Source organism: Hordeum vulgare, chromosome 4H (assembly GCF_904849725.1).
Source record: "Hordeum vulgare subsp. vulgare chromosome 4H, MorexV3_pseudomolecules_assembly, whole genome shotgun sequence".
In the NCBI taxonomy this organism is placed as follows: Eukaryota; Viridiplantae; Streptophyta; class Magnoliopsida; order Poales; family Poaceae; genus Hordeum; species Hordeum vulgare.
The window spans coordinates 245,362,185-245,434,273 of NC_058521.1; the positions used below are offsets into that span (position 1 = coordinate 245,362,185).

The 72,089-nt window shown below is 43.8% G+C and overlaps 1 protein-coding gene and 1 pseudogene across 1 annotated transcript; both read left to right on the plus strand.

Annotated features, from left to right (window-relative positions):
• Positions 1–33,207: 33,207 nt before the first annotated feature.
• On the plus strand, positions 33,208–35,330 carry LOC123450426 (annotated as a pseudogene).
• A 2,361-nt stretch (positions 35,331–37,691) lies between these two features.
• On the plus strand, positions 37,692–45,720 carry LOC123448460 (eukaryotic translation initiation factor 5B-like). Its single transcript, XM_045125362.1, has 12 exons — positions 37,692–37,796; positions 38,491–40,160; positions 40,244–40,277; positions 42,406–42,482; positions 43,237–43,296; positions 43,386–43,496; positions 43,605–43,682; positions 43,809–43,889; positions 44,122–44,509; positions 44,805–44,914; positions 45,150–45,180; positions 45,254–45,720. Exons 2-12 carry the CDS (start codon positions 38,514–38,516, stop codon positions 45,412–45,414), a joined length of 2,778 nt encoding a protein of 925 aa, XP_044981297.1. The 5' UTR covers positions 37,692–37,796; positions 38,491–38,513; the 3' UTR covers positions 45,415–45,720.
• The last annotated feature ends 26,369 nt before the right edge of the window (positions 45,721–72,089 follow it).

Sequence of the window (72,089 nt, forward strand, 5' to 3'; positions counted from 1 at the left end):
TATGTTGAACTCGTTCGACATGCTAATCTATGCATCCACAACTCAAAAAATCATGTGCTCTTGAGTTGGTCCTACCTAGTTGTATTCTGACCCTCATTTATGAGAGGATAGTCAAGAGTAGTTATGCATACGTGTCATCGATGTCTATTATTCCTGTGGTATGTCAAGTTGTTCTATTTTAGAATGACTGGGAGAAGCAAACTCCAGTACCTCATCCATTTCTTGGATTGGGTCAAAGTAGTTGTATTCCGCAGATCAAAATGCCAATCCAGCTTTTGTTTTGTTCTACCTTGGAGTATGACCCTCTTTTTGTCAAGAATGTCGTGAGAATTGCACCATCTCTTGATGTAGTGATACTTCTCGACATCATTATTCATCCCTCGGTTTCCGTGTTGGTTGTAACCGGAATATCGATAAGTGAACCATGATGTGTGAAATCAATACTCCTAGCAATGTTATTGCTTGGTAGCTAATGGACAATAATTTCACTCTTATGGTGATGGTGATTGAATCGTCATCCTAAGATTGACCGTGCTACCTAGTCCATTTTTCATGGTGCACTTTTCAATCAGTGAGCTAATATTGTGTCAATCCTTCGCTTTTTGATCATATCATCTTGCCCTGAAAAGTGAGATTGTTTCCGAGCTTAATAACATATCGATGGTCTGTGATTTTCCGAATATCTTCTCGGAAGTATTAGCAGGTTGTTCCTTGACTGTTATAATGAGCTCGTGATTAAGTTGGTTTCCCTATAAGCCACCTTTCTCCAAGAATCAGTGTTGGATACCCGTGAAACTAGTTGGTTAAGATAAACAACAATCTGGAGAGTTGAAAGATAAAAGCTTTGCCTAAACTTAGTTCATTTAAAAGGGATATCTTTTTCTATTGTGTGAGTCTTGAAGAAAGATGATATTTTCATCGGTTGATTCGTGTGATCAATTGTTGCATATATTATCTTGTCCAATGTTTATTTGAATATGGACTATCATCAAATCAAACTCAGAACCAAAGATTTTCATAACGGTGTCTTACTCGTGGATTTCCTTGAGCATACACCATTGTATTCTTTGATCTGACCAATGCTATTATCTTGCTCACATAGTTATGGAAATCCATTTATATGGGTATCTCGATGAATTGTTGTTGAGCCCATCGGCAACATTTTCATTTGTTCCATGATCTATGTTGGACATTAAGCTAGTGTTGGAAACTTTGTAGACATTGTTTTCATGTATATTCATGAAGAATATGTTAGGTGTAAGAAGTAACTTCCTCTAGTTCACGTGCATTTGATGCAAGTTGCCGTCGTGAATTCGAGAAAAGTTATTTTGCTTCCTCTGGAATCATTCCAAGTTAGTCATGCACGTGCGAAGTATTCTATGGTTTGATAGACCGATCATCTCCACTCCATATGTAATTCCTAGCACCCCAAGCCACTTATTGGTTTGTTCAAGGAAAAGAAGTTAAGTGTTATTCCTAAAGGTACCAGACTGACTTGCACATGGCTTCGCTATCCGCAATGATGATTCCCACCTAGAACTCGGTAATGTTTTGTTGTAAGATTTATATGTGTCCACATTTGTCTTGGACACTGTGTTCACATGGGTCTTGCAATCCAGCTCATGTTTTGGAGTTGGCTTCCGTAGTTCATCTTCTGAGAATCTCGCGACGTTATATCGTCGATTTGTGTTCCAAACTTTCTTTTCAGACATGCTGAGTCTGAAACATCATGTCACCAACCAGACCTGAATCTCACGTAGATATAATGGTTGGAACTTTTCCCAAGAATTATAATAATGGTCTCTCTGTAACCTGGTAAAGTAATGTCGTGGCTAATACACCTAACCGGAAGACTTAATATTATAATATCTTGCATCAGCAACCTTAGCCATCTCCCGTGAGGTTTTTGTATGACTTATTTCAGAAGTTGTTCCTCATGGACCCCCTTTGAGCCCCGAAGTCCGACCTATACTTGATGTGCTAGATATCAAGCATGACCTATAATTGGGTTGTGCTAGTACATCAAGGAGAACATTAGAAGCGGAGTGCTAAATGTCTCTCGGTCAGTTAACCCGATTTTGTTCCCTTGGCATAGCTAAGGTGAAATCTAAGAAAGTGTTGTCTTCCTTTGCATCTGCATTCTCCATTATTATTCATCATGGTAGTATGATGTGTCACCAAGATCTTAGCACGGATATTGGTAAAACTTTGATGAATATGGAAATGCTCAAGTTCTTGAGAGCACACTCAGACACTAGGTTATACCTCGATATCAATTGGAATGTGCCTTCCGTTTGCCGAGTTGTCCTATAACTCTAGTTTCTTTCCAAACTGAGTATGCCATTCTTTCGAATTCTCTCAAACGATCAATTGTGAATTGCCTTACCCTGGGATGAAGAGTTTTAATGATAATTGTATCAAAAGTAATTCTTTTGCCACTTAAGGGAATAACTCTACGAGTCACCCTCCTAAGGTGCCTCCTTATGGTATGATGGGCAACTTAACTCCTCGCTACTTTGAAACCTCATCCCCATCTCTTTTATGCGTGAAATTGTTGCCTACCAATTGAACCTCTGTCATAAGCTTCATTTCCTCATTTCTGATATGTGTGTTGTGTCTTAGCTCAAGGGACGTTCCTACTTCTCACTCTATGAGCTGATCATGAGTTCTTTGATCTTTGAGGAGATCGAATCTTGTAGAGTCTTCCTGTTCTCTTGTCTTCGTGTTGGATGAAGACCTCAAAGACAAAGATGTCAAGATCAACATGATGCAATGAATCAACATCTTCGAGAAGGGCAATTGGACCGTGAAGATTGTGATAGCTAGTGTCCCCTGTTACTCCTATCCTAAGCTTGAATCTCGGGACGAGATTCTTGTTTAGTGGGGGTGAGTTGTCACAGCCCTAGCTTAGCATTGCTTGCCATTGCATACTCATGCATGCATTCTAAATTCAAAAGGATTTGAATTGAGATATGATCAAGTTTCATAAAGAATTTTGTCAAATGACCAAGATAAAAGTTACTTCAAACAACTACACGGAAATGTTCCTGATTTTCCAATAAAATATTGGACTGAGATAAAAATGTCATCCAATATTATTGGATCATAGAATCATTTCATATTGGGCATTTGAATTAATTCAACCCTATTTGCATTGGATTTATAAATGCTATAAATAATGTTATAGATCCAATAATTCTCGAAATTGGTGAGTGGTTCTCAATATATTATAAGAGGCCACATATAAATTTTTAGAATTTTATTGAGTGATTTGGTATTTTAAACAAATCAAAACAAATGTTAGAAATTAGAAAACAGGAAATAACAAAAATAAAAGAGAGAAAGAACCTTACCTGCTTACCTGGCCCAAGAAGGAGATGGCCCAACCCACCACGGGCGAAGGAGTCTTCTTCCACCTCTCGCCAGTAGGCACACGCGTGGCGCACGCGCGCTCACCCGAGGCCGCCTCCTGCTTCCACCTCCTGCTCGCCTCCCCCTGAACTTATCTCCTCGCCTGGAGATGCCCCACAGCCCCCTCTCTCTTCTCCACCCCTCTCTGGTTCCTCTCCCTCCCTCTGCTCTCTTTCCCCTCACCATGGCCGAGCCTGCTCGAGAAAGCCCCCGTTGTCAGCTAGCTCCTGCCATCGCCTCGCCTCTCTGACCCGACCAGAAGCTCTGCCTCCATGCTATGAAGCTCCACGCTGAAGGAATCAAGCCCGGGAGCCTCGGAGCGCCGCAACTGCCGCCATTTTCTTCTCCGGCCACCGGAGCTTCCCAGCGTCGATTCGTCGGCTAGAGGATGACCCTGACCTCCTCGTCACTGCAAATGGAATTGTCACGAGCTCGCCGTTATTTCCCCTCTCTTTCCACGCTCTCACGTGCCCCGTAGCCCTCCTCCCCGTCGCCGCGTAGGTTTGTCGTCGGCGATGATTCCGGCAGCCCCGCGGCCACCTACCCCTCCAGCTAGATGCGCCCCAGCGTGGGCTACCTTCTGGTGGTCTCCATGCGTCCAACCTCCACCATTCTCATGATTCCGGCGTGAAGCCGTCATCGGTTTGGTCACCGCCGGCCAAACTCCCGCGACGTACGACGTGGGCGTCTTTGGGGACTAACCTCCCGTCGTTAGCACGCTTAATAGCCACTGACAGAGGGGCCCCACACGTGGGTCAAACCCCAATTAGGGTGGGTCAACTCGGGGATTAGCTTAGGTCACTGACCAGTGGGTCCCACTGGTCAGGTTTGACCAGCAAGGACCGAGTTGACCTGCTGACGTCAGTGCTGATGCAATAATAGTATTTTCTGTTATTAAATAATTCCAGAAAATGTTGTAAACTTTGAAAAATCATAGAAAATAAAATATAACTCCAAATTAAATAAATAATATATAAAAAATGATCAGAAAAATTCAAGGAATCTGATTATAGCATTTTCATGCATGTTTGAGAAAATTAAGATCACCAAGTAGGCAAAATGATGATTACGGAAAATTTAATAAATAGTTTGGAGTTGGAATTTGGTATATATTTGAATTCCACTTCAATGAATAAGACCAAACATTGAGCTAGGAAAATCAGTACCTCAATATGCCATCCTCATGCATGATAAAACAAGTTATGTGTGAGCATCAGGTCGAATCAATTAAAAGGGTATTTGAAAAATACCTTGTTTGAAGTGATATTTGAATTTTGATTCAAACCAGCTTCAACTTAAGATATGGTAGCTACATTAGCCCTGTTACTTCTCATTTTCATGTCATGATCATGCATCATGGTGTTGCATTTCCGTGAAGTAAATATTGTTCTTTCTTGTTTGTCGGTGTTGTTCCCTCTCGGTAGACGATGGTTCCGACGATGTAATCGTTGACATTGATGAAGACTCATTGCTATCTTCAGATCTGTCAGGCAAGCAACCCCCCTTGAGAATTCTGATACAATCCTACTCTCTCGCTTCTGCTCCCTTTTACTGCATTAGGACAATCACGATTCAAATATTACATGTTCCGGTAGTTGAACCCATTCCTCTGCATAACGTGCTTTTGCCACAGTAAATAGTTGAAACCACTTAGCATGAGTAGCAACTGCTTGAGCCTTGTTGTGCTTACTCATCCATGCTTGCTTACAATGCGTGCTATGCTTAGAGTCTTGTCGGGTCTGATCCATCTGGATGATGAATCGGAATGGTTGTGTTCATGTCCTACACTGTGAGAGTAAAGGTGTGAATCCGATTTGGTAAAGGTAGCGATGAGAGGCCATGTAGGAGTACATGGTGGGTTGTCTCATAGGGACCGTCCTTAAGAACTGAGTTCTGTGTATGTTATCCAAGATAAGATACTACCACACATTGGGCTCCGGTAACTCGACATCTCTCGGCTTATTAATCGCCTAGATCTCTGTCCAGGAGTTGCAACTAGTTTCTGGTGTTTGTAGGAAAAGTGTTGGCGGACGTGTTTAGCTCTGCCCGACGGGGTAGGCTTCTCTGCAGTAGATACACAGTGGCACGGTGTACCAAGTGGCACCCGGATGGTGGGCTTTGGAACCGTGCGCACATCGTTTGGGGCCGTGGAGAAAACCTCGGTCGGACTTCCTTGGGGGTTCAGTCTCAAATAGGCGATAAACCTGGACTAGGGTCTTGTGTGGTTAACGGTCGTGGCCGACACCCACGCCCAATGCTTCCGCTTGAAGGTTGTAGAGATGCATGACGTGCATATGGTGCTAAGTGGTGAGAGCATGAGTGAAGAAGTATACCCGTGCAGGGTGAATCAATTTGTTCGAATAGCCGCGTCCTCGGATATGGACTACTTTGAAACATTACGTGGTACATAGACAGTTTAAATGGATACTCTAAAACATGCAAGATAAGTGTGAGTGCTATGGATGGATTTCTTTTAGGGAGACGAGAGTGGATCCATGGTGGTGTATTGATTGGTGAATATGTGGACTCGTGTGCGCTATCCCACCTCAAAGAAAGAACTTGTAGTCGTAGTACAGGTTAGCCAAGAGTCAAAGCTGGCTTGCTGCAATCAAACCCCACAATCCTTTCATTGATACTGATGCATATGTAGATAGTTTTGATGTAAGTCTTGTTGAGTACCTTTGTACTCACGGTTGCTTTATTTATGTTTTTGCAGAGAAGATTTTAGTCTAACTAGAGGTTTCTACGCGATGTGTTCAATGTTGACCGGAATAGCTTGGGGATCCCAGACGGAGGTCTGGCTCCTTTGGTAGGGTCGTGGTAGCTTTTCAGGCTCCTCCAGCCATTTTTAGTAGATGTCTGTACCCAGACATGTTTTGCTTCCGCTTGATGTTTGTATGACTTGAGTGTCGGGTCACGAGACCCCTGTTTGTAATATCATACTATGTTGACTCTTATGAGTCTTTAATAAAAGCTTGAGTCATAGAGTTATGTTGTGATTACATGATGTATCTACACATATTGTGCATATTGTGTGTATGTTATGAAATGCATTATATGTGTGGGATTCGACACCTAGTTGTGTGCCTTTAGTAGTATTCTTTACGGGGAAATGCCTCTTTGTGCTTCCACCGAGCTTTGGTAGCTTGCTACTGCTCCGGAGACATTGATTGACCGGCATGTATCCTTCTTTGCTGATGTGTATGTCCCTTTGGGGAAATGTCACGCGGTGTAATGGAGTCCTTGTAGCTTGCTACAACTCGTCAATACACGCTGATGAGCGACACCTGCTTTGTTGGGTTATGTATGCCTGTCCCTGTATGGATGTACCACTTGGGTTTATAAGTAGTCATGTCGACCCGCGTTCTTTGTCGTTTGAATGGTAGCAACACATTCATATACGTGAGCCAAAAGACGCAAACGTTCCCGGACAAGGTAAGGTGGCAGCCATGGAGATTACACAGCGTGAGGCCGCAAAGTGATGTGTTGTGTTATAGGCTGGGTTCTTATGATTTAGGATCGGGGTCCCGACAAATCTTTCACAAAATGCCTATAAAACTCGGCGAGTCCAAGAAAACTCCTCACTTGTGTGACCGTTTTGGGCTGCGGCCAACTCTCAATAGCTTCAATATTGGCTTTGTCAACTTCAAATCCATGTGAAGTAACAACGTAGCCAAGAAAAGATACTCGGTCAGTGCAAAAGATCCACTTCCCAAGGTTACCAAATAAACGCGCATCACGTAGAGCAATAAAAACAACACGTAAATGATCCAAGTGTTCCTCCAAAGATCTACTATAAATTAGTATATCATCAACGTAGACTACCAAAAATCGTCCAACAAAAGCACGTAAAACCCATTCATTAATCTCATGAAAGTGCTAGGTGCATTAGTTAACCCAAAAGGCATAACTAACCACTCATATAATCCAAACTTAGTTTTAATGTTGTTTTCCATTCATCTCCCAATTTCATGCGAATTTGATGGTTTCCACTATGCAAATCATCTTTGGAGAAAATTGTAGAGCCACGTAATTCATCAAGCATATCATCTAGCCTAGGAATAGGATGACGATAACGCATAGTAATATAATTAATGCATCTACAATCAACACACATACGCGATGTACCATCCTTTTTCATCACTAGAATAATAAGAACAACACAAGGACTAAGAGATTCGCGTATATAACCTTTGTTGAGCAGCTCGCGTACTTGACGCATAATCTCCTTCGTCTCCTCTAGATTGGTGCGGTGTGGTGCATGGTTGGGTATCGATGCACCGAGAATTAAGTCAATCTGATGCTCAATCCCTCTAATAGGTGGTAATCCTGGTGGCACATCTTGAGGAAAGACGTCAATGAACTCCTACAAAATGTTAATGACGGCACGAGGCAAAGAGGAAGGCATGCCCTCGAATGAAAATAATACCTCTTTGCATAGGAAAGCATAGCAAAAAGAAGTAGTAACATCCAAATCGGTAATATCAAATTTAGTGGCAAGTAAACAACCACTCTTCAGTTTTATTTCGGATGCAACACTAGATGATGGTTTATTAGGCTTATTGTGTTGCTCAAATCCCTTTGCCACAATCTGATTTTCACTCTTATGTAGGTCACGTTTTGCTTTACTAACTCTAGCAATGTCATATTTCATAATATGTTCAGGAGATATAGGAAACAAAGTTATATTTTGATTCTTATGAACAAGAGTATACTGATTTGTCCTACCATGGTGTACAGAATTTTATCAAACAACCAAGTAAAATGGAGCATGCTTGCATGGGTACAACATCACAATCAACAAAATCAGAATATGTAGCAATGCTAAAATGCACACGAACAATACGTGTTACCTTAACCTTGCCACCAAAGTTGTCAGTATTGCGATTCTGAATTGGGTCCGAGCTTTGTTGCTAGGATCGTGAATTGTAGAATCATAACTATCAGGATTGTAGAAAGTTAGATTCTATGAGCAAAATCGTAGAATCGAAGGGGCTAGTTTGGATCGTAAGATCGTAAGATTCTAAGACTTGAGTCATGATTCTGACAACTTTGCTTGCCACTGTTGTTGAACCACTGGATGTAATAAGGATGAGGATGTGGTCTGGTGATGAGAGACAATTTCTCCGCCATCTCCATGCTAGCTAAGTTGTTGCAACTCCCTCCACGATGATTAGGCGAACAGAACGTTCCTTCACAACTCCCTTTGTATGGAACAAGTTGTGCCTTTGATTTTTTTCAACATGTGTTACCTGTACACTTAAAACACGTTGATCAACTAAGCTTTCATACATGTCAGCATAGTCTGCAGCCATGTATTGTGTCTCTTGTTCAGTATCATCTACACCGTGTTCTTCATTTGCAATAAGAGACAGCGTCTCCTCGTCATAATCACTAGCAGAGTCATATCCAACATCCTCAGTAGCAATAATCACACACTTGGATGGCACTCTCTCGCATAATGACCTCCACCCTTGCAATGACGACAAATAACCTTGGATGGCCATATTTCAGATTAAGCAACGCCGAGGACGACTTTGTTTTCAAGAAGGGGAGGATGATGAGGACATGGCTACCTTGGATACGACCAAAAATATTACATATTTGCGTATTCGTGAGATGATTTATTATAATAGTTATGCAATAATTTATTTATATTACCCGGAACAAAAATACTTCACCTATTTTTACTCCATGCCTAAATGCAGAATTGTCGAACGCTTGCACGAACCACGTGTGAAGATAAAGGAACAGGAAATGATTAGGTGTTGTTCCAGAAGTTCTCTCACATCAGAGCAAATGATTGTGTGTTATTCAAGAAGTTTTCTCACGTCACTTTTAGCCCACGAGAAGATAAAGTCCAAGTCGCTCACGTACTGGACTCAGATTCGGACTGCAGACACACACCTGTCTCAAAACGTCAACAATGTTTGCATACGGACTCCGAATTGGGTGATTTATTTTTTTGTTTCAAAGTAGATTTTATCTATGTTCCATCCCAATTGGAATCACTTTAAAATTCGTCCGGAGCGTGAAGATAATGATGAAATGATCTGAGGTTGCATCAGAATCCGAGTCAAACTATAACTCCAAAAGTGTTGCATCACCTCCACTTGGGCCCATGGGCCTTGTACGACCTAGGGTTGGTTTTAGGCTGCCTTGGGACGTCATCCCACCTCCTTGGCCACAACCCCGTGCTCCTATATAAGTAGATCAACCTAGTAGCTTTTTGTTTGGAATTTGTTTAGTTAAAAGTTAGCCGTTGCAACTTCGTGTACTTTCTTTGTGTCCAACGACCAGACTAAGACTGTTTTAGGATCCCCACCCTTATAAATACTTCATATATATTCACAATATTCAGATTGATTTTATCATGTTCTTGCTTGTTCTTCGATTGCTTGTAGGAAGAGACCTTCGTGGTCAGGTTGATCGTGCTCCGACGTGGTCAATAACCTCTTGGAGTTGGTTTAGCAATTGCTAAGGAGTAACGTCGTGCACGTTTGTAGTCGGGTTGTCAAAGTCGCCTCCACCAAATCGATAGCCACCATCTCAACGAAAGATTGGGACCCTCGTCGAGTGGTATCAGTTTTCAGGTTGCTTGGTGAGAGTTTCCAATTAACCCTAGATTAGATTTATTTTTCTTACGTATTACCAAACAGAAGCCACAAAAAAAGAGTTAGATCTATTCATCCTTTATCCAAGCCAGCCTGAGCCTTTGCACTTTTCTTTTTAGTGCTTGCATAGTTGAATTACTGGTTGCATCATCCTTTCAAGTTGTTGGTTTTAGTGTCTAGTTCCTTTAGAGTTTCTAGTTCTATTCAAATTCGTCACACGACCGCTGCATCATCAACCCTTCTGTTGTCGCCCACCACTATCCATCAATTTCCACCGTTTACTCACATCATTCGCATCTACGTTTGATCCAATCTGCACCTTATCTGCTTTGTTGGAGAGAAGAAAAAGGTGAAAAAAAGAGAAGAAAAAGATAATAGTGAGAGAAAAAATAGTGAAAAAAGAAGAGAAAAAGGAACAAATTTCGGATCTACCTAGATTCAATCTCGTCTCCGAATTCGGATTGGAATCTGTTTTGCGTAGTGTTTAGTAAAACAAGCATATCTTTCTCATATGAAGTCCGTTTTGGATCCAAAAATACTCAAATTCGAGCTATCGATGAGACGCATCTCAATAGTTCATCAGCTTGTTCATTATTGTCACCTCCAAATTGGCTTCCAAATAGAACTTTTTACCCTCTGAAGGTCGCGAACACAGTTTGTTAATTTTTTTCATGCGTGTACCCGAATTTTTTGACTCCTCATACGAAATCAGAATTGAGTGATTCCTTTTGCATTGACAAGCTTGGTTTAGTGGCAATCTTGAGAAAAAATATCAGAAATTGGACATAATATTTTCCAGAAGCAAGTTGCAGTGAGAGTTTTGGTATATCATGCTTAGCGGTGATTTATCATCATTATCTTTACTGCCATTGTGATCTTCACTTATATCTTGCTATTTAGAGCTACTTCATATCATATGTTGCTGGTACTTGTGGTATGTCGTGAGTCTGTTAGTGTCCTAGGCTCGCGTCTCTAGTACGTTCTAGCCTAGGACCAGCACGGTACCATTGTTGAGCGTTTATTCCACATTGCATGTGTGAATTGATTATTGTTAATCTTTTGCTACCATATATTAAGCCCCACATATTTCTACATTATGTATACATACGTGTACCTTATAATCGCTTTACTCAATCTTTGGAGATATTGACTACATCGGTTGTCGATCACCACCTACTGCTGGGTAAGAACTGGTAAGAATATGAGATTGACTTGACGGATTTGTGACACACCACGACCACCAGCACCACCACCACTTCCTAGTAGTTCATAGGAACAATATTCTTGGATTTTGTTTTTCTATTAGTCATGGCAGGATCCAGAGTTGTCAATTCAAGGGCTTCTTCGATCGTGGGAGACGTGCCACAAAAACAACCGTTACGAGAGGTGCACAGAGATCCAAATGTGCATGATCAGGTTAATGTTTCTATACCACCATTTAATGGTCGTTTTAGACCCGCTTTATATATTGAATGCGAATTTGAAATAAATGATATATTTGCTTCCCATAATTTTGCTGAACATAAGAAGTTAAGATCGCGGTTGGTTCTTTCACCGGTTATGCTTCAATTTGGTGGAGCCGATATTGTCGGTTACACCCTCATTATATACCTAATACTTGGGATGATTTGAAACTTGCCATGACACACACATTCGTTCTTGCTTATTATACTCGTGACATGATTAAAAAGTTACAACATTTAAAACAAGGTAGTGACACCGTAAAAAAATATTGTGATGATTTACAAACGACCTTGTTGCATTCCTCATTAGAAGAAAGTGAAGAAGATTTTATGGATAGATTTTGGGGAGGTTTAAACCATGATATTCAGGGGATACTAATTCATGGAAAGTGTTATCCTATGAATCGTTTGTTTCGTCTTTCAGCTGAACAAAAAATAAAATTACTTGTTGCCCACAAGGAGAATGAGTGCAAGTTGCATATTCAAAGAGTTGATATGGTTTTTCCTTCAAATACTGGGTATACGGTGACAACCACATCAATTGTTGTGAGGGCTAATCACCTTCACAATGTGACATGTTACCATCGAGAGTGCCTACATCATCTGAGTTGATCAGAAGAGGTAATGACAAAGGTACTTATCTTCCAGCTCCATATGAGTGTGATGAATGCCTTGTCAATTGCAATGTACCATGTGATGAGCTACCCATTACTTTGGTCACACCCCCTATTGTAGAGGATTATATTCATGATTTGACTTTGCCATGTGATCAAATAACTACAATATCAACAATGTTGAGTGAACCCATTGAATTAACTATTGATGAGAAAGAACCATGTAAATCAGAGAATAAATCAAATTTGCGTCAAATATTTTTTTAAATAATGGTGCCAATGTTTAATCATTTTGATATGACCTCTAATCTTGGTGATGATTCTATGTCAAATGACTTGTTGCTTGCTTGTTTATTTAAGCATGTTGTAGCATGTAAATTTGAAATAATGAAAGTGTATTCACCAATGTTAGGATGGTTTAATGATGAAAATTGTTAATCTTTTAATGATGAACATTGTTAATCTTTCTTGCTTGTTCTTTGATTGCTTGCAGGAAGAGACCTTCGCGGTCAGGTTGATCGTGCTCCGACGTGGTCAATAACCTCTTGGAGTTGGTTTAGCGATTGCTAAGGTGTAACGTTGTGCATGTTTGTAGTCGGATTGTCAAAGTCGTCTCCACCAAATAGATAGCCACCATCTCATCGAAAGATCAGGACCCTCGCCTCTATCACTTGGTGCTTCGTTGTTGTTGTTGGAGAGGGGCGGTAGCTGCGGCTGGTGGTGGTAGATGGGCAAGCACCTCATTGAACTTGGCGTCCATATTAGTGTCGAATGACTTCTCCAAACCGTCTAGCTTCTCCATGGCCTCTCCAAGGCTGGTCATGAAGTCTTGTACCTAGTTAGCCATCATTTGGTGAAATTTATCATGGAGCTCCTCGTTGGTCAGGATCTCCCAGTCGACCTCGTCGGCTTGTGATCCTGGCATGGTTAGCAGCAATGGGAACACAAAAAAATATGAACCTATAGACTACTAGGAATTGGTGGTGGTGGTGGTGGTGTGTCACAAATTTGTCAAGAAAATCTCAAATTCTTACCAATTCTTACCCAACAGCAGGTCGTGATCGACAATTAGTGTAGTCAAAACTCTCAAAGCTTGGTTATAGCGATTGCCACGCGGTGTCAAACATACGATGTAGATGTATGTGGAGCTGGGAAGGCTTATAATATGGTAGCAAAAAGGGTCAGCAATAATCAGTTTAGAGATGCAAAGTTGAAAGGACGCTCAACGACGGTACCGTGCTAGTCCTAGGCTAGACCGTACTAGAGATGCGAGCCTAGAACACCAACAAAATCACGACCCTACCCATAATCAAGGGAAGAGCCACTCTGATTTTCTTTCTTTTTTTTCTTTTTTGGCGCTCTTTTTTTCTTCAGGAAATCACTATAATGGCGAGTGTCTCAAAACTCTTCCGAAGGACTAAAAACAAGATATGCACGATTTTTTTTGAATAATTTTTTTCTGGAGCAATTCGGGGCTGCGACGACCAAAAATTGCGACAGAAATCACTATGGTGGTGAGTGTCTCAAAACTCTCTAAAAAGCATAACAAGACGGTAGGAAAAAATCACCCTCCGAATTTTTGGCCTAAAAAGTGCTCTAAAAAACATGCCATGCTATTTTTTTTTCAAAACCTACTCAGGTAAGGAAATGCGAAACCGAAAACAAGAGGATCTCGAAATTAACCTAATACATAAAGGACTCGGACTAGGATTGATGGTGGATATGTGGTGGTGATATATGGCAGCAAGGGTGATGGTGGTGTGGTGGTGGTATATGGTAGCAGCGATGATGGTAGCGTGGTGGTGGTATATGGCAGCGATGAAAGATGGCGCGGTGGCGGCGTGACAACATGTGAACAGAACTCGAAACTCTAAAGGACTATACTTTAAGACCAGCAACTCGACACGATGATGTAACCACAAATTCAACAAAGCAAAATACTGAAAAGACTATGCAAAGGCTCAGATTGGTTCGGATATGCTAATCTAGCCCTAATTTTTTGTGGCTTTTCTGTGGACTATAGGTATGAAGAAAAGATACAATCTAATTATGAAAAACTGGTAAAATCTCACCGAGCAACCTGGAAATCTGATACCACTTGATGGACGCAAAGTTATCCCTGTCTTTCGATGAGATGGTGGTTATCGTTTTTGGTGGAGTAGACTTTGACGATTCGACTATGAACGTGTGAGGACATCGCGCCTTAGCAATCGCTAAACCAACTCCGAGAGGTTATTGACCACGCCGGAGCACGATCAACCTGACCACGAGGGTCTGTTTCTTGCATGCAAATGAAGAACAAGCAAGAAACTAAGATTGTAATCTAGATATTGCGAATATAAGACTAAAGCTTTATTGATGAAAGTGGGGCTCTGTGACGCCTTTGGAGAATATAAGAGGAAAGCTTTGTTGATGAAAGCGGAATACAAACGAAGAACGTGAAGTTGCAGCTATGGCGAACTTATAATCTAAACAAAACCCAAGTCTAAACGGCGCCCTAAGGGATGTACATATGGGGGAATAGAGGAGGAATTTCTTGACCCCTTGGAGGAGGGGTCCGAAACCGACCCTATCTCAGTTTGCCCACACATACGGACTCTAAAAATAGCCTATAATATGGTATTTCGAAATTACATGGCCTGACCCAAAAATAAGGTGGCGTAACACCTATAATAGCCTATGGACGAAATTTGTAAAGTGGCGTCTTGAATATTTCGTCCAAGCCTTCATGCTCTCCTTATGGTGGCTTCATAGTGCGAAAATCACCAGTGGAAGCTCCATTGTTCTTTCCCGCGTGTGCACCTTCTTCTCCAAGCTTGATCCTGCTCCAACAGATATCCTTCTTGTCCATTCTACGTCCTTCATTTATAAGTTCAACAAAAGTATCTAACTTAGGCAACATCATATGTTCATGGACATTAAAAGGATTTCCAAGAAACGAAAGTACTTGTAATTCAATTGGCATGCACGAGCTCTAGTAACTGGTCCACTATGTATAGCAGCTGGGCTGTGGGTGTAACAATGGTATTGATGTCCTCATCAAAGAGGGTTGGGTATCATATTAAATGATGTGCTAATATGTGTCATGAATGGCAATAAATGAACTAGCGCGTGATACCATGCACTACGGATAGGGTTGCAAAGGAGTCGAGTTCGAGCGAGCTATAGTTGGCTCAGCTCAACTCACATTAAAAGTCGAGCGATCTCAAACTAAGTAAAGCTCAAGGCCAATTTGCAAAATATGAGTGAAGCTCAAGGCCAGCTTGTAACGATCTCCAGCGATCTCAAGCTAGTTTCGAGGTGAATGAGATGGTAATAATTATAAATGTATGGTGATTATTTCAACTAGAAAAAGCTCAACATGACATAAGAAAATAGTAAAAACTATTGTTCCAATCAATACGATGGTAAATTTTTAGAAAAAATAAGATAGTAAATCATGACAAACATATAACTGGAAAAATGAATTATTGGCCAAAGACCATGATAAGGCCTAAATCTTCTTCGCACATAATTAAGGTTCAAGTAAAATGGAGAAATAATCATGGACAACATATATATGGTAATAAATTGTCTTATTTCCATTTAATATATGACATGATCATTTAACATAATTATATTATATCGAGCTATCGAGATAAAATCGAGCGAGCTAGCCAACATTGACTTAAGTTCGTCTCATTTCTTGGTCGAGCTACATAAAGTGTTCAAACTCAACTCATTTATTTTTTAGCCGATCTCGAATCATGCTAAAAACGAGTCAATCTCGAATAACTCACGAACCTCGATATTTTCTTGTGGCCTTAGACTAATAACATGTACATGTTACTATATGCATGATACTAGTATATGATACACCCCATTATGACCATCCTTAGACTAGTAACATGTAGATGTTACTAATCTCAGTTACTTCCCATTGTGGTTAGCCTCAAATGCATGCACTAAGATGCAACCTTTTCCTCGGTTGAGGCGTTTTCCCGTTATGGCGTTAGTGTAGGGGGGTGAGGTTTCTGGTCCGTGGTGGTGGACGATGTTCGAGAGTGCACACGTCTTGGGGTTGACTTGGTCCATACTAGCGCAATCCGATGTGTTATTGTCCTCTTACTTGCTACCTTCTCGTGGCATCTTTCCGGATTGCACTCTTTGGGCATGGTCGTATCATCATTCGAATCGACGACGTGGAATCGAATTTGGCGTCGCTCAAGCGGGCTTGGCGACGACCGTTGGTAGTCACTGGGTAGTATCTCCCGAGTCCAATAGGATTGACAAGGGATGCAAGTTTGGGTGCTTCCTATGGTGGGGGCGTCGACCCAGGCGGGGTGACTGATGTTGGGCTAGAGGTGAAAGGTGGAGCATTTTGCTTCTACTACCGGGGTTGAGTGGCCGTGATGGGGATGGTTGGTCGTACCTAGGGGCATGGATGCCGGGACAACAATTCTAGATGGCGGGCCCCATGGTTGGCTTTCCGCCACGCCTGTTGTGGCGATGGTGGTTGCACCTCTTGGCCGTGTGGGCAACAAGGGGTGTAGTGGCGAGAGGCCCCAACCTGCTCTAGCAGTGTCTAGATCTGGTGTGGATGAGTCGACACTCGTCGCGGTGGTGACACTAACTCTTCTTGTAGTAGTGTCTAGTGTCCGAGCAAAGGCTTTGCGTTTCGAGCATCGGTGACGGCGACGCCCATGGGTGCCGCTTGCTTCTTGAACATGTCGTCGTGGACCTCGTCCTTGTGCCACGGCGCCTGGTGAAAACTCTAGTATGTTTGTTTGTACTCGGCAACGGCGACGTTTCACGCCGTCACCCTATTTGGGGCGTTGTTGTGGTGCTTAGGTGTCGAGTAAATTGCAGGAAAAAGGCGAGTTTTGCAGAAACCACTAAAATACATTTTCTTTGCAGAAAACATCATGTCTTGTGTAATATTTTTGCACAAAACACTGATCGGCGGATCGGGGTCAGTTAAGCCCGTTTATGACACGGGCATTTTTTTTGCCTACGTGGCACTGTGGGCCGCCCCGACAGCCGTTAGACGGCGTGAGACGGTGTCGTCTCCCTCCATCCCCCTTTGTTTTTTTGTCCCCCTCGTCTGCCCGCTTTTCTCCTTCTTCCCTCCTCTCCTGCCCACTCTCTCCTGCAGATGGATACTTCGGCAAAAGCAGATGGTGTTGGCGGCGGCAGGCCTCCAGGCAATGGCGGAGGCGATGCGAATCCCGACCCAGGCGGCGAGCTTTGCGGGAGCTCGAACCCTAGCAAGGTGGCACCCAATGCGGAGGTGCAGGATTCGATGGAATACGCGTCACCTCGATCCTTTGCCATGACATTGAAGGCCAATCCGGGCGGAAGCCACCACATCGCCTCATCCGAGTGAGATCCCCTTCCCCTTCTCCATTATATTCTCTTACATCAAGGTTATGGTTAGGATAATTATTGCATATTGTTGGGCCTATAGTGAAATTAGGTGCAGTTTGCGTCTTATTTAGTTGAAATAAGCTAGGGTTATTTAGTTGGAATTAGGTGATGTCTGTTGCTCTAGTTTGTTCCTATTATACTTTTTCATAGCTGTCATAGTTGAACACTATGTTTCTTTTTTAATTTGCAGTCTGGATGATGAGGTTTGTGAATTGAGGATGTATTTTCATGACAGAGATAATCTTGAGAGAACTATGATGTTGTCAGACATCACATTTTACAATCTAATAGCAATGATAGAGACTGAAGGATATGGTTTGAGGGATTACATGTACTATGTGAAGGATCCTGGACTAGGGATAGTGTTAGAGCATAATATATCTCCATATGTGGTTTTGGTAATTGATGACAATTTCTATGGACTAATGGTTGCCTTAAGTTATATTTATAGGATTTGTCCATAGGCACTTCTTGAAGTCCATCTGTTGGGTTCAAGGAGTTTATATGTTGACCAAGATGTTATTCAAGCTATTGTCCAAAGAATGGTCATAGAAACACTAGGTTGATCAAGATCTCAGACAAAGAGTAAATCAAGATGATCAACACATAAAGCATATAAGATGTGCCGAGAGGGATCAAGTGATCTCATGGTACGGTAAGCATTGTCCATTACGTGTTTGTGTACTAACCCATGGTTTTTGTGAGACTCCTATGTGGGGGTTAGGTGTGTTTCCATTGGGCTTGCGTCAAAAGGAAGATCTCATACAACCCATGAAGGATGACGTCAAGTGGTGATCGTCATCAATATTGCGGTGTGCAAGTTCAAGTGGATCAGCATGAATATATCATTGAAACTATTGTCAATGATCATGTGTTGATAAGGACAATCTCATGTGCTAACAAGGACAAGATCAAGATAAGCATTTCTGAGCACTACATGCTTGATTCTTGTGGATGTTCACATGGTGGACAGGACAAGATCAAGATAAGCATTCTTGAGCACTACATGCTTGATTCTTGTGGATGTTCACATGGTGGACAAATGAATATAAATACATAAGCTAGGCTTTCCACATTGTGTATGCGAAAGCTACTTGAAGACTTCATCATGTCCTGCTTTCAACTTGAGCCAAGAAGGAACAACAACATCAAGCTCAGGTGAAAGGGCTAACTCAAAGGTATCAGTTCCTTTGACGTTAGTGGTGCGGAGTGATGATCAGCGAATAAAAGTATACACTCAAGTATGGATCATCAGTACTCTTTTATGATTCTTGAGTCCTTAGGGATCCCGCACTATTAAGAGGGGATCACATGTTTTGCGATGAACTTGCTCAAACTACAACTTCACTTTCTTCTCAGACCACATCTCCACTGCTTTGCTGTTATGTGTGAACAGAACCAGTGCCTCGGACATCCGGCTTCCTCCGGACGTCCGAGGGCCGGACGACCGACTACCTCGGAAATCCGGCATCCTATACCAGAGAAATCAGAGCCATTTAACTCAGACTTCCGGCTACCTCCGGACGTCCGAGGCCCGGATGTCCGGCCAAGTCACGGAAATCCGGAAGCCTGCACCAGTAGAAGTTGAGTTCTATATCTCGGAAATCCGGCTACCTCCGGACGTCCGAGGGTCGGACGCCCGGTCAAGCTCCGGAAATCCGGAGGTCAACACCAGTAGAATGTGTGCACTATATCTCGGAAATCCGGCTTCCTCCGGATGCCCGAGCACCGGATGTCCGACACCCATCGGAAATCCGGAAGCCACCACCAGTAGAACTTGTGCTGTATAACACGGACTTCCGGGCCACTCCGGACGTCCGTATACTGATGAATTCAAATAAGTTTAGTCGTATCTATAGGCCTCGAACGACCGACCCCTGTCGGACGTCCGATCGCTGTTTAATTCAAAATAGTTTCAGTCGTATCTACAGGCCTCGGACGACCGACCCCTGTCGGACGTCCGACCCCTCGCGGACGCCCGGACTTCCGACAACTGTCGGACGTCCGGACCCTGTGTGACTTAAAGTGTCCCCAACGGCTCTTTTTCTCTCCCCACTATAAATACCCCCCTCCCACTTCGTGAGAGGGCTGCCCAACACAGCCTTATCCTCATAAGAACACATTTCTACCTCACACACATTTGCTCACTCCAAATCTTAGATCCCAAGAGCATTTGTGAGCCCCTTTGAGAGTTGTTCCAATCAAAAGATAGATCTTCTCCCTCTCCTTCTCTCAACCCAAACTATTTGTGATTTGAGCAAGTTTTGAGCATTCCCCGTGATCTTATTACTCTTGGAGGTTGGAGACTCCTAGGCGGTAGGAGTTCTTCGGAGAGGAATCAATTCGTGTGATTTCCCCCGGAAAAGTTTGTGAGGGTTTGGAAGCCACCTCAAAGGCTTACCACTAGTGGTTGAGAAACGCCTTTGTGGTGTTATCTCAAAGGGAGAATAGGGTGAGCCTTCGTGGCGTTGGTGTGCCTTCGTGGTAACATCCACCTCTCTAACGGTGACTAGCTTCCCTCCAAGGAAGTGAACATCGGGATACATCTTCGTCTCAGTGACCTTGGTTATCCTTAACCCTAACTCCTTACTTGTGGTTTACTTGTGTTATTTGAGCATACATACATTGCATATTGCTTGTGCTCATTATATTGTGTTGGCTATTTCTTGTACAAGATTAATCATTCAAGCATACCCTCTATATCCACACGTTCATACTTACATCCCTTGATACATTGTGTTGATATAGTGTGATCTAGTATCTTGTGTTATTTACCTACTTGTCGTGTGATATAGCTCAAGTAAGTTTGTGTAACTTACTTGTGCTTGTTAGTAACTGCATTGTGTCCATCTTGGTAGATCGTGTTGTTGATACACGTTGCAGTGCCTAGTGCATTTAGGATTTGTGCTTGACAAGTACCCTCTTAGTTTATTTCCGCATTAGGTTCAAGCCAAATCTTAAGAAGTTTTTAATAGCCTATTCACCCCCCCTCTAGGCGTCATCGAGGTCTTTTTCAATTGGTATCAGAGCTAGGTCTCTCTTTAATTAGGTTTCACGTCCTAGAGAGTATCGATGTCGACTATTGGATTAGTGCACAATGGCATCTTTGACTTTGATGGCACAAATTATACCCTATGGAGAATTCGTATGCTTCATCACTTTCGGGCCATGGGCCCAAATACTTTACGAATTGTTCTTGTAGGGATTGCTGACAAAAGGGATGATGCATCTTCATCTACTAATGAAATGTATCTTGATGGCGAAGCCTTTCTTGCCATTCATCGAACCATAAGTCCTGAAGTGTTCAAGTCTATCTCGACTTGCAAGTCAGCTCATGAAGTTTGGACTAAACTTGAAGATATATATGGTGGGTCCAATCTTGATGAAGACGGTATTATGATGAAGGAGTTGGTGCATGAGCTCTTCACTCTTTTCGATCTTAAAGAGTCCACCACTACTCCCATATCCGATTGCTTGCACACCTCAGCATCTTCAATCTCACAAGGTAATGACATGGTGAGTGAAGAAATATATGTTGATGAAAATGGCATAGCCTCTATGGACACGAGCATATCTAGCACCACACATTGTGTAAATTATTGTGCTGATAGGTCATGCATTTCACCTAAAGATTCCTTGACAAATGTCTATGGTGATATGCCTGCTTCCTCGTGTCCTCTTGATCAAAATATCTTGGTTCTCCCTAGTTGCTCTATGACTAACCATTTAGGAGAAATCAAGAAATATGAAGTACTTTTGACTAATGAAGAATCTGATTCACCAAAAGAATCATCATCAACTCCTCCAGTTCACATGTGCCTCATGGCAAGAGGTAATAATGAGGTATCATCTTCCCTGTGCAATAACGATGATATTTGCGATGAGGATGATGATGATGACTTGACTGAAAATATCTATGTGATCAGTAAAATTCTTCATAAAGCTAAAAATAACTCTCTTCAAAGGTTCCAAGATGTTCTTGCTTACTTTGAAAACTGTAATGATTCACTTAATCATGAACAAGCTAAAAGTGAACAACTTGAACATGAACTTGAGAAGAGTCATCAAGCATGTAGGACTTAAGATCTTCAAAAGGAGAGATTGAAGTTGCTCATGATAAACTTAAAAGGGATTTTGAGGTCCTTCTCCTTGAATGCAATAATGTCAAGGGAGAGCTCACCAAAACCTCTAAGATCTATGAGGAGCTTCAATCTACTCATGAGAAGTCTCTATTTGCTACTTACTCCTCTCATATTGTTGATGATACTTGTACATCTAACTCTACCTCTTTTGAAGTATCAACATTGAAGGAGAATGTTGAGCTACGTGCTCAACTTGATTTACTAACTAGCAATTATGGGAAGTTGGAAGAAAACCATGTAATGCTCACAAGCTCTCATGCCGATCTTCTAACATCCCATAATGTGCAAAAGTTAGCTCATGAGGCTATCATCACCCAGCTCAAGGCCCAAGTCACTTCTTTGAAGAAAGACTTGGAACAGTGTCATGAAGGGATGCCCACACTCAACAACGTCCTGTGTGAGCAAACATCTCCGAATGACAAAAATGAGTTTGGAGTAAACTCAAACAAGAACAAGAGGGGCCTAGAACAAGTCAAGAATTCGGCCAAAATCATTTGCTTCAAGTGCAAAGTTAAAGGGCACCATGTTATATCTTGCCCTCTGAAGACGAAGTCTCAAAGTCACAAGCAACAAGGGAAGCGGCCACAAACTCAATCACATATTCAACTACAAGTTGAAGGAAGGCCTCTTCCCAGTAAGACCCAAGCCAACACTCCCCAAGGTGAGAAATCAACTGGGAAGAAAACAAAGGGTAGATGTTGCTACTTATGTCGTGAGAAGGGTCACGTCGCTTCGTCTTGCACGAAAGGTAACTTATCCAACCCAATCACTATTGATGATACATATTCCCTTGGGAAGGATAAGGTTGGCAATGTGTTTGCCAAGTTTGTTGGTACTCAAAATGGTGTCAAGAAAAGAACCATTTGGGTTGCCAAGCCTATTGTGATTAACCTCTTAGGACCCAACGTAGTTGGGGACCAACAAGCTCAAACTTGATCAATAGGTGACTACGGAGGACATTAGAGACTTGGACACTAATGAAGAATTAAGGTGTCTTCATCATTCATATTATCTCAAGCCAAGTCATTTGGATTATCGAGTTTCTATCTTATATCCAATGTGCCTCCTTACGGTAACTTATACTTAAACTGTTTACATTGTTAGGTGCCTTCCCCTTTGCATGTTGTGGTTTTGTACCTTGCATGCGTTTGTATATGTTGTGCTTCCAATTTGCTTATCTTGAGTAAGCGAGTATGGGTATGTTGGTTTGCATATCATGTACATGTGGGTCTTGTATTGAGCCTTTTGTGTCTTGTTTGTATTTTTGTTGGCTCTTGTGAGAGATTAATGGATTATCCCATTGTGGAGGAGTGATGTGCTTTGCACACCTCACAATCCTATAAATGTGTATACATGGGGAATACCACTTAGTTTTGATGCTTCAAGATTATCTAGTGTCTATGTGGTCTTACTCATGAGAAATTCAAATTCTATATGGTCCATTAAGTATCTCTTGTTGGCTTTAATTTGCCACTTGTTAATGTTATTGGTTTATCACATTATGGGGGAGTAATATGCTACGTGCATATTACAAACCTAGAAAATGTGTACATTTGACGTATTACCACTTAGTGTTGATATTGTAAACTATCTTGTTCCTAGGTGGCATGTTAGCTCTACAAGTATCATTTGCTTGCGTATTATGGGTAAAGATGATCTTGGATATATTTGTGATCTACCAATGAGTATCATTTCAAAAATACTTCTTGTCCTTGACAATTGGTATTCCCATCATGTGATTGGAATTGATAATCATCTTTACATTGGATTTTGTGTTTCGTTTGTCTTTCTTGCCTCTTATGAATCTATTTTTAACATGTCTAGTGTGGTTATAGATATAGAGAAAGTGATGATCCCATCGTGTGCGTTTTGTATTCAAATGCAAATTCTATATAATGCACGTCCCTTGGGGAAGCTATCCTATTCCCTTTAAAAACACTCTCTTTATTCACCCATCATAAAATCATTTGATCCCCATCAAGTGTGTGCTGATGGGAGGCAAGTCTTGCTCTTTATGATGCTTTGTGCCATCATGAAAATTTGTAGAGGGCTTTGTTTGTTGGAACCTAGCTCTCTCTTGGAAACTAGATACCTCGTGTTTGTTTTCCTTCAATTGGTTTCTTGTTGCCTTCTATTTGGCATGTGTCAATGGATATCTCATTCCTTGATGTGTCTTTTAATTGATATCCTTCAAATGATAGTTCTTTTGTTTTAGGATCTTATTATCACTTGATACCTTGTCTTTTGATGACTTCTCAACTTTGTGTTGAGTTGATTCTTGAGAGTCTTGAGCATGCATATCTAGCTACTATATACAACTTCTTTTGCTTGCTTTCCTCCTTTGACCCAATATATAAGGGAAACTCCACCATGTCATAAATTGGCTAAGGTGTGCATGAAATTCAAATTCATATCTATATGCACATATGTGTGTGGAGTTTGTCCTATGTATTGCTGGTTTTCTAACTCTTTGGTCCCAATGAGTTTGGGCACCATTTTGTTTGTTTTGTTGTTCCAGGAACAACTGGAGATGCATTGGATGCTCGGCTCACCTATAAGGAAGATGTTGAGACCATGTGATTATTGGAGCCAAGTTAGGATGATCAAAGAACAAGTATCTACTACATCAATCCAATGTTGTCTCGGTAACAAGTATCCACTTCATGCATTCTTTTCTTGCAAAGGAACCAACCTGTCTTTTCTTTTCCAGGTTGCATCATGGCACGAATCTCTTGATTCGTTCTTGTAGTACTTGTTTGCTTTCTCAAAGCATCCGAACGATGATGTCTTACTACTAGTTGGGATGTCTTTGATGTTCGTATGTTGGAAGTTCATATTATACAATAAGAAAATATTAGGCCATGTGCTATGCTTCCAAGGAAAAGATCTCATTGATATAGTTATGACTTCCTTTTGGATATCTAGTTTGTTCCTTCCTGTAACCATTTTGTGTGTATATCCTTCTTTATGGACAAATATCATCATGATTGTCTTCTACTTAGAATCTTTTACACATGAGGGAAGTTACATCTCTAATTGATATCCTCTTTTCTTTCACATCCATCGTTACATTCCCTTTTTCCAGTTTTTGGTGGCTTCGTGAAAGGATTTGTTTTGAGTGCGTATCTTATTTTCCTACATCCTGATGCACTCTTTGGCCATGAAGATTATTTTTCCTCATGCTTGTCTTGATGAGGGTTTTGCCATTTTCAATTAGTATCCCTCCTCTTGACAAGGTTCTTACTTCCTATCTTCACAATGGGTCGTCACAAGCGTTGGTTCTTATTTTTGTTTATTAGTAAGCTTGTGAACCCATTTCCTAGTATGTGTGGGTGGGAATGATATGTCTTGCACTTTGTATCTCATTTCATCAAGACTATGTTGATGAGTAATGCTCATCCTTATCTTAGTCTTCTCAAGTGCATTGCCATGACTCATACACATTACTTTGTTTGAGCCTATTCTTAAGTTGCTTCTATTACATGTTGCTCAACCATTTGTTTTGTGAAATTGATATGCTTATTGACTCATCTATCCTCTTGCACTCATTGTGTGTTTTATAAATTCTGGGGGAGCAACGATCCTATTTTGTGCACCTGTGTCAAAATACAAAAATCTCATATTAGTGCACAAATCATGGGGAGCTTCTCTAGTTTTTGATAAAGCACTATGTTGCCTCTATCATAATATCTTTTATTCATGTGGTCCGAAGGACCATATGATTGTTTGTTCCATCTGGGATCTTTTGATTGCTTGCCTCTATCTTTGTATGTCTTTGTGGCATACGATTATTTTTGCAATCTTTGGGTCCTTATTATAGTTTGTTTTCCTCCAACTACTTATCATTGTATTTGTGTATTTTTCTACACTCATTTGCCGAGAAGTACACACTTTTTGGAGGACCACCTACTATATTTGCTTTCTAAACTTTTCGTCCATTTTGGCAATCGATGCCAATGGGGGAGAAGTTTAGAGAGTTTACTTTGGATATGTTTAGAGGCTTTTGCTTTTATTGCGTAAGCATTTACATCTTGCTCACATGCACTATTACCTTGTATGTGTGCGCTTGGTTATGCTTATTTCCTTATATAAACTCTCTTGAAGTGGTTGTCTTCAATTACCAAAATGGGGGAGATTGTTAGAGCATAATATATCTCCATATGTGGTTTTGGTAATTGATGAAAATTCCTATGGACTAATGGTTGCCTAAAGTTATATTTATAGGATTTGTCCATAGGCACTTCTTTAAGTCCATCTGTTGGGTTCAAGAAGTTTATATGTTGACCAAGATGTTATTCAAGCTATTGTCCAAAGAATGGTCATAGAAACACTAGGTTGATCAAGATCTCAGACAAAGAGTAAATCAAGATGATCAACACACAAAGTGTATAAGATGTGCCGAGAGGGATCAAGTGATCTCATGGTACGGTAAGCATTGTCCATTACGTGTTTGTGTACTAACCCATGGTTTTTGTGAGACTCCTATGTGGGGGTTAGGTGTGTTTCCATTGGCCTTGCATCAAAAGGAAGATCTCATACAACCCATGAAGGATGACGTCAAGTGGTGATCGTCATCAAGATTGCGGTGTGCAAGTTCAAGTGGATCAGCACGAATATATCATTGAAACTATTGTCAATGATCATGTGTTGATAAGGACAATCTCATGTGCTAACAAGGACAAGATCAAGATAAGCATTCCTGAGCACTACATGCTTGATTCTTGTGGATGTTCACATGGTGGACAGGACAAGATCAAGATAAGCATTCTTGAGCACTACATGCTTGATTCTTGTGGATGTTCACATGGTGGACAAATGAAGATAAATACATAAGCTAGGCTTTCCACATTGTGTATGGGAAAGCTACTTGAAGACTTCATCATGTCCTGCTTTCAACTTGAGCCAAGAAGGAACAACAACATCAAGCTCAGGTGAAAGGGCTAACTCAAAGGTATCAGTTCCTTTGACGTTAGTGGTGCGGAGTGATGATCAGCGAATAAAAGTATACACTCAAGTATAGATCATCAGTACTCTTTTATGATTCTTGAGTCCTTAGGGATCCCGCACTATTAAGAGGGGATCACAGGTTTTGCGATGAACTTGCTCAAACTACAACTTCACTTTCTGCTCAGACCACATCTCCACTGCTTTGGTGTTATCTGTGAACAGAACCAGTGCCTCGGACATCCGGCTTCCTCCGGACGTCCGAGGGCTGGACGACCGACTACCTCGTAAATCCGGCATCCTATACCAGAGAAATCAGAGCCATTTAACTCGGACTTCCAGCTACCTCCGGACGTCCGAGGCCCGGATGACCGGCCAAGTCCCGGAAATCCGGAAGCCTGCACCAGTAGAAGTTGAGTTCTATATCTCGGAAATCCGGCTACCTCCGGACGTCCGAGGGTCGGACGCCCGGTCAAGCTCCGGAAATCCGGAGGTCAACACCAGTAGAATGTGTGCACTATATCTCGGAAATCCGGCTTCCTCCGGATGCCCGAGCACCGGATGTCCGACACCCATCGGAAATCCGGAAGCCACCACCAGTAGAACTTGTGCTGTATAACACGGACTTCCGGGCCACTCCGGACGTCCGTATACTAATGAATTCAAATAAGTTTAGTCGTATCTATAGGCCTCGAACGACCGACCCCTGTCGGACGTCCGGTCGCTGTTTAATTCAAAATAGTTTCAGTCGTATCTACAGGCCTCGGACGACCGACCCCTTTCGGACGTCCGACCCCTGTCGGACGTCCGACCCCTCGCGGACGCCCGGACTTCCGACAACTGTCGGACGTCCGGACCCTGTGTGACTTAAAGTGTCCCCAACGGCTCTTTTCTCTCCCCACTATAAATACCCCCCTCCCACTTCGTGAGAGGGCTGCCCAACACAGCCTTATCCTCATAAGAACACATTTCCACCTCACACACATTTGCTCACTCCAAATCTTAGATCCCAAGAGCATATGTGAGCCCCTTTGAGAGTTGTTCCAATCAAAAGATAGATCTTCTCCCTCTCCTTCTCTCAACCCAAGCTATTTGTGATTTGAGCAAGTTTTGAGCATTCCCCGTGATCTTATTACTCTTGGAGGTTGGAGACTCCTAGGCGGTAGGAGTTCTTCGGAGAGGAATCAATTCGTGTGATTTCCCCCGGAAAAGTTTGTGAGGGTTTGGAAGCCACCTCAAAGGCTTATCACTAGTGGTTGAGAAACGCCTTTGTGGTGTTATCTCAAAGGGAGAATAGGGTGAGCCTTCGTGGCGTTGGTGTGCCTTCGTGGTAACATCCACCTATCTAACGGTGACTAGCTTCCCTCCAAGGAAGTGAACATCGGGATACATCTTCGTCTCAGTGACCTTGGTTATCCTTAACCCTAACTCCTTACTTGTGGTTTACTTGTGTTATTTGAGCATACATACATTGCATATTGCTTGTGCTCATTATATTGTGTTGGCTATTTCTTGTACAAGATTAATCATTCAAGCATACCCTCTATATCCACACGTTCATACTTACATCCCTTGATACATCGTGTTGATATAGTGTGATCTAGTATCTTGTGTTATTTACCTACTTGTCGTGTGATATAGCTCAAGTAAGTTTGTGTAACTTACTTGTGCTTGTTAGTAACTGCATTGTGTCCATCTTGGTAGATCGTGTTGTTGATACACGTTGCAGTGCCTAGTGCATTTAGGATTTGTGCTTGACAAGTACCCTCTTAGTTTATTTCCGCATTAGGTTCAAGCCAAATCTGAAGAAGTTTTTAATAGCCTATTCACCCCCCCCTCTAGGCGTCATCGAGGTCTTTTTCAGATAGACGGAATGCAAGAAATAGAGGATGATGACATGTTGGAGGAAATTCTAGACCACATAGTCATGCAGAAGCAAAAGATCTTCAATGTGATAGTTGTTAGGGCCAGTTCCCCCCAACCCGCAAATATAAATAGTTGTGGCAATGTTGTTGAGCAACAGATCCCTCTACAGGAAATTGGAGAGCCCCAACTGTATCAGGTATATGAAGAAGGATTTTTGTTCAATGCACATCCTGTAGATCTAGAAAATTCACATGCAGCAACAAAAGAGCATCCACTGCCCATGCAGTGTCAAATACAACAGAGCACAAGCAATTCATAGAAAAGGAAATCTGCACTTATGGACAAAGAAGAGGATAGTGATGATGAAAATTTGTTAGAATATGGGGATATCCTTGCTAGGCTTGAGGAAATGAAAAAACAAATGGATGATCCATTACTGCATTATGAAGGGGACACAAATGTTGATGAGATGTGGGATACATATGAGGAGGAGGAACTGTATCAACCATCCGGTGAAGAAGAGGATGATGATGATCAAGAGGTGGAGGAATTGGAGGAAGAGGAGCAAGAGAGTGGGCAACACATTCAAAAGAAGAATAAGGCCAAGAGAGACAGAAAAGGGACAACAAGTAGATCACATGGAAGTATAGAGCAGATGTTTGAGGAGGACTGGATATCATCAGATGATGAGGGCAAAAACACAGTGGACCTGGTTTTGGAAGATGATGATGGTGTTGATGCAATGTCATATGTGTTGCCCAATGGTAGGAAGAGCAGAGCAAAGAAGATGAAGCCAAGGTTATGATATAATGAGGACAGAGCTGACCCACAAGACCAATTTGTGAAACATATTTGCTTCATTGATGTGTACTAGTTTAGAACTGCACTCCAAACCTTGCACATATCACATAACAGGAACTTTGAGTACCATAGAAACTGCAATGATAGGGTTATAGCATAGTGCATAGATGAGGAATGCCCTTTTTTTATAGCAGCTTCTCAGATTGCAAATGAGAAGACATTTACCATTAGGAAGCAGTATTTGGTGCACACATGCCCTTTTGTGTAAGAGAGCACCAAAGTCACTACCAAGTGGGTTGCAAAACATTGCGAGGAGGCAATGAGGAATGACCCATGCACAACAATAACAACAATAATTTACACTGCACAGAGCAAGTATGGAGTGGATATATCAACCCACATGGCCTACATTGCTAGGAAGGCAACACAGAATGTTGTTTTAGGAGATCATAAGGCCCAATACACCAGGATTAGGGATTATTTACAGGCTGTCCTAGACACTAATCCAGGTTCTAGATGTATTGTGACAACAAAACATATTAGGGAGCATCCTAGCAAGAACCATAGGTTTCATGGATTATTTATGTGTCTGAATGGATGCAAAGAAGGGTTCCTAAATGGATGTATACCATTCATAGGTAATTGCCTTGTATTGTTGTTTCTGCCACTTATATGTTCTTTCAAGTACTAATCATTTGAGATAATATTGTAGGTTTGGATGGATGCTTCATAAAGCTCACTACTCGTCAACACATTCTAGCTGCTACTCGAAGAGATGGGAACAACAATATTTTCCCATTGCTTTTGGAATTGTAGACAAGGAGGACACTGATTCCTGGACCTGGTTTCTATACCAGCTCAGGGTAGCAATAGGTGGCCAATCTGGCAAGTTTGGATAGTACACAATAATTTCAGATAGGCAAAAGGTAATATATTTAGTTGTATTTACTTTCATGTAGTTATTTTCAGTTAGTTGTAGGTACTTAGTTGTAGTTCTTTCATACAGGGTCTTTTGAAAGCCATAAATAGAATCTTCCCCAATTGCCCACAAAGGTTTTGCCTTATACATATTCACCAGAACTTTCAAACTGTTGGGTTTAGAGGGCCAGAATAAAAAAAATGCATGGATGCAACAAGTTACTCATATACTGAACATGGTTTTCAAGTTGCCATTGATGAGTTAAAGTGTGAGTGTGAAGCAGCTTGGGTATGGCTAAGCAAAATACCCAAACACGCTTGGGCCACACATGCCATGGATAAGAACTGCAAGAAAAACTTAGTTGTTAACAATCTAAGTGAGGTTTTTAATAGGTGGGTCCTAGATGTCAGGGCTAAGCCCATAAGGACCATGGTTGATGGAATTAGGACAAAGCTAATGGTCAAGTTCAATGCAAATAGAATAAAGATTGATACTGTCAAATTGGAGATTTGTCCTACACATGCAGAGAAACTGGAAGAAGCAAAGAAGTGGTCTAGGAAGTGCCAATCTTTGATGGTTGGACCTCATCTTTACCAAGTGACAAGTGGAGAGAAAACATATGATGTTAACCTGTAGGAAAAGAGTTGTGGGTGTAGGAAGTGGGATACGACAACAATGCCTTGACATCATGCTGTTTCTGCCATACACATAGCTAAGCTCCAGCCACAGGACTTTGTTCATGTTTTCTTGAAAAAACCAATGTACAAGGTTGCTTACAGTCCCATAATCTATCCAATACCTGGCCCTGAGATGTGGCCAAGGATAGATAGTAGGGACATTGAGCCTCAAGTCTTCAAAGAACACAAAGGCAGAGCACAAACTAAGAGAAGAAAGGGCATATATGATAAGCCATTTCCAAAAGACACTTCAAGGATGGCCTCAATCACTTGTTCTAATTGCAGCAAAGTTGGCCATAGATACACCAACTGCCATGATGCTTTGAAGCCTGCACTAGGCATGAGGTAAGAAACAATGCATAATTACTTGTGTTATCTTTGCATCTAACAAAAAATGCTAAATTACTTGTGTTCTGTTTTACAGCCAAGTAGCAGTTCTTACCCACCTCATGCTGCTACTGCCACTTCTGCTGCACCAGCACAAGGAAGGAGGGCTTCATCTTCTACCATCGCACCAGCACAAGGAAGGAGGGCTTCATCTTGTACCACTGCACCAGCACAAGCAAGGACGGCTCCATCTTGTACCACTGCACCTGCACAAGCAAGGATGACTTCATCTTGTACCACTGCACCAACACAAGCAATGATGGCTTCACCTCTTGCCACTTCAGCATCAACTAGATCTGCTACTGCTGCTGCAAAGGGTAAGGCATTAGCAAAAAGGGCTTCTGCTGCTGCAAAGCAAGCAAGGGAAGCTTTCTTGCCTCCAAGACCAAACAGTGGTTCCTAAAGAGTCAGGAAGCCAACCCAGAAAATCAAGGACTACTTGGCTGCTTCTGGTGCACCATGAGATAGATGTCATCCAAAAAATGTTTTATGATGTTGTGGTAGTGCTACTATTGTAGTGATCACCTTGCTGTAGACTCACATATCAAGGATATTTCCAACTTTTATGGCCCATCTCTTACTGTGACAAATTTGACTTCCATATATTAATGAATAGCAAGACGTGCTGTGTTGGATTTTCAAACACATATATTAGAGCAGTAGCCATTGGTTTGGTCATGTATAAACAATGATCAAGCAAACTCTAAATATCACATTAAGCAACTCTAAATACCATAACATTCAGCATAACTTCAAATCCATACATACTCATAGTACTACATTAGTATGTTACAAATCCATAGTTCAGATAATTAAAACTACTATCATTACAACACAGCGAGACAACACCCTCCAAAAGGTCAGCAAGTGCCTAATGATATTGCACAGTCTTCTCTTCCACAGACACTTGCTCATCCATTTATGATGGCCTTGATCCCTTCTAGCTTCACATTGCTCTGTTCCACTAACTTCTGGAGCTCATCAATGTGGATTTGCAAATTCTTCCTCTCTTCAGCTAGCTTCAGCTTCATGTTCCTAATGACACCAACTTGAGCAGCTGCTGGGTTATTAACCATGTCATACTTCTCTTGAAGCTTGCTGCTTTCAAGATCTTTCCTTTCTACCTCTGCCCTCCTTTCCCGAGCATCCAAAAGTCCATTCACATCTTCAACCAACTTATCATAGCTGTCCTACAACTTCTTATTCTCTTGTGTCAGGTTATGAACAACAAACGAACTCATCAGATTGTCCTGAATCCTGTCTATCTTACTTTGTTCATACATAGACCATAACTTGGACAATGCATTCTCAAGGGTATTGGGCCAAGCTGGATCAATCCATTCAACTAGTATATAGTTTTTACCTTCCTGAAAAAATAGAATTAACATACACAAATACACCGGAGTCCTGAAATAAGCAATCAAATGACCTCGAAGCCTGCTCTAAAGTAAACAAAAGCAATAAAAATACCTAACATGCCAGACTAAACTACATGCATCCTCTGTTTTGCTCCAGTAACCCATGCATACTCTGTCTTAAATTATTAATAGCATTCTACACTAAACAAAATGACCTAACTTAACAATGGCTGCCTCCACAGTACGGACCGAGAGAAAACAAATGACAACACACCTTCTCATCACAGCAAAGAAACCTCCCGCGAGTGTGGATTCCTTTGAAAGCAAGACGCCTCTCTGAGGCCTTCCCATGTCCATGGCACAAAACAAGCAACTCCGTTTCAGGTCCCTCGAATTCAGAGTCTTCAGTGGTAGCAGGGATCTGTAGTGGGGAATACCCAATATTTGATTCATAGGTTGAGAACAAGCTCCTTCAAAAATCCCCCAAATCACAAACCCTAACCCTAAAAATCTAAGAACTTACCTGAGTGGTCCCGTCATGCGAAGTTGAGCTCACGTACTCCACGCAGTGGTCGCTGCTATCGAACCCATCACTCTAGGACACCATGGCGAGGCCGCGGCCGCGCGGCGAGGCAACGACAGATGTGGCGAGCAAGAGAAAGGAGAGAGAGCAGCGAGACAGAGTGGGGAGAGTGGAAGCTCTGCCTCGACCGACCGGTCTTTTGACCGGGTCCATCGAACAGAGGGGGACGACGCCGTCTCACGTCGTCTAACGGCTGTAGGGACGACCGATAGTGCCACATATGCAAAAAATGCCCCTGCCATAAACGGGCTTAACTGACCCCAATCCATCGATTATTATTTTCTGTAAAAAGATTATGCAAGACATGGTGTTTTCTGCAAAAAAATGCATTCTAGTGGTTTCTGCAAAACTCGCCTTTAAAGTGGTGGTTTTCTGCAATTTACTCTCATGTGTCTTTGGCCGTACATCGACTTTATGTTTGGCTTGTTCTAGTTTCATGCTTTTTTCTTTCGATCTGCTTTGTAAGGAGTCTTTCTATTATATTGTATTGTTCGATCATGTACTCTGTTATGTGGTTGTTATATATAGCAAAAGAGCCCGTGCGTTGCAACGGGAGAAAAAAATAAGCGCTAGACAGATTTTTTCCTCGCATCCCCTCGCGTCATCCTCAGCGACAAGAAAAAAAAATCTACTCCTACTAGTCATCCACTCTGCCATGGCGCCTTCGTCCCTCTCCATCCTCCCCGTGCCGCCCCTCACCCCGCTTCACCCCCGCTGTCTCCGCCATCCAACCGCCGCGCCCGCGCCGACCACTTCCCAACCCCTCACGCTCGCCGTCTGTTGCGCCCGCGCGAAGGCGGCGTCGCCGGCGCCGATGAGGCCCCTGCCACCGCTGAAGCTCGTCCGCTGCCCGGCGCTGGACCGGCAGGCGGCGCACGCGAGCCGGCTTCGCTTCGCGCGCAAGCTCCTCACCCCGCTCCTCTCCAAGCCGTGCGGCTTCCTCCCGCTCCGTGTCCTCCTCGACTGCCGCCGCTTCCTCGGCCTCCCACGCCGCCGCCAGCTCGTCCCCTTCGTGCTCCGCTACCCGACCCTCTTCTGCCTCTTCCAGGCCCCCATCTCCCGCCCCCTCTCGCCCTCCCTCTCCACCCTCGCCGTCGCGCTCACCCCCGTCGCCCACGCGCTCGCCTCCGACCTTGTCGCCCTCCGCGGGGCCGAGCTCGCGCCCGGCCTCGCGGACAAGGTCCACTGCCTCCTCCTCATGACCCCGCGGCGCAGCCTCCTGGTGTCCAAGCTCGCGCACATCGCCCCCGACCTCGGCCTCGCCATGGACTTTCGCGCCACGCTCTGCCCCCGCCACCCGGGCATTTTCAACTTCGCAAACATCTCCCACGACCACGCGCTCCACCTGGTCGACTCGCCGCCGCCGCACCCTTCACCGCTCCCTCTGCCGCTCCGCCCCGTCGTCCGGCCAGACCGCCTCATCGACCGGCCGCGGAGGTTCCCGCACCTACCGCTCCGCCGCGGGCTCAACCTCCGCCGCGCGCACCGGGACTACCTCCTCCGGTTCCACAGCCTGCCCGAGGCCTCCCCGTTCGAGCCGCTGGAGGAGGGCGCGAGCACGGAGACGACGGAGCAGCGGGCGTGCGCGGTGGTGCGGGAGGTGCTGGCAATGACGATGGAGAAGCGGATGCTGGTGGACCACCTCACGCACTTCCGCATGGACTTCGGGCTGCCCAACCGGCTGCCCGCGCTGCTGGTGCGCCACCCGGAGCTATTCTACATGAGCATCAAGGGCGTGTGGCATTCGGCCTTCCTGGTGAAGGCGTTCGACGACGACGGAAGGCTTCTGGTGGAGGATGGCATGTTGGTTGGGAGGGACCGACTGGAGGAGCTTGTCAGGGAGGGCAAGAAGATCAGACGGGCTCGAAAGAAGGGTGTTTTTCCGGTTGATGGCGGCGACACTGATGAAGATGATGAAGAAGATGATAATGTAGCAGAGGGTTCATCAGCGGTGGATGGTGAATTCGGGGACCTGTTTGAACAAGACAGTGTCGCTGGGGAAGACTGGAATGAGGTGGGTGATGGAGGCAGAATCGAGGGGGCAACGAAGAAGAGGATCCTGAATCGGATGCCATGGAGGAGTTTTGGGTGAAGAAAGATGCAGAGGAGGGGGTGGTTGATAGTGGCAGCGAGCATGATGTTTGATGAGGACTGTCGAGGTGCTAGGATTTTTGCACATGGTGTTAACGAGGACTACAGATTGCTCGAGCGCATTGCTCTCAGCAATCTTTAGTAGCTGGATCTGGGGTGGTGGCGTGCGGGGACAGAGGTGAGCATCGGATGAGTTGGGGCCGCCGCGGCGCCGTGGCAGGGGGTGGTGGCGCGCTTGCGCTGGAGATGGGAGGTAAGGTCATGGGTGGTCTGGTGTTTTTTTTCTCCCGCACATACCGATTCAGCTTCACTTATCAATTGAAGTGCTGGTTAATTTTAGAAAACGTCAAGGACTTTTTTTAAAATCACCGTCGTGGGTTTTCCGACGGAAACGATAGCCTCATTATTATATATATATATATATGTATATATATATATATATATATATATATATACTAGCAAAAGGCCCGTGCGTTGCAACGAAAGAAAAAATATCACATGCTTTTAATTTTTATAATCATTTTGATTTATTAAAATAATAAGCTAACTAACTAATGTAGTAAGTCCTATCCTATTTTGTTGGAAAATCACCCCATCCATTGTTAATTCCATCAAGATGAGAAATTGAGCGGGACAAGCAAAGCAAAACAAAGAGGCTACCTGAATTGATCAATGTACTGTTATCTTATTTCACTCATGGGGTAGAGAATGTGGGATCAGATGACAAACTGAAGGTGGTGTTCCATTCTCTCTCTCTACAACAATGCAATCTTACCTTAAATACATTCATTCATCACCAAACAAATTCCCACAAAACAAAATTTCTTGCCGGTGCTTGGCACACGGTTGGAGGCATGGGGAGGGGATCTCACCAGATGATGAGTTCCTGCCGAAGGAGGGGATACATTGAGGGGAGCAAGGGTTAGGCGCCTCTATCTGGCCATAAGGAGTCGCCGTTGTCGCGCCATAACCTCGGAGTTCCCCGTGTGAGCCATGGAGGCCCGCCTCCACCTGCAAGTACTTCGCTCCGTCGTGCCTTATCCGCGCGCCGCCGCTGTTCTGCATCGAGCGGACGCATCATCCCAAGTCGCTGTAGCTATCGCGTTGATTTGATCCAGAAGCTGTGCTCGAGCGCCGAAACGGGGGCAGTAAGCAGGCAGATGTACGACCGCGGAGGCGGGTGGGTTGAGATCGACAACAGTGGTGTTTGAGGTCGGTCGCGGCGGCGAGTGGTGTGGCAGCGGCCTGGGCACAGGCCAGGGTGGACCAGGGTCGACGCGATGCGCTTGAGCGCCGCAACGGGGGCAGTGAGCGGGGAGAGGTACAGCCGCGGAGGCAGGTGGATTGAGATCGGCAGCGGTGACGGTTGAGGTCGGCCGCGGCGGCGAGTGGTGTGACGGCGGCCTGGGCACAGGCCAGAGTGCCCCAGGGTCGACGGGAGGAGGCGATGCGCACGGGTATAATTTTTGCAGCGAATCGTTTTTTCCTTTTGCGTTGCAGATAAATGATGGAGCGCGGGTTGAATAACAAAAATTACAGGGGCTTTTTTATAAAAATATCGTGGTGGTTTTTCCGACGGAAGCAATAGCCGCTTTATTATTAGGTATAGACTAGCAAAAGGGCCCATGCGTTGCAACGGAAGAAAGAAATACCACACGACACACACTCTTAATTTATAAAAAATGTCTATAATTTAAGAATTTTTAGTTACGATACAAATAAAGATGGTCTTATCATACAAAAATGCAGTTTAAAATTTCACAGGTCTTCTATTTTAACACGGCTTGCATGTAGATTTAATACGTACAAAGAATCAGTCAAGTGACTTTCAGTTTCATCTCTAATCCTGATTTTGTTGACGTGTTTATTTCCAACCCGGATGAGTACTGGTATGAAAGAAAGATGAATAATGACTTATTTATTAAGATTGCACCTTAGATAGTATTTTTATTAAACATTTAACAGATAAAATAATATCATATTTAAATTCTACATATTTTTCTAATCAAATTTCATGTATAATATGTTAAATTTGGAGTTACGGTTTAAAAAATATGAGTATTTAAAAAAATATTTAATATATATACTACGAGTTTAATGCCAAGTAAGAGCTTTTTTATAAAATCATCTCGGTGAGTTTTCCGACGGGAGCGATAGGTCTTTATTATTATATATATATATATTATATATATATATATTAGGTAAAGATAAAGAGGTAAAGATGTATAAAGCGGGATGAAATCGTGTTTGTGAAAGTTGCAATCAGTCGCCCGATCCGAAACGTTTATGCCGAAATATAAAACTGGATTGGATTGCAGGTTTGGGGTCCGGCCGTCCGGCGCACAGACCACACTGCTCCGAGCCCGACTAGCCCAACCATTTAATAGAAAAATGGAAAATAAACTTACAACATTTCTCCTCTCTCTCTCGAGTTGGAGGAAACCAGGAGGCGACGGGGGGGACGCGACGCGACGCGACGCGACTCCACACTCTTCCGCGCGAATCACCGCTCTCCTCCAGGTAACACCAACAGCGACACCAAAATTTTCCGCTGCTTGTTCGTGATTGCTGCTGCTTCACGTCGGATTTCCGGGCTAGGTTCGACGCGTTGCTGCTGCGGGAGCAGCGGCTGAGCTTGGGGCTTGCTAGGGTTTGCTCCGACTCGATCTTCAGTGGGGGTTGGGGGAGGGGGTGGTGGCGCACTCAGCAGGTTACGACTGTGTGATTCGTTGAGCTTTGGGCGGGTTTGGGTTGCGGACAGCTACGAGCCCCGCCCCCAGATATTAGGCTCGATTTGGGTGGAGTTCTTAGCTTCGTGCCGCTGCGTACCTGCTGTTCATCGGTTTTACCCATGGAATTTCTTGTTTCGATCTGCAGCGGCCACTTTTGCCGTGTCATTAGATGTGATTTTTTTGGGGTGGGGTCGTGGAACCTAATTTTCCAGATACTGGTTAGGGTTTTATCTGTAGCATTGTCCTTTTCTTGCCACCTTTTTGAGCGGTAGCACTCTCTGCAGTGGGATGGAGGTAAGCAAATCTTACATTATGGTTTTGCGAGGGAAGACACTTCTGTTGTTCATTTTACATGTTTCCTGCTTTCTTTTGGATGAAAGCCACAAGCTTCACATCATTACATGTTTCACTCAGTTGTTTTCTTCTCTTTCAGCTTCTTACGTATTTGACTTTACGCACTTGGCCGAACTATTTTTCCGCAGCTGGAGCAATAAGGGTCACCCGGATGACCGGGGCAGACCTGGCACCAGTAATGGAGTTGATGGCTGTGGCAAATGGAGGAACATCCACTGACGTTGTTGCTTCTGATAAGAAGGATAATACCAAGATGGAAGAGGCTGGCAAGAGCAAGGATGTTGCAGTAGCGAATACCAATGCCAACCAACAGAATAAAGCCTCAGAAAACGACACTGAGGGCTCATCTCATGATGATGCCAAGATGGAGGAGGCTCAAGATGCAAAGGAAGATGATGTGGGTGCTGTAAAGCAGGCGGGTTTAGAGGATGTCATATCGGGTGCCGCAGACAACACAGATGCCAAGGAAGGTAATGGTGCCAATGCGGCAGAACATGAGGATTCCAAAACGGCTGCTATTGAGGATGTAGTTGCAAAGGAAGATGACAACACCAAGTCAGCAGAACACAAGGACTTCAAAATGGTTATTGTAGAGGATACAGATGCAAAGGAAGATGACAAAGCCAAGGCAGCAGAACACGAGGATTCCAAAACGGCTGGTATTGAGGATGTAGCTGCAAAGGAAGATGCCAACACAAAGTCAGCAGAACACAAGGACTCCAAAATGGTTATTTTAGAGGATGCAGATGCAATGGAAGATGAGAAAGCCAAGGCTGCAGAACACGATGATCACAGAACAGGTGGTGTGGCAGCAGAACACAAGGATCACAGAACAGGTGGTGTGGAGGATGCAGATGCAAATGAATACAATGGTGCCAGGGCTGAAGAATGCAAGGATGCCAAAATGAATTCTGTAGATAATGCAGATATGAAGGAAGATGAAGATGCCAATGCAGCAGAACATGAGGATGCCAAAATGGTTGATGTGGATGCTGCAGATTCAAAGGAAGATAATGGCACCAAGGTAGTGGAACACGAGGATGTCAAAATGGGCACCGTGGAGGATATTGATGCAAAGGAAGATAATAACGCCAAGGCAGCAGAACATGAGGATATCATAATGGGTGTGGTAGAGCATGCAGATGTAAAAGAAGATAACAGTTCCAACATAGCAGGACGTGAGCATGTCAAGATGACAGAGGCTGAGACCAAGCCAGGAGATGCAGTGCTCGAAGACAAAGGGCACACGGAAGAAAAGGATGTGAACACAGAGGTCAAGAAGGGACTGAAAGATGCAGAACAATGTGGTTCTGAGATGCAGGATGAATTGAATGGGAAAGGAAACAATGGAGCGGCTCGGCAGCAAGAAAATAAAGCTGAAGAAATGAGTGATGATGATAGTCAAGGGGAAGAGGAAGTAGAAGAGAAGGGCTCTTCAGTTAAGAAAGAGGAAGGAGAGGATGGTAAGGCAAACGAGAATGAAGAAAAGCTAGAAAAAGAAAGTGCGAAGAAGGAAGGAAAAGATGGCAAGGTAACAGAAGAGGAGGTCGGCGAGGCAGACAAGAATGTGGAAGAAAATAAGGAGGAAACACCTAAGAACAAGAGGGCAAGGAGTGCTAGGGATAGACGCCAGGGACAGGACAAGAAACAGCATGGGTCCAAATCCAGGGAAGCCAAAAGTTTACTAAACACTCCCAGCCCTTATGGTATTGATCGCCCTCAACGTGAGAGGAAAATAGTAGAGAGGTTGGTTGAAGTGATTGATAAGGAGCCAAACAGGAACTTCGTAGTTGAGAAGGTTCATTGCTTGCATTCATATTTCCTATCTCACGTTTTTCCTTTTGTCTGTGCTATAATTTCTGGTAAATCTTTTCATTGCAGGGTCGTGGTACTCCTTTAAAGGATATACCAAGTGGTATGGTCCTACGGCACACCTTTTTTTTTTTTTACTAAATGGGTATAGATGCTCTGTCTTTAAACCAACACCGTTTCACAACCTTGTATTCAATTCTGAAGCTGGTAGTCTAAACTAGTTTGCAATCACTAGCATATGTGCGTGTACGATCCTTATTTTGAGGAACTTAGGTGGCGTTTCGTTCTAAGGGCAAGCCTTAGTCTGAGTATATGCGCAACCACGTGGTTAGGGATGGCCACCTTTTGTTGTTTGGTTGAATGGATGAGAGGTGGTTAGGGATATCCATTTGCGTGTTTGGTTGAGAGGATAAGAGATGAATGATTCTTGAGGTGGTGGGACTATCCGTGTTACAAGTAATTATAGCAACATTTGTAAAAAAACTTTTTTTGAACGACTATTCTTTTGTTGTCCATCTACACTAGTTTTCGAATGGCAAGGCTTGAATGTTTGATAACAACACTGATTTTGAAAATAAAAAGTGAGCTTTAACATCACAGCCCAACATAATAAAGCCTACTTTTCTTTTGTTCATCTGCAATAGGAAAAAAATGAACTTGAAGATGAAATATACAACAGGCATTCACACAATACGGCCATGAATCATCCAAATATATACAATAGTATACATATACAAGTTTACACAATTCTTTGTCGTGGTGTACATCCCCAATAGTATATTTTTGACGGAGTGCATCCACAATAATATACATATACACAAGTAGATTATACTACACTAACATAAGACATTTTTGCAGTTCAAACGTCTTACATTAGTGTACAGAGGTAGCAACCGTTCAAGTATACATACACAGGTATACGCAATCGTCCAAGAATTCAACAGATCAGATGTCTCCTTCGGGCTGCGAGTCAAAGGGAATCGTCCAGAAATCAGAGAGAGGAATCGCTAATAAGGGGATAGAGAGGATGGGGCCAGCCGCTGACCTTGGTGGTGGCAGTGCTCGTGTGCTGCTCGGCTGCCAGCATGGGGTGCGGTGGAGCGGGTACCTGATCTGGAGCACCGTTGCCATGTCAACTGAGCCCGTGTTCGCCTTTGCAAGATACAGTGTTGCGAAGCCTCATCTGTGCACTGTCGATGTGGTTCATCTCTGTTCAGTTGTGCTCCCAGTTTTGGTTTATCTCCTTGCATGCACGGGGCATGGGAGAGGGCCGAGAAAAGAGAGGGTGAGGCCTGTGTCGCCGCTGCACGTTCTCCTGCCGCCCCTGCCAGCCGCGACAGAGAGCATGGAGACTGAGCGAAAAATGTTACGCGTGGGACGTGAGGGAAGGGGATTGTGGGCCGTGGGTGGTTGCTGTCATCCGGCATATTTTCTCGGCTCTGCTCAACCAGTTTGTAGGGGAATATTTCCAGATTCTGTATTATCCCTATCCTTTCCTGCCATCATGCCAAATGAGTGTTTTCCCTGAGAAAGTTAGCTATCCCTGTCCCACTGGGGGATAACATGAACCAAACACCACCTTAGTGGATGTGTCATCCTTAATTTTCCACTGAGAAGTGAGAAGCTATGTGAATAAATTAGGTCCTGCATGGATTATTTACCTAAATTAGACTTGCAAATATAGCACAGTTTTGCTCCAGCAAATGATAATCCATTGCAGAACAGAAGATAGCTTCCATGGGAAATAGACTGCAAAATATGATCAAATTTATACTGTTATAGTCATTACTGAAGCGCAGTTATAAGTGAACTGTATTAGATGCAAACTTTCTTGTGTACTCTGGCCTGATTGAGTGTCCGACAGTAGTAAGAGGAGGCCAAGAGGCTCGAGTATCAAGCAAGTTTTTTTTATTAACTCTAGTCAAGTGCTAGATTTTTGTATCTGTATACCATCATATCTGATCTTCTGCTGTAGTTTGAATGGGATCCAACAATAACAATTTTGATTCAAACCTCTTAGTTGTGACCTGACTGAAATTCATTGGTATCTGGGATAGTATCATTGACGTTTCATGTCCATATCTTCGATAAAAAAAAAGGAACAATTGTGACTGTCTTTAATTTTACGGTTTCAGCTCCTGCAGTCATGCTGTAATGTGTGTGGTTTTCTCCCTTTCCTAATGCTCCTCTAGTGTTCGCTCACTGATTTGATTTTTGAAACTTATTTACAGTGGCACAGAGGTTAACGAGGAAGAAACCTGCTGATCTTAAATTTCTTCACAATGTTCTTTTTGGGAGGAAGGGCAAGGTAAACATCTTAAATATCATGATGTTGCCTCTACGATAACTGGCATTGGAAACTTTCTGTTGTCGTTTGGGTTTTAATTGCTTCCTGTTCAGCTGGACTAAAATTATTCAAGTAACTTTGCTCACTGAACTTTCCAAGAGGCACTAGTCCCTCTAGGCAAGTTATGAGTCCAATTTTAGACTGAACTTCCCAAGAGGCACTAGTCCCAAGAGGCACTAGTCCCTCTAGGCAAGTTATGAGTCCAATTTTAGACTGAAGGTGTATACTCCTATATTCCCTCAAAACAGGTGTATACCCAATACTATCAGTCTGTTGAGGTAGTCCTTTGATGCTGCTGTATATGTTATCTGGCAACAAAAGGTAGCAGGAGGAATAGTGTAGGAAAATTGTCAAATTTATACACTTGTGCAAGACCTTACCAGATTAAGACCGTTCTATAGTCAAGCGATTTTCTTACTGTGTACTGCATGGCTTATCAAAATTCCATATTGAAAAAGCAGTGGCTAAGTTGTGGTGCATTGGGAAGCTACTTTTACCGATCAGTTCAATTTCCATTTGCAAGATGGATTGCCTCTGTTTCTTTTGGTGGTTAAATCTTAGAAGGCATCTAGTTGGTTTGGGTTCTTATTCGAGTAAAACACAACTGTTATTAGCTAGGTTCAGTAACTCTGAAGTTATAATTGATTGATGTAAATGCTGGAGTTCTCTTCAACTCACTCACCCTGGCTAGTGGCTTATGTTCTCAATGTTCCAGACTGTCGATTTTAAAGGCCATATACTTCAGTTCTCTGGATTTGTGTGGCATGAGAGCGATGTAAGCTGCTTTGCTCGGAATTTTGAATTTCTCATTATATTTAGGTGATGGAAATAGTTTAATCTTTAAAGAGTTCTATTTATCTGCAGGAAAAGCAGAGAGCCAAGGCAAAGGAGAAGCTTGACAAGTGTATGAAAGACATGCTGGTGGATCTCTGTTGGCTTCTTGCTATTCCGGTTCCCAAAACAAACATCAGAAAGGTGGATTAATGTTCTGTTTATAGAACAGTGTTTTTGTTAAGACAGATGCGGTGCAATAGCGTGGTGAATATAGTGTGGCATCTAACATAGTTGGTGTAACTCATATAGGAAGATATTGTGGCAAAGCTGTTGGACTTCATTGCCGAACCTCATGTTATGCCTGATTCTGGCCTTTCTGATGACCAGGTAAGAACAGTAATTGTTACCTTACAACCTATCGTTGCTGTTGTGATGTTTTTATGATTGGGATTAGAATGTGTGTTAATTTAACAAGAAATAAATCTCTGTGCTTCATTCCCTCCTACTGTTTAGGGGTCAAATTATAGGAAACGCAAGAGAGGAGGTGGTAGTTCAAGCAAGACTTCGGATATCACTCCCAAGAGGTCTAAGAAGGTATGGTGCCAGATTTGTCAGATGGAACCTGTCGGTTCTATTATTTTCAGTTGCAATTTTCGCATATGCCATATTAATATCCGCAACATTTTTTAGTGCCTTTTGCAATGCAACCAGCATGGCATCTTCTTGATACTTCTTGATACATGTACATACAAGCGAAATTGTGTTTGTCCTGTGACCAGTTAATGCAGCCACATTCAATGACCATCGTTCTTCAATGTTGCTTCAGAAATTTGCTGACCACATATCTCCAAGGCAAAAGCAAGCTCTGGAGTATGATACGGATGAAGATGTGAAGTCTGGCAGCGAGGAAGATGCAGATGAATCTCCTGATGAGCAGGAAGATGGCTATGACTCTGCCGAAGAAAAGGCAAGTAGGAAGTCCTCGGAAGTAAAAGATTCTGCAGGTAAAAAGAAGGCTGCTGCTGGGAGCACCCATAGGACAAGTCCGCCAAGGACAGCAAGCAAGACTGCAGGCAAAACATCACCATCCAAAGGTTCCAAGGAAAAGGAGAGCCTTGATGAGAGTGCAAAGGTCTTCTCTAGGAAGAAGAAACCCATTATATCAAAGCGTACTCCAAGCTCTGAAAAGGTGATAGAAGAAAATAAGTCATCAGGTAGTACAATCTATTCGATAGTACCTTGTGTATTAGTATATATGTACCCTTTTCTGCGATGTTTGGTACTAATAATCAGTCTAGTTCTTGTTATCCTTTTGGAGTATGGATTAACTGGTTGTTTGATGACTATTCCCGTATACTCCATTCATTTCTGATTTCTAAAGCCCTCAGTCCAGTACTTGATACGGTTATTGCTTATGGCATAATCTGACAAGTTTCTTCCATTTTGTGATATCCGTTGGAGCACATATGATGTCAGATTGTCCGGCAAAACTAATGATATTTTATCTAGGTAAAGAGGCAATGAAGAGCAAAGGCGAATCAGCAGAAGGGGGTCTACCCAGTAAGGCTGAGTTGAAAAAGACCATTATCGGAATCCTTAAAAAAGTTGACTTCAACACGGTTGGTTACACATTGATCACCGATCTCACCATTTTATTGTTTGGTGTCCATCCCTAGATAAGTATTGTTTCGTAAATATATCCAGTGTTTGTAGAAAAATAGATAGGGAGGTTAATTTCTACATTTGTATTACTCTTACTCAAAGGTTACTTGCTCCTTTGTTTTGACTGCACTTTCGTTTTAACTTGAAATTTCTCATGTGGAAATTGACATATTTTGGAATCTGATTTTGCAGTCTACTTTTAGCGACATTCTTAAGAAGCTCGGTAAGCCTTTCAGATATGTTTTTGTTGTCATTGCAGTTGTGGGGTAGACATCCTAACAGATTACGTCTTATAGATGACCATTACAAGATTGATCTGACCTCAAAAAAAGGAGCTATCAAAATTATGATTCAAGAAGAGCTGACAAAGTTATCGGAGCAGGAGGATGATGATCAAGATAAAAGTGTAGATGCCAAGAAGAAACAGTCACGGCATAGAGCAAAGGTCACTGGTTGAAGCGTTGTGAAACACCATAGCATTAGCGCCCAGTGTTGATTATTTTGTACTTAATACCTACTTTACTTTTGCCTTGATGGGTTCTTGGGCAGTCCTGTGTTAATTATTGTTTCTATGTTTGCAAACACCAAAATCCTAGCCCTGTTTGTGTATGCGAAAACATAACCTGTAGTTAGCTCCATACTGGGAGGCACTTCAAGCTAACATTTGTCTGTAGATTTGCATATGCTTTCCAAAACTCTCAAATGGTTGTAGCAGAGCATGTTGGATAGTGTGATAATAGGTTTAAATAGAATATGGGACATACTCATTTGTGTGCTGCGGCATTGGATGACAATGGTGGAAGCTCTAGCGGGTTCAACATCGCTGGGGTAGTAACGCAGGTTAGGATTTCCAGCTCACTCTCCCTTTTGCAGGAAGTTCTTGGTAAAATCCCTTTAAAAAACTATCAGTCAATAGTATGAAATATGTCATGAGCTTACTAAAACGAAAAGGTTAAGGAAGGAAGGAAAGGTATTACGCTATTTATGAATTTTTACCAATCCTACTTGAATTGCTATTTCACCATAAAAAGCTATTTCAATAGAAGTTCCAATTGTCATGTCAAATGAGACTTTCTCCTCACCAAATTGACCTTTCACATCGATGACAACCCCTATAGTAGCTAGAAAAGAGGGGGGACATGTTGGCCTGACTCATAAGTCTTGATCATCCAATAAGTTGTAATCATCGACTCATAAGTCTTGATCATCGAATGCACGTATACAGTGATCTTAGAGGTTAATGATTAATGCTTATAATCCTAGAGGTTAATGATTAATGCTTATTAGTCTTGATCATCGAATGCACGTATACATTGATCCTAGAGGTTAATGATTAATGCTTATGATCCTAGAGGTTAATGATTAATGCTTATTGAACATACATAAGCTGAAGAATAAGAGTCTTACATTCATATATATTGTTTTACATAAATAAAGACCATCAAAGTCAAGTTTTACATAGATAGGGTCATGAAAGCAAAATATCAAACCTAATCTAGGCATCTAGTATAAAAAATCTTAAATGAAAGCCTCAATCCATGCCATCTGTGTTAATCCTACATGTATTTTGATTGGAAAGCGTTTTAGTTCGCATTTTCATCTCCAACGTAATCTTGATCATATTCCTGTTCTTTCATGCCCGATCAATTAAATAACCAGTGTCAAGTCAATGAATACTTTAAAGGACGCGGCTACATAGCGGTGCCGCACCAAAATGGACATGGACAGGTGGACGAGAGACCTGTGTAGCCGCGGTAGCTAACCACGACCTATTCTTCCGGTGCAACGAAAGCTAACCACAATTGCTAATCGCATTTTGACACATGCGCCACAAAAAGTGGCCACATGCATGCATGGCGCAGATAAAAATAAGTCAGCTGGCAGGGCATGCATGGAAGGCCTCATGAATAGTGAAGTAGTAGAAAAAAGAAGAGCATCTATTTTGTTAACGCAAGCATGGCACGAAGTAACAAAAAAGAGAAGCATGTAGTGGTAGGTTGGCAGCGGAAGCTAGAGTAAAAATAAATGGTTACTATTCATGTATGCGTCCGCTAGAAAAACTTATTGTTTAAATCGAATGTATATTTAGTTGCTAGACTATAACAACCTTGTACCGAAATTACAAATTAATTAGTTATCAGATTACAGGTCTTTAGTTTCCACATTAAATCATGCTTAGCCACCATATTACACGGGGTTTAGTTGTCAAAAACTTAAACATGTTTAGTTGTCATATGGTTACTACTAAGTAGCCAAATTACAAATTAATTTGTTGTTGGATTACAAATACTGAGTTTCCAGTGAAAAAATATTCTTAGTCACAAGTTTACAAGGTGTTTGGTTGCTATTTTTTAAAACATATTTAGTTGTGAGATTACTACTACTTAGTAGCCAAATTACAAATCAATTAGTCGTGACATTACAAAAGATGAGTTTCCAGCTTAAAAACATCTTAAGTCATAGATTACAAGGTGTTTAGTTGCTAAAACTTTTAACATGTTTAGTTGTCGGATTACTACTACTTAGTAGCCGAGTTACAAATCAATTAGTTGTCAGATTACAAAAGCTGAGTTTGCAGTTCAAAAGCATTTTAAGTCATGAGATTACAAAGTGTTTAGATGCCAAAAGTTTAAATATATTCAGTCGCCAATAAGATGCACTCAATTAGAAATAAAGCTTAAATAGTTGTCAGACTATAAAATACTATTTAGTTACCAATCTAAACGATACCTAGTTGTCAAAACCGTAAAGGTGCTTGTTGCCAAAAGTTAGAAAAGTATACTTAGTTGCCACATTAAATCTTTGTCATCCTACTCCGGCCAACTAAGAGCAACTCCAACGAGAGAACTCAAATCGTCCGCCCGCGTTTGTATGGTCGGCGCGGATAAAAATGATGACTCAATGCAGAGAACCATTCTTATTTTGCGTTCGCTTTGTGTCCGCACGGACCCATTTATGGCGCAAATTTGGATCATATTTGAGTTGCAGACGGACACAAAGCGAAAGTTTTCTGTGTGTGCGTCGTTCGCCTGTGTCCAACCCAACCCGCTTGTCACCCACCCACCCATCCACCTCTTTCTATTTATTTAATTCATGGGCACACCCCACCCACCTCTCTCTTATTATTTTACTGCCGTAGTGCTGCCGTCCACTTGCTTCCCGTTGGATGCACCGAACGATCAATTTTAAAAAACGGACATGGTCAGGTGGACGGACGACCCAAATGAACAAAAAATGAACAAAAATACCGTTCGTTTGGGTCGGTGCGTTAGAGTTGCTCTAAGTAGATTACAAGTTGTTTAACACGGCTTGTGAAAACCAAAATCATGTACCATCCTACCAAACCCGCTCGAGAGGCATTGTAGTGCTATAGCCTTATAGCCCATTATAGGGTCTGTAGCCTATATTGTACTCTAGATTCAGGTCTGATGCGTGATGGTGTAGGCGAGCCTCTTGTAGCAGCCCAGTGCAAATAATAGTTTCGGTCGAGTTCATTCTTATCCGAACCAAGGCGTGTGCTAGCCGCCGCACCGGACGACATGCGTGCGTTGTGCACTAAATAGATTTTCACACTTTGAATGTACTCACAAGCAATCCATGTTTGAAACAAGGAAATAATAATGCATGATATAGCACTAAACGGATAATTTACAGAAAGCTAATTTTGAGTGCAATGATATGTTTGATGAACTTATAAGTGCATGCATCATGGGGTTGCACATACCTAGGGATGTAGGCGGACATCCTGCATAGACCGGGATAACATAATATTACTTCAAACTATGATAAATCTAGCGAAAAAATTATAACTAACCTAAGATATTTTGCCTTGAAAGCGGGGCGGATCGGGTGCCGTCCTACATCCTTACACATACCCATATAAACAATTACAGATATCAATATAAGCACGGGTTGAACATCTTATGTTTAACATCATGTCAAGTCATCTAACTTAGCTCAAGTACCATCTTTCTCCCACGCACGAACCTAGTTTGTGAAAACTTCGGACATAGTTTAAGCAGGACCATCAACTGTCCATGACCGTGGACACGACTATTCGAATAATTTTACACACTACAGAGGTTGCACACTTTATCCACAAGACACGGGGAACTTCTGTGTCATCCACGAGTCGTGCTATTGTTAGAGCATATATCTCCATATGTGGTTTTGGTAATTGATGACAATTCCTATGGACTAATGGTTGCCTTAAGTTACATTTATAGGATTTGTCCATAGGCACTTCTTGAAGTCCATCTGTTGGGTTCAAGGAGTTTATATGATGACCAAGATGGTATTCAAGGTATTATCTAAAGAATGGTCATAGAGACACATGGTTGATCAAGATCTCAGACAAAGAGTAAATCAAGATGATCAACACGCAAAGCGTACAAGATGTACCGAGAGGGATCAAGTGATCTCATGGTATGGTAAGCATTGTCCATTATGTGTTTGTGTACTAACTCACGGTCTTCGTGAGAGTTCTATGTGGGGGTTAGGTGTGTTCCCATGGGTTTGCGTCAAAGGGAAGATCTCATACAACCCATGAGCAAATCAAGATGATCAACACACAAAGCGTATAAGATGTACCGAGAGGGATCAAGTGATCCCATAGTATGGTAAGCATTGTCCATTACGTATTTGTGTACTAACCCATGGTCTTCGTGAGAGTTCTATGTGGGGGTTAGGTGTGTTTCCATGGGCTTGCGTCAAAGGGAAGATCTCATACAACCCATGAAGTATGACGTCAAGTTGTGATCGTCATCAAGATTGCGATGTGCAAGTTCAAGTGGATCAGCACGAAGATATCATGCTTGAAGCTTGCCGTCCATTGTGGTGGAAATGGACTTGTGAAGATATGCTGAAGAGTGGCTCACCCATAGTGAGTATGGGGGAGCAATAAACTAGTCTTCATCAAGCCAACACAATCAAGAAAGGTGGTCCATCTTGAGGAAGCCAAGATCATCATCATCTAGCTCAAGAGGACGAGGTGCAAGGTATAGGTTTGCCCTTGATAGGTTTTCTGTTTAGGATAGATTGCTGTACTATCAAGGGGGCTCTCAAGTGAGTAGCTTGATCGTATCATTCGTTGAGAGCTCAAACCATTTGCATCCTTGCATCATACTTCTTGGTTCTTGTTTGGTGTTTCTCTTTGTGAGTTTTAGAGCTTATGGTCATCTTCGTGACAAGCTCGAGTTCATCGAAAACGGAGTCCATATGCATCTACTATGATGTTTTCGATGTTGGAGTTTTTGCCGGTTCCTCATTCATAGAGGACTCACATCTCTATATCTTTGGCATATTCATAACCGCATGGTCTCTGTTTGGATAGCCCTTGTCGTCCTGAATCCAACAAGCTTGGGTTTGCTCGATTCGGAGCTCGTATGCGAAAGTTATGGCTGTTTCAGTGGCGAGCGGTAGTACCGCTGGACCAAGCGGTAGTACCGCTGGAGTTGGCGGTAGTACCGCTGGCCCTAGAGGTAGTACCGCTGGCTGGCGGTAGTACCGCCCATGGTCAGCGGTAGTACCGCTCCAGGAGCTTAGTACCGCCTGCCTAGCGGTTGTTCGTGGACGGACCTTTTTGCGAAGACTTTCTTGGCGGTGGTAGTGCCATTGCACTACCAGGGGCCCAGCGGTAGTACCGCTGCAGCCAGCGGTAGTACCGCTAGCTGGCGGTAGTACCGCTGGAGCTCGGGCAGAAAGTGGGGGTAACGGTCTGATTCCTTCCCCCACTATATAAAGGGGGTCTTCTTCCCCCTTGGTCTTATCCATCAGTTGAGCTCTTGTTCTACCTCCATTCTTGACATTCTTAGAGCTTGATTACTCTCTATCTCTCCAATGATTCTTGCTTGTTCTTGAGGGAAAAGAGAGAGGAGATCTAGATCCACATCTCCACCAATCACTTTCTCCTCTATGTGAGGGGAACCCCTTGGATCTTGATCTTGGAGTTCTTTGTGAGCTCCTTGTTCTTCCTCTCATATTTCTCCATAGCTTTTTTTGTTGTGGAGGGATTTGAGTGTGAGGGACTTGATCACTTCGTGTGTTCTTGCCATTGCATTAGTTGCATCGGTTTGAGTTCTCCACGGTGATACGTGGAAGTGAGAAGTTGAGAAGCTTACTACCTTTGGTACTTAGTACCCTTGATATTGTTCTTCGTGGATGCTTTTGTTGGAATTATGCCCTAGAGGCAATAATAAATATAGTTATTATTATAATTCCTGTATCAAGATAATCGTTTATTATCCATGCTATAATTGTATTGAATGAAGACTCATTTACATGTGTGGATACATAGACAAAACACCGTTCCTAGCAAGCCTCTAGTTGGCTAGCCAGTTGATCAAAGGTAGTCAGTGTCTTCTGATTATGAACAAAGTGTTGTTGCTTGATAACTGGATCACGTCATTAGGAGAATCACGTGATGGACTAGACCCAAACTAATAGACGTAGCATGTTGATCGTGTCATTTTGTTGCTACTGTTTTCTGCGTGTCAAGTATTTATTCCTATGACCATGAGATCATATAACTCACTGACACCGGAGGAATGCTTTGTGTGTATCAAACGTCGCAACGTAACTGGGTGACTATAAAGATGCTCTACAGGTATCTCCGAAGGTGTTAGTTGAGTTAGTATGGATCAAGACTGGGATTTGTCACTCCGTATGACGGAGAGGTATCTCGGGGCCCACTCGGTAATACAACATCACACACAAGCCTTGCAAGCAATGTGACTTAGTGTAAATTGCGGGATCTTGTATTACGGAACGAGTAAAGAGACTTGCCAGTAAACGAGATTGAAATAGGTATGCGGATACTGACGATCGAATCTCGGGCAAGTAACATACCGAAGGACAAAGGGAATGACATACGGGATTATATGAATCCTTGGCACTGAGGTTCAAACGATAAGATCTTCGTAGAATATGTAGGATCCAATATGGGCATCCAGGTCCCGCTATTGGATATTGACCGAGGAGTCTCTCGGGTCATGTCTACATAGTTCTCGAACCCGCAGGGTCTGCACACTTAAGGTCCGACGTTGTTTTATGCGTATTTGAGTTATATGGTTGGTTACCGAATGTTGTTCGGAGTCCCGCATGAGATCACGGACGTCACGAGGGTTTCCGGAATGGTCCGGAAACGAAGATTGATATATAGGATGACCTCATTTGATTACCGGAAGGTTTTCGGAGTTACCGGGAATGTACCGGGAATGACGAATGGGTTCCGGGAGTTCACCGGGGGGGGGGGGGGCAACCCACCCCGGGGAAGACCATAGGCCTTGAGGGTGGCACACCAGCCCTTAGTGGGCTGGTGGGACAGCCCAAAAGGGCCCTATGCGCCTAGGAAAGAAAATCAAAGAGAAAAAAAGGAGGAGGTGGGAAGGGAAGGAAGGACTCCCACCCACCAAACCAAGTCCAACTCGCTTTGGGGGGGGGGGAGCCTTCCCCCTTGGACTCGGCCGACCCCCTTGGGGCTCCTTGAGCGCCAAGGCAAGGTCCCGTCCCTTCCACCTATATATACGGAGGTTTTAGGGCTGATTTGAGACGACTTTTCCACGGCAGCCCGACCACATACCTCCACGGTTTTTCCTCTAGATCGCGTTTCTGCGGAGCTCGGGCGGAGCCCTGCTGAGACAAGGTCATCACCAACCTCCGGAGCGCCGTCACTCTGCCGGAGAACTCTTCTACCTCTCCGTCTCTCTTGCTGGATCAAGAAGGCCGAGATCATCGTCGAGCTGTACGTGTGCTAAACGCGGAGGTGCCATCCGTTCGGTACTAGATCGTGGGAATGATCGCGGGATTGTTCGCGGGGCGGATCGAGGGACGTGAGGATGTTCCACTACATCAACCACGTTCACTAACGCTTCTCCTGTACGATCTACAAGGGTACGTAGATCACTCATCCCCTCTCGTAGATGGACATCACCATGATAGGTCTTCATGCGCGTAGGAAATTTTTTGTTTCCCATGCGACGTTCCCCAACAGCTTTGGCGTCCTAGAAGCTTGGTGGTGTCTCGGAGCTCAATCATTGTGGTGTGAAGCTCCGGGAAGCGTCGGGGTCTCCAATTAGGTTGTGGAGATTGCCCCGAGCAATTTGTACGGGTACCGGTAACCGCCCCCAAGGGTTGCCACGTGTACGGGTTCGGTGACCGCCCCCAAGGGTTGCCATTTGTACGGGTTCGGTGACCGCCCTCAAGGGTCCCTTAGTGGAATCACGACATCTTGCATTGTGCGAGGGCGTGAGGAGATTACGGTGGCCTTAGTGGCATCTTGGGGAGCATTGTGCCTCCACACCGCTCTAACGGAGATTAGCATCCGCAAGGGTGTGAACTTCGGGATACATCATCGTCTCCCCGTGCCTCGGTTATCTCTTACCCGAACCCTTTACTTATGCACTTTACTTTGTGATAGACATATTGTTTATTGTAATATATCTTGCTATCACTTAGTTGTTTATCTTGCTTAGCATAAGTTGTTGGTGCACATAGGTGAGCCTAGTTGTTTGTAGGTTTTGTGCTTGACATATTAAACGTTAGTTTTATTCCGCATTTGTTCAAGCCTAAACCTTAACTATTTTAAAGCGCCTATTCACCCCCCTCTAGGCGACATCCACGTCCTTTTCAGCTATATTACATACCCGAGGTAAGTGCCCGAACAATGCCTTTCCCCCAGCGGCACTAAACAAAGAGTCCACTCATTGGTGCCATCCCTCATGATGTACATCATACGAGCCTCGCTCAAGATCGTACCATCCATGAAGGCACACAATGGTGTGCTCGGTGTGTGTGAAAACAGTCCATGGTCGCCCTACGAGGCACGGCCCCATATCGGGAGAGTGACTCGGCTCTCTCGCAACTAGTAACACGGGTGCTCTGCCAGTACCGATCAAAGTAATCAACAAAGCCCCGTCCCATAAGGGATATCGTGGCCGCACATGTAGGGTTGGGACCGTCGACAGTTCTTCCATTTTAGAGAACACACACAAGTTGCCTCGCTACACCACTGCTTTCCCAAGTGGTTACCTAGCTCAATATCATCTCCCTCGGGCAATAGTGGCACCTAACGAGTTTTTGAGAAGTCTTTAAAATCATTTTGTCTCTGACACCATGCAAATTCCCATCCCATTTGCATAGTAACAACTAGCATCCTATCTACTTCCCACCCGCAAAACTCTCATAGGAAGGTAGGGTCCTGCACCGTGCAAGTATCAACGAAGAAAGAAACGGAGGTAACCCACCACGGGAATCACCACTTCATCATGATTCGATGCAACAAATAAAGTGCTATATGCCGTGCAAAAAGGTTTCATAGACATGGTCAAAGAGCTGCTTGCCTCGCTCAACGGAGGTTTTGAAGTGTTAAAAGTAATAAAAAGTATTTTAAGAGAGACATTTAATATTTAAAACAAGGTTTTTATTATGAACAGTACATGAAAGTTTATTCGACATGTGTGAGAACCATGCTATTAAATAGGTTGCAATATTGCAAGAATTTATAAATTGGAATATTTGAATTTGGATAAGAATTTATCCTAGAGGAATTTTTGGAAAACTATTAGAAAAAGAAAAAGAAAAACAGCCACACGGGCTGGGCCAGAATGGGGCACAGATGGGCCGGCCCACAGCGTGTGCAGTCCACGACGAACCGACGCGCACAATGCTTGCGTTCAAACCTGACCGACATGCCCCAGCTGCGAGCGACCCAAAGTGGAAGGGAGAGAGGGGAGAGTATGACAAACGGCCCCCGCGTGTCATCTCTAATCCCGTGACCAGGGAAGCCGGAGGAGCTTAGTGACGACGATGAGGGGCATGATGAGGGTTGGGAACGGCGGGACTGGACTCGGGGACGAGCCACCGTTCGGGTGGTGGAGGAGTTGATCACGGGAGAGCGGTGGTTTGCCGGTGACGATGTCCCACGCTGGAGGTGCTTTAGGAGGTGTTTCCGCCGATGATTCCTTGCTGAAAAAGAATGGGAGGAGGAGGAGGAGAACGGGTCAGGGGCGTGTTGTGGTTTTGGATCGAGTGAGAGGAGGAGCAGAGGAGCTCCCTACCGTGCGGTCGATGGAGGCCCGAGCCGGCGGAGCTTGGCTTGATCTCAAGCACAGTTGGCGAGGGGGGGGGCTGGGAGGTGGTTGGGTGGTGTTGGGGAACGTTGCATGGGAAACAAAAATTTTCCTACACACACGAAAACCTATCATGGTGATGTTCATCTACGAGAGGGATATCAGATCCACATACACTTGTAAATCGCTAAGCGGGAAGCATTAAGAAACACGGTTGATGTAGTGGAACAGCTTCATGATTCAAATCACCGTCGCCCCACGATCTGTTCCGATCTAGCGCCGAACAGACGACACCTCCGCGTTCAGCACACTTATAGCTCGATGACGATCTTCGTCTTCTTGATCCAGCAAGAGAGACAGGGAAGTAGATGAGTTCTCCGGCAGCGTGACGGTGCGCCGGTGATGGTGATGATCTATTTGTGCAGGGCTCCGCCCGAGCTCCGCAGAAAACCGATCTAGAGGAAGAACTACGAAGTAGAGGTTTAGGGTTGCACGTGGCAAAAGTAGTATCTCAAAACCCCTAAAACTTCTAGTATATATTGGAGGAGGGTAGGGGCTAGCCTTGGGGCTCAAGAGAGCCCCTAGGGCGTCGGCCGAGTGGAGGAGGAGGGGATTCCAACTCCAATTCGGTTTGCGGAAGGAGGAGTCCCCTCCTTCCTTCCCACCTCCTTTTTTTTCCTTTTGCTCCTTTGGTTTTTTCCTTTAGCCGACATAGCCCTATTGGGTTGGCCTCACCAGCGCACCAAGGGCCGGTGCGCCACCCATGGGCTATTGGGTTCTCTCCTGGGTGGGTGGCCCCCTCTCGGTAAAAACCCGGAACCCATTCGTCACTCCCGGTACACTGCCAGTAATGCCCGAAATCTTTCCGGAGGCCAAATGAAACAATCCTATATATCAATCTTCGTTTCCGGACCATTCCGAAAACCCTCGTGACGTCCGTGATCTCATATAGGACTCTGAAGAACCTTCGGTCACCAACACATATAACTCAACTATATCGAAACATCACCTAACCTTAAGTGTGCAGACCCTGCGGGTTCGAGAACTAAGCAGACATGATTTGAGACACTCCCCGGTCAATATCCAATAGCGGGACCTGGATGTCCATATTGGATTCTACATATTCTATGAAGATCTTATCAGTTGAACCTCTGTGCCAAGGATTCATATAATCCCGTATACCATTCCCTTTATCCTTCGGTATGTTACTTGCTCGAGATTTGATCGTCGGTATCCCTATACCTATTTCAATCTCGTTACCGGCAAGTCTATTTACTCGTTCCATAATATAAGATCCTGTGACTAACACTTTAGACAGATTGCTTGCAAGGCTTATATGTGATGTTGTATTACCGAGTGGGCCCCGAGATACTTCTCCGTCACACGGAGTGACAAATCCTAGCCTTGATCCATGCTAACTCAACGGACACCTTCGGAGATACCTGTAGAGCACCTTTATAGTCACCCAGTAACGTTGCAACGTTTGATACACACAAGGTATTCCTCCGGTGTCAGTGAGTTACATGATCTCATGGTCATAGGAATGAATACTTGACACACAGAAAAATAGCAACAAAATGACACGATCACATGCTACGTTTATAGTTTGGGTCTTGTCCATCATATCATTCTCCCAATGATGTGATCCAGTCATCAAGTGACAACACTTGCATATGGTCAGAAAACCTTAACCATCCATGATCAACTGGCTAGTCAACTAGAGGCTTACTAGGGACATTGTTTTGTCTATGTATCCACATATGCATTTATGTTTTCATTCAATACAATTATAGCATGGATAATAAACGATTATCTTGAAACAGGAAATATAATAATAACTATTTTATGATTGCCTCTAGGGCATATTTCCAACAGTCTCCCACTTGTACTAGAGTCAATAACCTAGTCTCACATCGCTATGCGATTTACATTGGAATGAATCTAACACCATACATTTCTGGTGTTGATCATGCTTCACTCGTGGAAGAGGTTTAGTCAGCGGATCTGCAACATTCAGATCCGTGTGCACTTTGCAAATATTTACATCCTCTCCTTCGACATAGTCGCAGATGAGGTTGAAGCGTCGTTTGATATGTCTGGTCTTCTTGTGAAACCTTGGTTCCTTGGCTAGAGCAATGGCACGAGTGTTGTCACAGAACAGAGTTATTGGATTTCGTGCGCTCGGCACAACTCGAAGATCCGTCATGAACTGCTTCATGCAGATACCCTCCTTAGCCTCCTCCGAGGCAGCCATGTACTCCGCTTCACATGTAGAATCTGCTACAATGCTTTACTTGGAACTGCACCATCTTACCGCACCCCATTAAGAATAAATACGTATCCGGTTTGAGACTTAGAGTCGTCCGGATCAGTGTCAAAGCTTGCATCGACGTAACCCTTTACAACGAGCTCTTCGTCACCTGCATAACCGAGAAACATTTCCTTAGTCCTTTTTAGGTACTTCAGAATATTGTTGACCGCCACCCAGTGTTCCACTCCTACATCACTTTGAAACCTGCCTGCCATACTTATGGCCAGGCTGACATCCGGTCTTGTGCACATCATTGCATACATGATAGTGTTGGGGAACATGGTACGGGAAACAAAAATTTTCCTACGCACACGCAATACCTATCATGGTGATGTTCATCTATGAGGGGGATTTCAGATCTACGTACCCTTGTAGATCGGACAACAGGAAGCGTTAATAAACGCGGTTGATGTACCGGAACATCCTCACATCCCTTGATCCGCCCCGTGAACCGTCCCACGAACCATCCCGCAATTCGTCCCGCGACCCGCTCCGATCTAGTGCCGAACGGACGGCACCTCCGCGTTCAGCACACGTACAGCCCGACGATGATCTCGGCCTTCTTGATCCAGCAAGAGAGATGGAGAGGTAGATGATTTCTCCGGCAGCGTGATGGCGCTCCGGAGGTTGGTGATGATCTTATTCCAGTAGGGCTCCGCCCGAGCTTCGCAGAAACGCGATCTAGAGGAAAAACCGTGGAGGTATGTGGTCGGGCTGCCGTGGCAAAGTTATCTCAAATCAGCCCTAATACCTCCGTATATATTGGTGGGAGGGGAGGGGCCTTGCCTTGAGGCTCAAGGAGCCCCAAGGGGGTCGGCCGAAGGGGGGGAGGAGGATTCCTCCTCCAATCCTAGTCCAACTAGGATTGGAAGGTGGAGTCCTTCCCTTCCTTCCCACTTCCCCCTTTTTTTTCTTTTCTCTTTGATTTCTTCTTATCCTGTGCATGGGCCTTCTTGGGCTTTCCCACCAGCCCACTAAGGGCTGGTGCGGCACCCCTAAGGCCTATGGGCTTCCCCGGGGTGGGCTGCCCCCCCAGTGAACATCCGGAACCCATTCGTCACTCCCGGTACATTCCCGGTAATGCCGAAAACTTTTCGGTAATCAAATGAGGTAATCCTATATATCAATCTTCATCTCCGGACCATTCCGGAAACCCTCGTGACGTCCGTGATCTCATCCGGGACTCCGAACAACATTCGGTAACCAACCATATAACTCAAATACGCATAAAACAACGTCGAACCTTAAGTGTGCAGACCCTGCGGGTTCGAGAACTATGTAGACATGACCCGAGGGACTCCTCGGTCAATATCCAATAGCGGGACCTGTATGCCCATATTGGATCCTACATATTCTACGAAGATCTTATCGTTTGAACCTCAGTGCCAAGGATTCATATAATCCCGTATGTCATTCCCTTTGTCCTTCGGTATGTTACTTGCCCGAGATTCGATCGTCAGTATCTGCATACCTATTTCAATCTCGTTTACCGGCAAGTATCTTTACTCGTTCCGTAATACTAGATCCCGTGACTTACACTAAGTCACATTGCTTGCAAGGCTTGTGTGTGATGTTGTATTACCGAGTGGGCCTCGAGATACCTCTCCGTCACACGGAGTGACAAATCCCAGTCTTGATCCATACTAACTCAACGGACACCTTCGGAGATACCTGTAGAGCATCTTTATAGTCACCCAGTTACGTTGTGACGTTTGATACACACAAGGTATTCCTCCGGTGCCAGTGAGTTATGTGATCTCATGGTCATAGGAACAAATACATTACACGCAGAAAACTAGTAGCAACAAAATGACACGATCAACATGCTACGTTCATTAGTGTGGGTCTAGTCCATCACATGATTCTCCTAATGATGTGATCCCGTTATCAAGTGACAACACTTGCCTATGGTCAGGAAACCTTGACCATCTCTGATCAACGAGCTAGTCAACTAGAGGCTTACTAGGGACAGTGTTTTGTCTATGTATCCACACAAGTATTGTGTTTCCAATCAATACAATTATAGCATGGATAATAAACGAAATATAATAATAACTAATTTATTATTTCCTCTAGGGCATATTTCCAACAGTCTCCCACTTGCACTAGAGTCAATAATCTAGTTCACATCACCATGTGATTTCAACGAATCCAACACCCATATAGTTCTGGGGTCTGATCACGTCTTGCTCGTGAGAGAGGTTTTAGTCAACGGTTCTGAAACTTTCAGATCCGTGTGTTCTTTACAAAGCTTTATGTCATCTTATAGATGCTGCTACTATGTGCTATTCGAAAATACTCCAAATATCTACTCTACTATACGAATCCATTTCACTACTTATAGTTATTCGGATTAGTGTCAAAGCTTGCATCGACGTAACCCTTTATGACGAACTCTTTAACCACCTTCATAATAGAGAAAAATTCCTTAGTCCATCAGTTATGTCACGCCCAAGATGCGACCCTATCCTCAATTTGGCATGAAGGCCTCGTCAGGGATAGAAGCGCATCTCGTCGTGTCGCAAGAATGGATATCGTTACAAGTACATGTACTGAAAAGAAGAGTTATATATATAGAATTGGCTTACACTCGCCACAAGCTACATCAGAGTCACAGCAGTACAATACATAATCATCATGAAGAAGAGCAGGGTCCGACTACGGACGAAAACAAACGAGAAAAGAAGAACGACGTCCATCCTTGCTATCCCAGTCTGCCGACCTGGAATCCATCCTAGATCGATGATGAAGAAGAAGAAGAAGCAACTCCAAATGAACAATCAACGCGCTCGCGTCAAGTAACCTTTACCTGTACCTGCAACTAGTGTTGTAGTAATCTGTGAGCCACAGGGGACTCAGCAATCTCATTTCCAAAGGTATCAAGACTAGCAAAGCTTAATGGGCGAGGTATGGTTAAGTGGTGAGGTTGCAGCAACAGCTAAGCATATATTTGGTGGCTAAACTACGAGTACAAGAAATAAGAGGGGGAAGATCTACGCATAGCGGACGTTTCTACTGATGATCAAATGAATGATCCTGAACACCTACTTACGTCAGACATAACCCCACCGTGTCCTCGATCGGAGAAGGAACTCACGAAAGAGACAGTCACGGTTACACACACAGTTGGCATATTTTAATTAAGTTAACTTCAAGTTATCTAGAACCAGTGTTACACAAAGTTTTCACGTTGCCACATAACCGCGGGCATGACTTTTCAAAAAGATTTAACCCTGCAGGGGTGCTCCAACTAGTCCATCACAAATTACCACAAGCCGCATAGAAATCCTCAATCACGAAGCTTGCGATCTCGTCGGATTCCCTAGTGGAAAACCTCAACTCTGAGATTACCCAAAGCATCACCGGAATCCCGATGCACAAGATATATCATTAAAGGTAAAACTAATCTAGCAAGGCCACCCGACGTGTCGACGATCCCGATAGGAGCCGCGTATCTCGTTCTCAGGACACGACGGATAAGCACATCGTACGGTGGTCTGATAGAAATCTCCCGAGTTGCCCCGGGTTGGCCCCGCAAACGGCTCTAGTTTTGGACCAGCACCATCAGCACTGGCCCCGTGTATTATGTAGAATTACTCCTCGGGTAGCGCTAACTCCCTATGCATTTCAGTTTAACAAAATTATTATGTTGGGCAAATAGTACCAATGTTGGGCCTTGCTAGACCAGCTTTAATCTAAAACGAATTATCAAGGGGGTCCCCATAACAACCCCGATCGTGTTAGGAGTGCTCAAATATGGAACATAACACCGGTAGCCGAAAACTAAGGGGGCAAAGGTGGAACAAAACACCAGGCTAGAAAGGCCAAGCCTTCCACCTCTTACCAAGTATATAGGTGCATTAAATTAAATAGCATTAATATGGTGATATGACAAGGAACCCATGTTGTCACATGGAAGCAACTGCACCTGCAACTAGCAACGCTAACAACATGGTTAAGCAAGCGGTAACATAGCCAATCAGTGGTTTGCTAGGTTGAACAGGTTGAAAGGTTTTCATGGCATTGTTGAGAGGCTGATATTTAACATGTGGTAGGCAACTAGACATAATCGATAGAAACGGTAAAACTAGCAAGGCAATGATAGTAATGGTATCTGGGGAAATGGTCATCTTGCCTGAGATCCCGCTTGGAAGAAGAATGCCTCCGTGAAGCAGACGAACCGACGTAGTCGAACGGGTCCTCACTTTCCGACACGCTTGCGGAACTCTATCGAGACGGAGGAAACCGGTAACAAGCATCAACACACGATATTCATCACAAGATGCACAACAAAAAATGCAACCCACATATGATGCATGAGCAGCTGAATACAAGCAAGTCACGGCATGTCAATTCACAACACTCAACACTACACATTAAGTGAAGTTCAATATGCAACGAGTTGCATATTGACGAAACTCCACGTTTATTTATTTAGTTCTATCCCGATTAGGTATACGACAATATTAAATTTGGTTAAACATGGCAAGAGGTGAAGCGCAATTAATCTACCTATCTAGGCATTTTAAATGAGGTCGGAAATGACATATAACATCTCCGAAACGACCTCACATGTTAATTTACAATTCTGTCCAGATCCGAACTAACACATTCAATTAGTGGTTAAACAGCAAAACAAATAGGTTCACATGATTCTACGCGTCGTTACAAGCAATTTACACATAGAGAACATCTCCAACGGAGCTACGAATCAAAAGATAGGACACCGCAAGATATGATGGCATGAATGCAATATGTGTGCAACGACGGTCACGAGGACTTCAAAACATACAACCAGCAAGAGAAAATGAAACTACATGAGATTCTAAGCAAGTTTCATGTAGGACACGATCAAATCGGAGCTACGGTTCAACAACTACGAGCAAAACAAGAAATCACTACAATCTGCCAAAATCAGCCACATAGCATTTTCTACGCCCCACAACTACGGGCTACACAAAACCAAACTACTCAACCAAGGCATGACACGAAAGAGGGCAAGAAGCACTACTACAAACAACTAACAACAACTAGCATGGCAGCAAGGAACACTAGGAAAAGAAGTCACAAAATGGCATCACACACTATTTCAGACTTAGTGAAAATAACACTTCATGGAAGTGCAGTTTTCGATCTGAAGCCATATTGACAGCAGCAAAACCATAAGCTACAGGACTCCAAATGGCATGAAAATTCACAACATGCTAGAGAATCACAAAGTCTATAACTATCTCCATTGCACCAACCTCAAAAGAGCTACAGATCACAAGATAGAAGCAAAACAAAACAACAACAAAATATAACAGATTTCAGACTGAGAAATATTTCAGCACCTCCAATTCAGCACTATTTCTAGCAACTTGAGAGCAAGAAAACCAGACCTGAACATGCATATCTATTGCAACCAAAAATACCAGGGGCTAGAGTAAACACCCAAGAACAACTCTCTAGTTGACAACTCCTACAACCGAAGCACGGAATAAATCGTACGAAAAAGACAAGAGGGCAACATAGCAAAATATCACGCGAACTAACTTGCTCAAAAGCTAAAATTAATTGCACAGACCCCGAAAATATATAAAATATGTGGGGTTGCACAACAAAATTAATGCCACACGTAAATGCGAGATATAATCCTAAACACGGAAAATCAACTAGCGGCAAATCCCTACACGCAAAAATACCAGTGACCGCTTTAAAATACATGGCAAGAGGGTTCCTAAATCATGGACATTTCTACTACGACATACGAGCAATACGGACACGCACGAGAAATAAATTACGGGACGTATCCTATTGGAACAGCACATTAATCTAGGCATTTGGCACGTCAAACCACGTCAAACAAATATGCAAGTTGCAAAATCGTATTCTACGCGAGATTCTACACAAAAACCATATACAACTTGCCTCGATCCGATTTACGGTTTAAAAGTTACGGGGGATTGAATATTCGTCTATTTTTTGGAATTTTTAAATAATTCCGAAAACCTAACGAAACTACATGGGCCGAAACCAACCTAATGGGCTACATCACAGCGAGCAACACACATCTATGCGGCGCCACGGGCGCTGGTTAGGGGGCAGGCTCACCTCGGCTTGGGCCGGCCTGGACTGGGCTGTGGAGCGGTGGAGGCGAGGCGGTGGGCTGGTCGAAGGAGTAGGCTTGGCTCCGTGGCAGACCGAGGGAGGCTACTGGGCCTGGGCGCCTCGGCGGGGCTAGCTGGACCTGGGTGCGCTGGGAGGCCTAAGAGGCGCAGGCGAGCGAAGGCCCAGGCGAGGCGAGGAGCTCGGTCATTGTCCTCCTGCGCACGGGACTCCAGCAACAATGGAGGCGGCGGCCGGTGGCGAGGGGGGCCAGCCAAGGCGCGGAGGTGGCCGGGAGGCGGCGGATCCCGGCGGATCCGGGGCGGCCGGACCCATTCCCGCCGGTGGCGGCTCGAGCCGGTGTCGGGGCGTAGAGATCGGGACTCGGCTACCATGGAGGGTTCGTGCATGGTAGAGAGAGAGAAGACAGTGAGAGGGAGACCGAGATGGAGATGAAGAGGCGATGTGCTCGACTCGATGGTCGCCGGCGGCGGGATCACACCGGAGTGGCGCGGCGGCGGGGCCGGACAGGGTCGGCGGGGCAGCTCGGGAGCGGCCGGGCAGGGCGCTGGAGGGAGGAGATCGGGGCTCGGGAGGCTGGCTCGGGCAGGAGCTCAGGAGACAGAACGTGGGCGGCGGCGGCTCGGGCCCGGGCGGGCCTCGGATGGGCTCGGCGGGCCCGCAAGGCTGGTGGGAGGCTGAGGGGAGAGAGAGAGGGTTAGGGTTTGGCACATATTTCGAGGTGGAAGAAGAGGTTGTCTAAAAATAATACCCCGGGGGGGGGGTCTATTTATAGACAAATGGGGGGCTAGGTTAACCGGAATTCCGTTCCAGATCCAACCGTGCGGTCGGATTCGGATAATTCCGAACGCGGAAACAGGTAAGAGGACGTGTAGGGTGGTTTACCGGAGACGAGAGGGAAAACGGGTGGCGCGGCAACAATTTTTAAAACACCGATAACCTTCCGACGGTAGACCGAATACGGTGCCGCTACGGTCGACCGTTCGGGTACCAGACAGACTCCGATCGCGACGAAATTCGAAAGGCGGCCTAGCTATAACTAATTACGACCGCATGCCAAGTTTCACCCCGATCAGAGAAAGTTTTCAACACACTTTTAAAACATGGATTTAAACGATGTCGCGGGCGCGTGCGTGTGCGGTCGGGCTCCGAGCGGACAACGACGAGAACCGGCAACTATCAACGGATGCAAGTTTTGAAAACCGGCGGCAACGTGGTGCCGATGCAATGCAGATGATGCGAATGATGCGACAAAATAAAATAGACACACGACGAAAATGGAATAAAGGGGGAATCTTCTGGAACGTCGGTCTCGGGCTATCACAAGTTACTAAGGATAAATTTTGACCGCTGCTAGTGATTCAATTATGGATCACTCTATGTACCTGTCAACAGACTTTGAGGCAAGGCACACATCAGGTGCGGTACTCAGCATGACATACTTCAGATTCTACGTCCAAGGCATAGAAGACGACCTTCGTCTATTCTCTTTATTCTGCTGGGGTCGGGTTTTGAGTCGTACTCAAATTCACACCTTACAACGCAACCAAGAACTCCTTCTTTGCTGATCTATTTTGAACTCCTTCAAAAACTTGTCAAGGCATGCATCTTGTTGAAACTTCTATTAAGCGTTTTCGATCTATCTCCATAGATCTTGATGCTCAACGTTCAAGTAGCGCAATCCAGGTATTCCTTTGAAAAACTCCTTTCAAACAACCTTGTATGCTTTACATAAATTCTACATTACTTCTGATCCACAATATGTCAACCACATATACTTATAAAAAATTCTATAGTGCTCCCACTCACTTCTTTGGAAATACAAGTTTCTCATAAACCTCGTACAAACCCAAAATCTTTGATCATCTCATCAAAGTGGATATTCCAACTCCAAGATGCTTGCACCAGTCCATTGAAGGATCGCTGGAGCTTGCATACTTGCTAGTATCCTTAGGATCGATAAAACCTTCTGGTTGTATCACATACAATCTTTCCTCAAGGAAACCATCGAGGAAACAATGTTTTGTCTTCCTATGTGCAATATTTCACAAATAATGCAGCAACTACTAACATAATTCCAACAGACTTTTAGCATCGCTACGAGTGAGAAAGTCTCATCATAGTCAACTATTTGATCTTGTCGGAAACATCTTTGCGACAAGTCGAGCTTTTCTAATAGTGACTTATCACCATCATCGTCTGTCTTCCTTTTAAAGATCCACCTTTACTTAATAGTCTCACTACCATCAAGCAGTTCTTCCAAAGTCTACACTTTGTTTTATACATGGATTCTCTCTCGAATTTCATGGCCTCCAACCATTTGTCAAAATCCGGGCCCACCATTGCTTCTCCATAACTCGTAGGTTCATTGTTGTTCAACAACATGACCTCCATGACAGGTTTACCGTACCACTATGCAGTAGTACGTGACCTTGTCGACCTACGAGGTCTGTAGTAACTTGATCTGATGCTCAATGATCACTATCATCAGCTTCCACTTCAATTGGTGTAGGCGCCACAGGAACAACTTCCTGTGCCCTGCTACACACTGTTTGAAGTGATGGCTTAATAACCTCATCAAGTTCTAGCACCCTCCCACTCAATTCTTTCGAGAGAAACCTTTCCTCGAGAAAGGATCCGTTTCTAGAAACAAACACTTTGCTTTCGGATCTGAGATAGGAGATGTATCTAACTGTTTTGGATATCCTATGAAGATGCATTTATCCGCTTTGGGTTCGAGCTTATCAGACCGAAACCTTTTCACATAAGCATCGCAGCCCCAAACTTTCAAGAAACGACAGCTTAGGTTTCTCTAAACCATAGTCTATACTGTGTCATCTCAACGGAAATAAGCGGTGCCCTATTCAAAGTGAATGTGGTTGTCTCTAATGCATAACCCATAAACGATAGTGGTAATTCGATAAGAGACATCATATTATGCACCATATCAAATAGAGTGTGGCTATGACGTTTAGACACATCATCACACTATGGTGTTCCAGGTGGCATGAACCGCGAAACAATTTTCAAGGGGGAGGAGAGGTTCCACAACCTCATCAAGTTCTATCTTCCTCCCACTCAATTCTTTCGAGAGAAATTCCTTCTCACGAAAAGCTCCGTTCTTGGCAACAAACACTTTGCCCTCGGATCTGAGATAGAAGGTGTACCCAACTGTCTCTTTTGGGTAACCTATGAAGACGCACTTTTTCGCTTTGGGTTCCAGCTTTTCACGCTGAAGCTTTCCAGGTGGTAACGAAGCTCTCACAACTTGGTGGCATTGACTTTGGAGAACCAGCACTATCTCATCTAGAAGATTAACTCCCACTTGATTCAAGCGATTGTCGTATTCAGACAATCTGAGCACACGCTCAACGATTGAGCTTTTCTCCTTTACTTCGTGGACAAAGAATCTTGTCGGAGGTCTCATACCTCTTAACAAGGGCACAAGCATGAAATCTCAATTTCATCTCTTTAGAACATCTCTTATGTTTCGTGACGTTACAAAACGTCTTCGGCGCCTTGCTTCTAAGCATTAAGTATTTTGCACTGAACTATCGCGTAGTCATCAGAAACGTGTATGTCGGATGTTCACAACATCCACAGACAACGCTCGAGGTGCAGCACACCGAGTGGTGCATTAAGGACATAAGACTTCTGCAGCAATGAGGACAATCCTTAGTTTTACAGACTCAGTCCGCAAAGTTTGCTACTATCAACTTTCAACTAAATTTTCTTTAGGAACATATAAAACAGTAGAGCTATAGCGCAAGCTACATCGTAATTCGCAAAGACCATTAGACTATGTTCATGATAATTAGTTCAATTCATATTACTTAAGAACTCCCACTCAAAAAGTACATCTCTCTAGTCATTTGAGTGGTACATGATCCAAATCACTATCTCAAGTCCGATCATCACGTGAGTCGAGAATAGTTTCAGTGGTAAGCATCTCTATGCTAATCATATCAACTATACGATTCATGCTCGACCTTTCGGTCTCATGTGTTCCGAGGCCATGTCTGCACATGTTAGGCTCGTCAAGCTTAACCCGAGTGTTCCGCATGTGCAACTGTTTTGCACCCGTTGTATGTGAATGTTGAGTCTATCACACCCGATCATCATGTGGTGTCTCGAAACGACGAAATGTCGCAACGGTGCACAGTCGGGGAGAACACAATTTCGTCTTGAAATTTTAGTGAGAGATCACCTCATAATGCTACCGTCGTTCTAAGCAAGATAAGGTGCATAAAGGATTAACATCGCATGCAATTCATAAGTGACATGATATGGCCATCATCTTGTGCTTCTTGATCTCCATGACCAAAGCACCGGCACGATCTTCTTGTCACCGGTGTCACACCATGATCTCCATCATCATGATCTCCATCAACATGTCGCCATCGGGGTTGTCGTGCTACTCATGCTATTACTACTAAAGCTACGTCCTAGCAATATAGTAAACGCATCTGCAAGCACAAACATGAGTTTAAAGACAACCTATGGCTCCTGCCGGTTGCCGTACCATCGACGTGCAAGTCGATATTAACTATTACAACATGATCATCTCATACATCCAATATATCACATCACGTCGTTTGGCCATATCACATCACAAGCATACCCTGCAAAAACAAGTTACTCTAATTGTTGTTCCATGTTTTACGTGGTTGCCATGGGTATCTAGTAGGATCGTATCTTACTTACGCAAACACCACAACGGAGATGTATGAATTGCTACTTAACCTCTCTCCAAGGACCTCCTCGGTCAAATCTGATTCAACTAAAGTTGGAGAAACCGACACTCGCCAGTCAGTTTTGAGCAACGGGGTTGCTCGTAGCGATGAAACCAGTCTCTCGTAAGCGTACGAGTAATGTCGCTCCGAGCCTCTTCGATCCAACAATACCGCGGAATCAAGAAAAGACTAAGGAGGGCAGCAAATCGCACATCACCGCCCACAAAAAGTTTTGTGTTCTACTCGAGATAACATCTACGCATGAACCTAGCTCATGATGCCACTGTTGGGGAACGTGGTACGGGAAACAAAAAATTTCCTACGCACACGCAATACCTATCATGGTGATGTTCATCTACGAGGGGGATTTCAGATCTACGTACCCTTGTAGATTGCACAGCAGGAAGCGTTAATAAACGCGGTTGATGTAGTGGAACGTCCTCACGTCCCTCGATCCATCCCGCGAACCGTCCCACGAACCGTCCCGCGATCTGTCCCAAGATCCGCTCCGATCTAGTGCCGAACGGACGTCACCTCCGCGTTCAGCACACGTACAACTCGACGATGATCTCGACCTTCTTGATCCAGTAAGAGAGATGGAGAGGTATATGAGTTCTCCGGCAGCATGACAACGCTCCGCAGGTTGGTGATGATCTTATTCCAGCAGGGCTCCGCCCGAGCTCCACAGAAACGCGATCTAGAGGAAAAACCGTGGAGGTATGTGGTCGGGCTGCCGTGGCAAAGTTGTCTCAAATCAGCCCTAATACCTCCGTATATATAGGTGGGAGGGGAGGGGCCTTGCCTTGAGGCTCAAGGAGCCCCAAGGGGGTCGGCCGAAGGGGGGGGAGGAAGATTCCTCCTCCAATCCTAGTCCAACTAGGATTGGAAGGTGGAGTCTTCCCTTCCTTCCCACTTCCCCCTTTTTTTTTCTTTTCAATTTGATTTCTTCCTATCCTGCACAGGGGCCCTCTTGGGCTTGTCCACCAGCCCACTAAGGCCTGGTGCGGCACCCCTAAGTCCTATGGGATTCCCCGGGGTGGGCTGCCTCCCGGTGAACATCCGGAACCCATTCGTCACTCCCGGTACATTCCCGGTAATGCCGAAAACTTTCCGGTAATCAAATGAGGTCATCCTATATATCAATCTTCGTCTTCGGACCATTCCGGAAACCCTCGTGACGTCCGTGATCTCATCCGGGACTCCTAACAACATTCGGTAACCAACCATATAACTCAAATACGCATAAAACAACGCCGAACCTTAAGTGTGCAGACCCTGCGGGTTCGAGAACTATGTATACATGACCCGAGGGACTCCTCGGTCAATATCCAATAGCGGGACCTGGATGCCCATATTGGATCCTACATATTCTACGAAGATCTTATCGTTTGAACCTCAGTGCCAAGGATTCATATAATCCCGTATGTCATTCCCTTTGTCCTTCGGTATGTTACTTGCCCGAGATTCGATCGTCAGTATCCGCATACCTATTTCAATCTCGTTTACCGGCAAGTCTCTTTACTCATTCCGTAATACAAGATCCCGTGACTTACACTAAGTTACATTGCTTGCAAGGCTTGTGTGTGATGTTGTATTATCGAGTGGGTCCCGAGATACCTCTCCGTCACACGGAGTGACAAATCCCAGTCTTGATCCATACTAACTCAACGGACACCTTCGAAGATACCTGTAGAGCATCTTTATAGTCACCCAGTTATGTTGTGACGTTTGATACACACAAGGTATTCCTCCGGTGCCAGTGAGTTATATGATCTCATGGTCATAGGAACAAATACATGACACAAAAAACTAGTAGCAACAAAATGACACGATCAACATGCTACGTTCATTAGTGTGGGTCTAGTCCATCACATGATTCTCCTAATGATGTGATCCCGTTATCAAGTGACAACACTTGCCTATGGTCAGGAAACCTTGACCATCTTTGATCAACGAGCTAGTCAACTAGAGGCTTACTAGGGACAGTGTTTTGTCTATGTATCCACACAAGTATTGTGTTTCCAATCAATACAATTATAGCATGGATAATAAATGATTATCATGAACAAATAAATATAATAATATCTAATTTATTATTGCCTCTAGGGCATATTTCCAACAGATAGACCCTATGGCTGAAGCATAGGGGACGGTACTCATCTTTTCTCTATCTTCTGCAGTCACCGGACACTGAGTCTTACTCAACTTTATACCTTGTAACACTGGCAAGAACCCCTTCTTGGATTGCTCCATTTTGAACTTCTTCAAAACTTTATCAAGGTATGTGCTTTGTGAAAGTCCTATTAGGCGCCTCAATCTATCTCTATGGATCTTAATGCCTAATATGTAAGCAGCTTCTCCTAGGTCTTTCATTGAAAAATATTTGTTCAAGTAATCCTTTACGCTCTCTAAAAACTGCACATTGTTTCCAATCAGCAATATGTCATCCACATATAATATTAGAAACGCTACAGAGCTCCCACTCACTTTCTTGTATATACAAGATTCTCCAATAACTTGTATAAACCCAAACGCCTTGATCACTTCATTAAAGCACTTATTCCAACTCCGAGATGCTTGCACCAGTCCATAAGTGGATCGCTGGAGCTTGCATACTTAGTTAGCATTGTTTGGATTGACAAAACCTTTGCTTTGCATCATATACAACTCTTCCTTCAGAAAACCGTTAAGGAACGCCGTTTTGACATCCATTTGCCAAATTTCATAATCGAAAAATGCAGCTATTGCTAACATGATTCAGACGGACTTAAGAATCGCTACCGGTGAGAATGTCTCATCGTAGTCAACTCCTTGAACTTGTGAAAAACCCTTTGCCACAAGTCGAGATTTATAAATGGTCACATTACCGCCCGCGTCCGTCTTCTTTTTAAAGATCCATTTGTTCTGAATAGCCTTGCGACCTTCAGGTAATAGTTCCAAAGTCCACACTTTGTTTTCATACATAGATCCTATCTCGGACTTCATGGCTTCTAACCATTTGTTGGAATCCAGGCCCACCATTGCTTCTTCATAATTCACATGCTCATTGTTGTCTAACAACATGATAGATAAGATAGGATTCCCATACCACTCAGGAGCAGTACGTGATCTTGTCGACCTGCGAGGTCCGACAGTAACTTGATCCGAAGCTTCATGATCATTATCATTAGCTTCCTCCTCAATCGATGTTGCCTCGACAGAGATTTCCCTCTGCCCTGCGCCACCATCTAGGGGGAGGAGAGGTTCCACAACCTCATCAAGTTCTATCTTCCTCCCACTCAATTCTTTCGAGAGAAATTCCTTCTCACGAAAAGCTCCGTTCTTGGCAACAAACACTTTGCCCTCGGATCTGAGATAGAAGGTGTACCCAACTGTCTCTTTTGGGTAACCTATGAAGACACAATTTTTCGCTTTGGGTTCCAGCTTTTCAGGCTGAAGCTTTTTGATATAAGCATCACATCCCCAAACTTTAAGAAACGACAACTTTGGCCTCTTGCCATGCCATAGCTCATATGGTGTCGTCTCAACGGATTTTGATGGTGCCCTATTTAAAGTGAATGCAGCTGTCTCTAATGCATAACCCCAAAATGATAATGGCAAATCGGTAAGAGACATCATAGATCGCACCATATCTAACAAAGTACGACTACGACGTTCAGACACACCATTACGCTATGGTGTTCCAGGTGGTGTCAACTGTGAAACGATTCCACATTGTCTTAAGTGAGCAACAAAACTCGAAACTCAGATATTCGCCCCCTCGATCAGATAGTAGGAACTTGATCTTCTTGTTATAATGATTTTCAACTTCACTCTGAAATTGTTTGAACTTTTCAAACGTTTAGACTTGTGCTTCATCAAGTAGATATATCCATACCTACTCAAATCATCAGTGAATGTGAGAAAATAACGA

What these genes read in the sequence shown, in the direction of transcription:
- LOC123448460 (XM_045125362.1), top strand. Translation starts at nt 38,514, where the DNA reads ATGACCGGGGCAGACCTGGCACCAGTAATGGAGTTGATGGCTGTGGCA. An exon ending in TTGTGTGGCATGAGAGCGAT is followed by an intron (nt 43,297 to 43,385) that starts GTAAGCTGCTTT and finishes ATTTATCTGCAG; the next exon opens with GAAAAGCAGAGAGCCAAGGC. An exon ending in CTGGCCTTTCTGATGACCAG is followed by an intron (nt 43,683 to 43,808) that starts GTAAGAACAGTA and finishes CCTACTGTTTAG; the next exon opens with GGGTCAAATTATAGGAAACG.